Below are 52,546 nucleotides of genomic sequence, written 5' to 3' on the forward strand. Positions count from 1 at the left end.
ATTTTGGGAATGATTACTAGATTTATGGGAATCAACCAAACCAATATAACTTGATGGGTTTCATTTCCATTCCTATTCTCATTCCACCCTACTATCAAACTCATACTCAAAGTCATTACCATCATTTAACCAAACACCCCCTAGATGAAAGAAAGGATGTATATATAGGGAGAAATTGAACGTTATCCAACGTTTAATTTTCCGAACGTTGTTTTTCAAATGTTAACATTTGATTTATTTTAAATTTTTTAATGTTCTAAATTTAATTAAATTAAAAAAAAATAAAAAAAGTCTAAAAGTCACGACACCCACCATTTTGATGGGCCCACCACATTTAATTAAAATAAAAAAAAACTCAAAATAGTAGAAGCCCACCATTGTGGTGGGCCCCACAAGAGGAAATCACCGGGCAAAAATTTTTGTCCGGTGATTTCCATTCATTGAGAAATATCCCCTCTAAATATCCCCCATTGGAGATGCTCTAAGCATAGCTTTCCCTTCTCATTGAGGTGTAAGAACAGTGATAACTTATTATGGTTGTCTGCCAGCAACTCAGCAACAAGCACTTTCTCCTCCTCCGTTAGCACTACTATCACCATCAAAGCATCCAATACCTTCTCCTATACATTTGATATATTCTCCTCCATTGTTAGCTCTTTGATCAAATTCTTCATTGTGTCCTTGGTTATGATAGTGAGGTTGTTGATGGCTTCAACTATAGCATCGTTACCTTCATTCACGTGCTTTTGTTTCTTACTATTGGATGTTGCACCTACACTTGGTTTAAAAGATGGGGTGGGCATTACAGAGATTGACTCGCTAGCCCCTTCAACAACATGAGATGTATAATTACCATCATCCACTATATTATATGCTAATTTATAATTCATGTTAAGGACATCCTGGAGGGTTGATGTAAAGGTTTCGACATGTTTATCTGTTGCCCGATCATTTCCAAAAATTTTACACCAATCCTGATAATAAAGCCACTATTTGTGTCTCATTGATCGTGCATTGTGGTCTGACTGCAAGAATTAGACAACTAATTAACTACACAGCATTGTTGAAATCAATGAAACAAGCTTACATAAAATACCTGAATGATTGCTTCTCATGCTTTGTCAGTAGCCTCAATAGTTGTGTCAGTATCATTCCACCCTACTCCACTTTTACTTAATATCAAACCAAAGTACCATGTGTTTTATTCCACACATGTACTTTTGAGTTTATATGTGGATTTCCATATATGTTTGTCCCTGGAATTGTTGTCCGCATTGTATTTTCTAATAAAGTTGAGTACCCAGCTCTAATTCCATTTTCATTTTTCCATCTCTTGGTGATAACATCTTTTAGGACTTGAATTAAAACTTCTTCTTCATGCGCACTCCAAGTATGTCACATTTTTTCTACTTTCTTGCCTTTCCCAACTAGACCCCCGGATGTTGCTCCACTATCCATAGCTACTCATTAGATGATCTCTTATTCCTATGAAAAAGATATGAGATATGTGAAGTATGTTGACAAATATGCAGCACGTGTAATAAGCAAAGAAAGGAAATATAACATCACAACTATTATATAATTCATACATCAATAGATAATTTCATAAAATAATAATCATACCTCAAAGCTCATAAATATAAAATCCACAAAGGACAGTAATACATATCTAACAAAATATAGTGACCAAAGTTTGAAATACATTAATCAATTCATTATTACTAGTTGTTTCACAAAAATATTGCAAAGTTTTCTCTCCAAGTATCCCAGTCATCCGAAAAGTCAAAATTATTTATGTAATCATCTTCTGTGCCATGACCCGGGCTATCAACATCCTCATCGACTTTTCCCATAGGATCATCTAACATCATGATCGGACGAAATTTTATAATAAAATATAAGTCATTATGATTTTGTTTTATGCTTTCAGCAGGTAGAAGCATGGACTTCAAAGGATAATCCATCTCTTTTTTAGCAAACCAAACGCTTTTTCAATGACATTGCGAGCTTGAGAGTGCCTCCAATTAAATAACTCCTTGTAATTTTATGGTCCAATTGCGTTATTGCCCCAAGCATCCATATGATATCTTACTCGCCTATATGGAGTCAAGAATCCCTCAACATTTGCGTATCTATTATCATATAGATAATAACACCCTACATTAATAGTTAAATATTACGTTTGTATTATTTAGAAAATCTTTTGTAGATATTTTTCTACTAATTCAACCAAAAAGGATATACAAGTGGTTACATCGCTTCTTGGAACATTTAATGAATCATCACAAGGGAATACATCTCTCAGAACTCTAGCATTTGCTGCGGATCCCTACCACCCAGTAAGCACATAAATAAAATTCATATTGTGGTCGCAAAGCCCCAAAATCTTAACCGCAATAGTACCTTTTCTTGTTCTAGATTTCATCTTATCTTGATATATGTTCCATCCAAGGCACGAAGACATCCCTGAATAAATCATAATACAAATACTAATCTTATGTTACTATCGATATATTAATGATACATTCAACAATAAAAGCTCATAAATTAAAAAAAATCAATATATTACCTTGAACCATTTCCAACTTTTATTGGTGCAACTGTCATCCACAGGCCCAGACTTTACTAGCAGTATTGGATGTAATTTCAGAATTGATTACATAACTTCATGGAAATGTGTGCTAATTGTCTGTCCACTACATATAGTCACATAATTAGTAACTCAATTTTTCTTATTATACGTCAATATAGATAGAAACATAGTTATCTTCTCTTGAATTCATACATATTTAAAATCTATCAACCCTTCAATAGTTGTTAGCAAGTAACACATGTGCAAATGCATTCTGATTCATCCTCAAGTTTATCACACATTGAACATCTCATACTTCAACGATCCTATGCAAATGACTCAATTGAGCATTAATTCTTTATGTCAGGGTGTACGAGGCTCGTGTTGTACGAGGTTCATGGCGTCACTTTTTGAGTAATCTCATCTGATGTCGTATTAAAAGACATAATAGTAAAAAATTTTGATAAAGTATTTGGTACAGTATCTCAAGAAGTATAATGTTTCTATGCCTAATGTTCATCTTTGAAAGATACTCCAGCATTTACAGATCTTTCATGTGGCCGTTCAGGAGGCCTCTCATTGCATGGTCAGAGCTAGTGAGACCCAAGCGGGAAGGTGGTCTTGCCTTGAGGGACTTACAGGCATGGAATCAGGTGCTTCTGGTAAAGGTTCTATGGCGTGTACAGGACAAGCAAGATATACTATGGATACACTAGGTATATCACACATACTTACAACAGGTGAGGGTATAGGGGTGGCAGAGCAGGCATTCAGACTCCCCACTGATCAAGTACTTGGTATATATCCAAGACAACATCCTCAACACAGTAAGTAGCCTACAGGCAGCGGGACATATTCTCTCTTCCTGGTTCAATCACAGGAGGGGGCGGTGTCAAGATAGCATATGACCATTTTAGAGATACTGGAGCTAGGAAGTCATGAGCTGAGTACAGTATGACAGAAAGATCTCCAGCCAAGCCATGCCTTCACGGTGTGGCTCCTAGTGCATGGGAGACTACTGGTGCGAGCTGGATAAGAGTACCTAGAGGATTGACTTTGCACCTTCTACAGATATGATGAGGAGATGATGGATCATGTTTTCTTCATATGCCAACTAGTCCAGTAGATGTGGGGATGAGTCAGATCTTAGTTACAGAAGTGCCCTCAAATGGCCACCTACATGTGCATGCTGAGGACATTCAGGCGACAATACTAGGGGGCCTCCACCTTGGACAAGGTTTAGGGTTTAGGACTTGCCACCTTACCATATTAGCGATGGTACACCATATATGAATGTCAAGGAATCACAACACATTTGAGGGGAAGAGATTTGATAGCGAGCCGGTATTCAGGAAAATACAAATAAATGTCTTCAGGATGCTTGGGGTACTAGCGGATCAACTACTTGGGCATCATTGATCATACATACATGCATATTGACTCCATTTGAGGGCGTACATTATAGCATTCATGTAGATTAACATAGCATGCATTTTGGTATCATTTGAGTGTAGCTCCTTAGAACAGTTAGCGAGGGCATGCATTTTGAGGACATAGTCACTACGCATGTAGATAAGATATCGACACACCCATCAAGGAGTAGTTAGTCTCATGCTGCATCTACATCGGAGTTTTTTAATGAGTGGTCTCCACCCTCTGGGCCACCTTGGCCGATTTTGGCATTAGTCATTGAGGTCACATATACCCCTATTACATATATAGAACTGGGGTGCTACTCTAGTTAACATTCTGTGAAGCTAAAGTACCGTCTCAGTCAAAAAAAAAAGGAAAAAAAAGGACAAAAAAGGGTAAAAAAGGGGGGGAAATTGAGTACCTGATCAGGAGCTAGTAGCGACCGAGACTACACATGGAGGACCACGGGCATCGGCACTTCATGACCCCATCATGGCGACGGATACCTCCTTTCGGATACGTCCACCGGTAAATAGCCTGGATATAGAGACACCCTCTAGCAGCTGACTGGAGGGATACTGTCACGCCCCCAGAGGAGTCCCTGTCCGAGAAAATTTCGGCAGCATCTCCCCTGTACGGTGGACAATCTGAAACTTTTCTACATCTCATATACCTCAGCCACAGGCGGCTGGAATAATAACAAGAAATAAAAACAATCACCACGCAGTTTATATATATATTCAGCCTCTGGCTGTCACAACCACGCAGTATATAATAGTAAACAACAATAGTACTCTGACTCGAAATCCACCCTACTCAACTACACTCGTAAAGCTCAAAACCGACGAACTCACCTCTTCTGCCATCCAGGCAGGCATGTAGTAGAATAAAAAACCAAATCCAAATCCATCGATATAATAAAAATCTATAACATGTCCATAAGCAAATAAATCCAGAACATAACAAGTCCAAATAGTCTAGAACAGAAAAGGAAACCAAATGAAAAACCAATCACATCCTCGAGGTCTGCAGGGACCAGCAACTGGAACTATCTCCTGACAGCATCAACCTGAAAATATCAACAATGGAGGCGGGGTGAGTCCAACACTCAGCAGGTACAATTGATATGCAAAGTAAAGAAATAACACCTAACACTAATCATGCGTACAGTCTCCTGATATAAGAAAGATATGCATCTGAAGTAAACAGGAGAATGCTGTACTAACCAGGTCCTGAGTATAAGGTCAAACAGTCCGAGTGGTATAGGAATCCTGTATGCATGTCAAACATAGGTATCCAAACAATATGCAGCATATAAATGCAGCAACCACAAACACAAGCAATAAATGCATCATGCATATGATGCCAATGATGCGTCCTGGTCACCCCTGACGCCAGTCGATCATCTCACACAATAGTGAGGCCGAGTGGGTAGGGCTGTGACAACCGTGCACTCTGTCGTCACTACTCCTGATGAGTGACCGAGTGGACGGGATGCTGTCGGAGTACACCTATCCTCCTACCCCAAATCATAAATGGGGGAGCGCAATGCTCTCAACTCCGGTACATAAAGACGGGGAGGAATCCCTGCCGGATAACACGTTGTGTCACACTACCCATGAGCGGACCAACGGTGCCTAACAGAGTCCCTGCTGCAACACACTCAGCCTGAATCGACCACTAACCCATGAGTGGTGGTGTGTGCAGATCCATGTAACTGGCGATGTGCTCAACAATAATGGAGCGGACTATCGCACAGCGTGCAATCATGCAAATGATGCATGGCAATAACCATATAAACATCCTGACCTAATCCATATATATAGAAAAGTGCACCCTAGGTCAACGAATCATATCGAATCAAAGGTACACAGAAGGTATAAAAACCTAGGTCCTGAACATGGTCAAGCATGGCATATCACTACCCCTATAAGCATGTATAAACAGGTAAAAATATACCTGAGATGCAAAACCAATCAATCAATCAAGCATGTAAGATTTGGGTAGTGATTAACCGAAAACAGATAAGAAACACAATTAATGCAACATGTTAAATTTAATTACTAAGCATATCAAATGACATAAGTCAAAAGTACCCGCCTCCGAAAATAGAAAGGTCCAATCCGATATCGAGATACTCGTCTCGCGACCAGTCCTGTAATAACCACATTTAATTTAGCTACATATATATCACATAGCTAAAGAAAATTCCTTATTTACCAGAACCCTAATTCGTTCCACTATAAAATTTGATTTAGGTCTAAACCTAAATCAACTTAAACTCTCCCAAATACGAACCTGATACCAGAACAAATTTATACACCTTACCTCTAAACAAACCATTAGATAGAAATCCAAAAACCTAAATCCAAGTACTCATGAACATAATTACTACACCTTACCTCTTCCTCACAGCCCCTCTTCTGATGATCCTCTGCCAAGATCGTTGCTACTGGCAACCAGGTGAATCGCTGGACCAAAGCACACCACAAGCAAACCAGATCAAAAATAAAAATCCTTGCACCTACTAAATTTCCAACCAAACAAAACCTCACCGTGGACTTGATCAAAGGCAAAGAGCACTAGGGCATAAGGTGAGGTCGTGGTCAGCACTGTGCAGTGGAGAAGGCTGAGGAAAAACTGTGGCCGACGGTGCTGAATGAATCAAGGGCAGAGGAAATGCAAATTTGTGGTCGGCGGCTGTAAACTCCACAGCAAAGGGCAGAGGAAAGGAAATGCAAAGCTGTGGCCCAAACCTAGGGCAGTGGCGTCAGGAAGGAGTCGGCTAGGGCACAAGGTGGTCGTCGGCTCTAGGGCTCGGGTGCCGGCACAGAGGAGTCGGGATCACCGTACGCAGCGGGGAGGAGCGGTGCTCGGCGTCAGCGCCGGTGGGCAGAAAGCAAGCGGTCGGGTGGCGCCGGGTGGCTAGGGCACCGAGGGGTGAAGGCTTCGGCGGCGGAGAGGGCAGCGGTTAGGGCTTGGAGTAGTCGGCGGCGTCGGGGAAGAGATGAGGTGCGGATCGGGGCTGAGGGATTCGGCGATATAAGAGAGAATAAAGAAATAAGAAATATTTAATAAAAGAATTTATTAAAAGGAACAATTCCTCACTTAAATCGGGTAGCCCAAACAGGCTTTTCTGGGCCCCGTTCCGGTCCCCGCTAACTCGTCCATACGAGCTCCGAAAAATTCCCGAAAAATATCCAAAAATTCTAGAAAATTCCCTTATTAATATTCGTCATTTTTCCAGTATTTTACAGATACACTGACGGCGACTAGAGCAAGACGCCGAGAGGATGCTAGACACTCGCAGGAGCCATGGATGGAGCTTACAGATTGTACCATAGTCTGAGTGTGAGATGAGGAGAGCAGCATGGTGACACTACAACGGATGAAGTCATGCAATAGAGCGTGAAACTGCATGTGGGTTACCTTATGGGATGAGGGTGATGTGTGTGAGGAGAGACTATATCAAATAGAGTCATGTAGTAGAGCATGAGAACTGTATGTAGGAGAGCATGTAGGGGATGAGAGTGATGTATAGGCGCATAGACCCACCTTAAAAAGGTCTCTTTAGTCTGCAGCAAACGGCTAGCGGTAAAGACATATCAAATTCATTTATGGCTGAGGCTTTGCGAAAAATTCCAAGAGGGTGAATAGGTTCACCATACAAGTTTATCTAGTCTGCAATAAACGACTCACGATAAGGACAATACCACGACTTTTCCAAAAGGCCCAAGAGGGTTCATAGGTCCACCATAAAGATCTATCTAGCCCACGACAAACAGCTCACGATCAAGGCACGCCTGGTCACTTGCTCAAAGTGACTTCATGGGGCCTTAGCCCATGACACTGGAGAAGATGGATTGAAATGGTGTGGAGTCACTAGAGACTCATGGACACATGAGAGATGCGAGAGATATGGAGGAGGTACGAGATACCTGCTTGTAGAGGACACGGGACATAGTGCAGACATTGATGATAAGATCACAGGAGTAGCACGACAAAGATTACAGGCAGTGCTGTATGATACCTCAGCTTCAGTCCCTAGTACTGAGGATGGGCATGCATGCAGCTAGCATGTGAGAAGAGACAGTGATAGATGGTACACAAGTTAGCACATAAGCGATCATGGTTCCTCTTACAGATCTAATACTTCGTCAAATATGACATAAGGGGTTCTAGGATCACTTTTGTATGAATGTACATTTTGATTATATATATATATTCACCTTTCCATCATCTAGAAATAATAACAAATTCAACTCCAATACTTAGAGTAAAGTAATAGTAAAACACAATCTAACATGAAATGTTACTTCTATGACAAATTCAACACACTTTGCTTTATAAATTTCAATTTAAAGTCATGACAACAAATTTTAATATTTTCAAATTTCTTTGTGCGTTGAAATTTATTGTCAACATTCTCTTCAGTACTTTCTCAACTTGCTATTAGATTTGTTCAAGTAATCTAACAAAGTTGTGAAACAATATGCTCAAGAAAGTTTAGTGCGCAACGGTAGGATTTTTCAAACCAAATATGCATATAGATAAACTCCAAACAATGAAACTAGATTATACATACAGAGTGTTAGAACGAAAGGAAGTCACCATCACCCACCGCACTTCATCCAAAACAATAATACTCACTTTTAAAAGTAATAGATAAACTCTGAACAATGAAATGGAAAAAAGAATGTCAAACAAACACACAAAAATAATACTATAACAGCAGAGAGTGTGAGACAACAGTATATATACAATGATTTACTTTCGGAAAAAGATAATTTTGTATACATCAAGCACACTGAAGATAAAATCGTAGCATTTAGTTCCACCCTCATATTTTTTTCTGATCACTTTTGCTATGGCGTTGGTATAGAAATGAGAAGACGAGAAATGAGAATATAATGTGAGTTTTTGTTGCTAGGACAAAGGCTAAAAGGGTCCTTTTAATTAGTTATCATGGTTACTGTATAAGTTGGGATTAATAATACTTTGTCTCTGAAGCATGATAACTTTTCTAGCACCTACAGTGCTATAATCACACCTTGGCAGTTATCCTTGGCTTATTTAAAAATGAGTTAAACATGGTTTTAACTTATAATCTTACCCTAATCAACCATACCAAACAGGTCGATAGAGTATAAGGGCGTCTTCAATGTAAGGTTTATAGAATAAAAAAGCTGAATAAAAAAGCTGAATAAAAAATTTTGAACTATTGTAGAAGTAAGGTTTGGGGTTTGTAGTTTAAGAGCAATAGTAAACACTTAAACATGCTCTTTTATCTTGAAATTGATATAATATGCATTAATTCATGCAACTAGATGTTATAAATTGAGCCTAAAAAAGTTCACTTAGAGCTCTAATCATCAGAGAAGTTTCAATAAAATTTTATAATGTTGATGTGATATATTGGAAGTATAAAAGAAAAATCTCATTTAAAGTTTCAATTATTGGAAATACCCTAATTGAGTGATGGTGTCGGCCGGGTGCTATCAGGACGGAGAAAAAACCAGAGCCTCAAAATCAACGGCTGTGATTCCTTTGGTATGGATTTTGTTAGGTTTGACGTTCGTTGATGTGTTTTTTTTTTTTTTCTATTTGATCTAAAAGAACCACCTAAACTTAATGTTATAAATGGGAAGAAAAATATGTTGAGGTCCAAGATCTTAATACCCTAAATATTAATGCAAATCTTAGGGAGGAGCCTACCCTGTTTGATTGGGTTTAATCTTAGCTGCTGATGATCCCTCTCAATAAATTTATTATCAAAGATCGAGATTCGATCTTGTTTAGACTCCATAGAGCCCGAGAACCGTTGATGGACATCATTGTAGAAAGCCTCTAATGCTAAATGGCCAATAAGAAAAAGTCGATTGAATTTCTATGCATCTACCGAAAAGGGATCAAACATCCCATTGCTTTAATTATTATTTTTATTAGCCGTGAGACTCTTGCATCTAGTGATTATTATTGTCTCAAATTCATTTTCTGACTACCTAGAAGTCTTAGATGGTGGGGATAATCACTCTCAACAAGCTACCTCTCTCGCGTGTTAGCTAACATGCAATCTCATATGCAGCCACAACGAAGAATTCCTACGGCATGTTTTAGCACTGACAATTGAGCGTCAAGGATCTAGAAGACACGAATTAAAAATATAATCTCGAAGAATTAATGTATCATGTGTCATAGATCCTTTTTTTTTTTTATCTTCGAACGCACAATTAGTTATAGTCTAAATACATAGGTGAGAATATCCTTTCAATTATCCTATCGAAGGGTGTAAATTCTTTTTAAGATATTGGAGACCACAATTAATCGTAATTAATGGTGCATCATGATAATTAACGCGTAGAGGTGGAGTAGGCACGTCACCACCCCTTTCCCTTTCAAACGTATCCAACTTCACGGGCATTGTGAAAAAAAAAAAATTCACAAAGCTTCACAAGAGTAGTAGCGTTGGTGGAATAAAATTGAAATAATTATTTCAGAAAATATAAAATGATTAATGACTATAGTTAAGAATTTTCAACACCATTTTTCCCCCAAAGAAAATGGTTGTATAATGTCATGGTATTTTCCTCCCCAAATCCAGTACATTTTGATTAGATACGATGCTAAATCAATAGATTTTTCAGGGCAGTTTCGCCTCGAGACCGGGCCACCTAAACTTGGCCACTTGGCAAAGGATTACACCATCATCGTCCTCGAAAATAATTGTGTCATTAAAAGCATTTGTTTTATTTTATCTTTAAGTTTCTTTTAAGACTCGAGTAATAAAGGACTGAAACTTTATGGGTTAAAGTGTAATTATGCGTATTGAATAGTATATGTACGTTCGCTGCTTCTGCAGCCGCGCGCATAAGCTGCCATCTGCGCGTTCTTCGTCTTCTTCAAGTCTTATCCCTTTCAGTCGTCCTTCTCTCCTTTCTTCCCTTTGATCTCTGCAGCACGCTATGTGAGCGGCGCATCGGAGCAGAGGCAGCAGGCTAACAGTGGGGAGGGGCATCGATTGATGACAACAAGGCCACAGCCGGGAGTCGATCGCCGGAAGAGGAGCCCTAGAAGAAGAATAGGCGCAGGAGCCGGAGGCGGCGGAGCATGTCTTCTCTGGTGCTCCCCGGCCTGGGGCTGACCGACCACCTCGTCCCCTGTTCCCTACACCGCCAAGATCAGGCGCCGGCGGCGAGGAAGAGGCCCAACTCCATCTTCTCGGAAGAGGACTCCGACACCTCCATCGGCGTCGAATCGGAGGAGGAGGAGGAGGAGGAAATGGAGAGCAAGGAAAGCGATGGGGCTTTCTGCTCCTTGGATGCCCTAGAAAACTCCCTTCCCATAAAGTAGGATTTTTTTTTCCCTCTCCCCTAATTCGTCTAATTTCTTCCGGTAATACCCTAAATTTCTGGTCTTTTGTTGGAATCGAAGGAGGGGCTTGTCGAATTTCTACTCCGGGAAGGCCCGATGCTTCACTAACCTAGCGGATGCGGCCAATGCGAGCGTAGCCGACCTCGCGAAGCGGGAGAACCCCTTCAACAAGCGGCGGAGACTTCTCCTGCAGGGGAGAACAACTTCCTTCAGCTCGCTCATCGGCTCGCCTACTTCTCCGCCGCCGGTCCTCTCGCCGGACGACGCTCCCGTAGAAGTGGAGGAGGAGGAAGCCTCCTGATCATCATTAATCAACAGGACCAATTGATGTCGATTTGGTCTTTTTCTTCTTTCTTTCTTTTTTTTTTTCAGAATAAAAATTTAAGAAAAAAAATTTGCGAGGGTGGATAAGGATCAGCAGAAGTGGGGATCTTATCATGTTCTACTTCCAAACCTGTTCGGAAGGATAGAGAACGAATTCTTATCTGCTCCTCCTAAACTTAGTCTCTTTTTTTCTGGCTTTTGAAAAGTATGCGTTCGACTTTTAATTATGTCCGACGTCAAACGTAGGTCATTTCCTCGTAATTGTGGGGTTAAGAGAGGGATTAAGGATCGTAATATCGGTGGCTGCCAGATGCATTAGACACGCAAAATATACAAAAGGAAGAGTGAAATAATTAATTAAACTATTTTTGTATTTGTTTTTTTTATTTGATTTTACCAACACTTGAAAAATATATACGGCAGAATTGTGCATAACAGGTCATCTTTCATAAATACCAACCAAAGGCCAAAGGGACCTCTGGCTTAGTTATCAATGATACCAATGCGAATAAACTTCAACAATCAAAGTTTTAGTGATAAATCATAGATCATGAAATGTAGTAGCTAAGAACAAATAGTAGTTCCCTGAGATAGGACGGTAAATGAACCCAATTTGAAATGTTGGATTTCGTAAAAATTTATTTATATTTATTTAATATATATAAAAGATATATTAAATGAATAATTTTGAATTTGTTGAAGTAAACGAATAAACAAAAACACATATATAAGGATTTTTCTCTAGGATGACAAATAAGAGTGTTGGTTATTTGTATGGATCTCAATAAATTAATTTTTTATTTATCCTTTTAGCAGATGAAAATTTTTTATAGAGCCACTAGGCTGATTAACTTCAGATTAGTCTATTTGATGGGATGGCCGGTGAATTTTTACAAATTAAATTTGTTCCGTTAAATGTATAATTTTTTATTAGCCAAAGTTAAATTTGGCCAATAATGTATAATTTTTTATTTGCCAAAAGTTAGATTTGGCTGGTAAAATTTAATTTATTATTGTTAGATTTAACCGTTAATTTTTTTTTATTATCCAAATCTATTTTGACAATATTTTATTGCCGGTAAAGGTTAGATTTGGCAGTAACAATTAATTTTTTACTGGCCAAAAATAAAATTTGGTTAGTTTTTTAAATTTTTTACCCCTTTTGATCAATAAATTATAATTTTTTATTGGCTAATATTATATTTTGCAGGTAATTTTAATTTTATATGGGCTAAAATTATATTTGATCGATAAATTATAATTTTTTTAAAGCTAAAGTTATATTTGACTAGTATTTTTTAATATTTTATGGGTGAAAGTTTGATTTAAAAAAATTATTTTTGATTTATATAAATAAGGATGAATTTAGTAAGGAATTACTAATCCTTTTTGTTTTAATAAAATATATCTAAAAAATAAATAACACATAATTTAAAATAAATTTTAACAAAAAATTTATAATTTTATAGAAAAATAAATACGGATTATAAATGAAATTGAAAACTATATTATATCAATATATAAATGTGTAATTTAAAATGAGAATTATATATAACTTTTATAAATAAAAATAAATCCAGATTACATATTAAAGATCCAGTATATTAATCTAAAAATAATTTAAGATCCAGTATAAAATATCTACCAAAATTATTAATTATAATTTTCTTTTTCTAATTCTGGCCGCTCATTTGGACTTGGACAAATTGCCCTAAAATCACATGGAAAGTTTAATATGTCAAAGAATATTTATTTAAACTCTCTACTTCATACTAATTCACCTAATTCAAATTTAATACACTACTTATACACACATTTTATAGGTAAATGGTAAAATATATATAGGTTAAAAAGTTGTATAATTCTTTCAAAATTAAGTATCATTCAGCACACATTTTTTAGGTACATGGCAAAATGTACAAAAAAAACAAAAAAAAAAAAAATCCATAATGAAATATAAATGCTCTTAAATTCGGTATTATTTAAATTAAAATCTAATATATTTTAGATAAATTGAGCACTATATATAATAGATCCATCAACATCATATATATATATATATATATATATATATATATATATATATATATATATATATATATATATATATATATATATATATATATATATATACATAATCTACTTTATTATATATATATAAGTTCAATTGGGTATAATTATATAAGATTGTGCACAAATAGTAAATTAAATGAATTGGTGTAGATTAGGGAGTTGAAATAAATATTCTCTAACATAGGGATTGATGGCAAAGGTGAAACTTTGTATAAGGATTTTAGGACAATTTATCGTTTGAACTTCCTACACTTCCTACTAGCATCCTTTTTTAAAATACTAATGTTATGCTTACTTAGAAGAGCAGAAAGTAAAATTAAGAAAAAAAATTGTAGTAAACAAATTTTTGTCGTTTACTTTTTTAAAATTTTAAGAGTGAAAAGAAACACAATTTATCAACGGACGGTCTTAGAGCTAAAATAAATCACCTCAAAATCGAATGAAAAACAACAAATGAAAAGGAAAATGATGCATGAACCTATTTTCATTCATTAAATTAAATTATATATTAAAAAAATACATATACTATTTTTAACTCATAAAATTATACCCCATATATATAAAAAAATTGATCATATGTATTTTTTTAGTTATAAAAATTATATCACATATGTCCATCTTCCTCAATAAAGTAAAACAAGCATGGAAGAGATATATTTTTCTTTTCATTCTCTGTCACAGCCTGATTTATTTTATTTATCCATAGTCCATATCTTCACGTAAATAGAGCATAAATGACTCGGATGGATGTAGTGACTAGCGTAGTATATGTTGTCATCATGAGGTCTGAGGTTTATGTGCTAATCACTATTCTAAATGCTAGCAGTCATCCATGATTTACCTCCTTCGTGTTGATCCTGAAACAGATTGACGAGGACATTGAAGACGTACGCATTCACATTTTGCTACCAGGTAAACAGAGCATAAATAAGTTGGTTTTTTTAACACGGCCGCGCGGACTTCATCCACAGCTTCCTTTTCAAAAAACCGCCGAGGTCGCCTCGCGCTGCCGTCGCCACTGCAGCGGTTACGTACCTGACGTACGGCCGCGCCGACATGGCGGTTGCCCACTAGGTCCCTTCAGGCAGCTGTGCATTATGAAGCTGTTCAGCAGGAAGCGAGCGGCCTCGTAGGCGTCGGTGCAAACGAAGCTGGCGAGGCGATTTTATATATTTTTTCCATTTATAATAAAAGTCAAATTTATATCGCACAAAAAATAATATTGGGTTTAGAAATTTCGATTCATCTATTCATAAGGTTAATTTATTATTAAACTGATTAAATATTTATTTAAAACTTTAATATTTTGATTTTTAAAAAAATACTTAATTTCATCTATAATTAAAAAGTTTAAGTAATTTATAGTAGATAGTGAACTTAAATATTTTAATTAATGTCTTAATTAATATCTTGATTAATAACTATGATCCTATAGTTCAAACATGAAAAACTTAAGTTTAAAAATATGGAAGTAATTATCTATTTTCTTAATTTTTCATCTCATTTATTCTATGTTATCAAATATATTCAGCTTATGAGTTTGTGTGAGATGAAGTTAAGTTAATTTTAAAAAATATATATTTAATTTTAAAAATATTAAAGTTTAAAATTTAAAAAATATTTAAGTTTTAATTTTAAAAATATTTAAGTTTGAATTAAAAATATCTAAGTTAGAATTTTAAAATAATTAAGTTTGAATTTTAAATATTTCAAAATGTTTATATTTAAATAATTAAATTTGAAGAATTAATTAATATTTAAAAATAATTAAGATTTGAAAATAATAAAATTCAAAATATTTATATTTGAATAATTAAATTTGAAGAATTAATTAATATTTGAAAATAATAAAATTTGAAAACTAATTCAGATTTTGAAATTAAAATTAAAATTTGAAAATAATTAAGTTTTGAAAATATTTAAGGTTTTGAAATTAAAATTTTAAAATTATGATTTGAAAATTAATTAACTTTTAAAAATATTTAAAATTTTGAAATTAAAATTTAAAAATTAATTAACTTTTAAAAATATTTAAAATTTTGAAATTAAAATTTGAAACTTTAATTATGATTTAAAAATTAATTAACTTTTGAAATTAATCTTAAAATTTTGAAATTAAAATTTAAAAATTAATTAACTTTTGAAAATATTTACATTTTGAAATTAAAATTTAAAAATTAATTAAGATTCGGTTTAAGTTTGGTTAAGTTGTATTAAGTTTAGTTTGAATTGAATTATATTTTCATTGATTATGTTAGGTTAAAGTTTTAATTAATTAATTTTAAACCTAAATACATCTTACCTTTCTTTTAGATTGTCAATCAGGAAATCTTATCTGTTTTGTGAGATGGTTAATTTTATCTTCAATTTAGATTCAAATTTAAGGATTGATTTACATATGAATTAGGTCAATTAAATAGTCATTTTAATAATAGGATTCCAGACTGTGGTGAGATAATAGACCTTCTTGAATATTGGAACAACAATCACTTCTAGACAAAACCTTTTAAAGAAATTAAATATTTAAATTTTTTTTTTGAAAATCCTTGGTCTAACTAAACAAGTGTTGATCTAGCCTAAGTCCTTATCTATCCTAATCTAAGCATGTATAAGGAAAAGCAGTAAATCAAGCATCAATAAGGTTTATGATGGCCTTTCTATTGGCTTTCCCTAGATCATAACCTCGATAAGGTCTATTAAGGTAGTGAATTTGTTCCTTGAAGATTCAATATTGATTAAGTCCAACTTGATTAGCCAAGTTAGACTTGGGGACTCATGCTTAGACTACTTTTCTGTTTGTTCAATGAACAAGCGACAGGTAGTAAATTTAAATGCTCCACCCTCTATGGCCTTGGCTCTTAGGCCAAAGTGACATTTGATCATTTGAGAACTCCTAAGGGTTGTGCTAGTTCCTCTTCATCTATTGAGATGATGTCTTTAAGATGCGAAAATGAAGAACTACATACTCAACTGACCAGAGGAGAGTTGAGGAGGATCGGATCAGAGCCACACATGATGCAGATAATGAAGCTCTCTTTGCCTATATGCAAGTGATCGTGGCTAATTTCGACCACACTCAGCCACCACATGGTTTTGAGTCATAGGAGACTCAAGACCCATCAGACCATGGTGAATAGTTATTTTTGAGGTTTGTTCAACTACAATTTAATTTTTTATTTATCATATATAAATCATGCAAAATTCTAGTCTGTTCATTTCTAAACATTATATTACTATATGTTTCAAGAGCTCCTATTTACATATTTATCACAATAATCATCATCATCTTCTTTCTATCCATATCTTCTTTATTATATGTAAAATTCATTATACATATATGCAAAATTTTAAATTATACATCAATTTAATCATAATCTAGCGTATTTGACTTTCTACAGGATTTTATATTGCTAGTATTCTATGAAGTATTTATTATCATGATATGAACTTATATATTTGATTTTGTATATTTGGATTTAGATATAAATATTTGTTTCTATTAGTATGTTTGTATTTTGTTTAGATTATGCTTTGTTTAGATTATATTTGTCTATATGTTTCCATAGTACTGTTTGTTTGTTTGTGATATATGAATTGTTGGGATGTAGGAATTGTTAAATTGTATTAGTTTGTATGTATATATGGATTGTTATGAAGTGTAAAATGTGATTGTAAATATGAATTATTAGGATATTTAAAATGTAATTGTATTTATGAATTGTAAAATATAATGTTTATATGTATGAAATGTCATCATCTATGATAGTTTTATGTAGATATATAAATTGTAAACAGGATGCCCCATTTATTTTTTTATTGATGGAATTCTGACGGAATACCGTCGGAAACTTAGTTTTTCCATTTATGTAAGTGATTACCAACGGAAATGGTATTTTCGTCGGTAATTACCAATGGAAATATTATTTCTGTCAGTAAATCTGACTATTGGGTACCGACAAAAATCGTATTTCCGTCGGTAATTATCGATAAAAAATTATTTACATCGGTAAATCTATTTGTTGAGAACAATATTCCCGGTGATGTTTACTGACGGAATATTTATTCAGTCGGAAAAAATACCGACGAAATTTTAATTTCCATCGGAAAATCTTGTTTCGACGAATGATATCTCAACAAATGCTTTTCTATTAGAATGTCATCGGTAAGTGAATATTCCGATAGATTTCTGATGAAAAATTCCATCGATATGCCCAATTATTTTTTAGTGAAAATATTGATGTTTCTATAAAAAAAAAACCGTTCATTCCAACTCTATTCAAATCATTAACTGATACATAATCTACCTACTTAAGATAGGGTTTATTTATATGCTAATTAAATATATTATATAAAAATAAAATATATATTATTGTTATGTCTATATTATTTAGAAGAGGATTATTATCCTAGGTGTTCACTTTACGGTCTTTATCCTACTTACCCAAACCTCGTCTTCCTCTTTTAAACCGACATCATCATTGTCAAATACATTATCAAATAAGAAAAGAGAAGAGAATGAGATATAAGAAAATGAAACGGTTGGTACATAATGCAGAAGTACATAGATATAAAAAAGAACTAGAGAGATAAAAGAACTAGAGAGATAAGAAAATAAAAGATAATTACTTCTTTATTATTAATTAATAATTATCAAAGATTAATTTACTTATTTATACATATTGTCAAAATAATATATAAAAAATACACTACAACAAAAACGGTAAACGACAACGGATATTATCCGTTGTCGTAGGGTGAAAAAACCGTTGTAACTGAGGGTGTTGTAGAATGTATGGCCCTACGACAACGGTTTTGAATCCGTTGTCTTTGTAGACATTTGACAACGGTTTTTATCCGTTGTTTTATATATGCTCAAAATTTGGCTACGAAGGATACGACAACGTTTTAAAACCGTTGTGGTAGATAATTTCAACAACAAAAATAAACCGTTGTGGTAGACTTTTTTTACAACAGATATAAACGGTTATGGTAGATAATATTTGACACATTTTGTTTTTTTTTACAATAGTTTTAATATATTTTACAACGGATAAAACCGTTGTCTTTTATCACTTTTTACAAAAAAAAAATTCGTTGTGGTTTACCTTGTTTTTACAACATTTTTAACTGTTGTCTTTAATGTTCATTAATACCAAGCAACCAATCTTATTTTACTATAAGCAAACCACCAATACAAAACTAAATATTTACTACATTAAATCCAAAATAAACATCCATATATAATTCATCTTGTAGCCACATATACAAAAATATACAAAATGAGTTGTTACTCATCAAAATACACATGTTTTTCATTACTGTTCTCCATATACATTAAATCACATGTTTTCCATTTGCTGTTCTCCATATGGCTTTTAATTTACAAATTAGCAAGGCAAGCTACATCCTAACAAAGCTCACTTCTTGCATCAAAAAAACTCAAGCCTCACGTATTGCCCGACCTGCAAGAGAATAATTTAACAAAATTTATCAAATTCCAGAATTCCAAAAGGAGAATGTAATTAACCAATCTGTAGTGCATAGAAGGCAAAAACAAACCAAATGAAGGAAACAAAAAGAGGTGTTTATTAGAGAATAACAGTACATGGAATCTACTAGGAGCAGTGATACCTAGCTTAGCATAGTTTACTAAATAATTAGCACTACATGCAGCTAACATTATTTAAGTGAACTATGATCCAAGATCAATAGAATCCATGCAAAGTGCATTACATCCATTAACATCTTGAAACAAAATATTCATGTAATTTTCTGTGCCATTTTCCAGACTGCATTACCTTTGAGAATTTGGTATGCACAATATACTTTTCCATTTTGCAAGTAACAAGTTGCTAGGAGCTGCAAATTGATCTGCAATAAACAGACCCATGACAAAAGCCGCATAAGTGAAAGTAAAAAACATGGGTTCAAAATCTTCCAATTAAAACTTGAACAAAAAGAATTGGATCATCATGATGAGTTATGGTAGGGTGAATTGTTTGTAGAGCTAAAACAATTCCACAAATTCCTCAAAATAGAAATCACATACGCACAGCTTTAATTATTACATAGGACACTTAAAAGAACCAAAGTGTCAATCAAATAAGCGTAGATTAAGAGCTATAACATTCACTACATTCTAGCTGGAAAAATAGATTTTTCATTCCATTTCATCAATACAAAAAGAAAATCTAACAAATTTAGCTGCAATGCACATGCAATTCACGGGTAATTTGCACTGCTCATCCAAGCAAAAGTATATAGAGCAAACTATTAAGAAATCAAACTGCAGTATATAGATGTTTTGTATATCAATATACTATGGATCATACACAAAATGTCTTTACAAGCTCTTCATTTCATTATTCTCAAGCAATCACTAACAGGCACATAGATTAAATGAGTGATGCGAAAACTTACCACATGTACTGGAAGTGTTTGTGGATCCACAAATCTGAACTTATCAACCTTGTTTTCTTTTTTCATCTTTTTGAAGAGAAACCTTCCATTCAAGCAAAAAAATGTTAGTATGTTAATACAAATAAAATGAAAAAAATGAGTGATGCGAAAACTTACCACATGTAAGCAACCAGACAATTAGCAGATATTGACTCCAACTCATAAAAAGGTGTGATATCTTCAATGTTCACTAGCAGTTCGTACTCATGGTCAAAGAAATCATGATAAAAAATAATTGATATAGTTTTTTCAGGGCTGTCCAAAACACGCATAGAGTAACAGTACAATAAATGTAATGACCGTGGCACATTTGATGGCAAGACAGGATTACTTCTTTTTGCAATACTTTTCTTCCTTTGAGGCTTCTACAAATTGCAAATATAAAAATGTTAGTGGAAAGTTCTATCACTTATGTTCAGCATCTTTCTGAACAACCCTTTAATTGGGTTTCAATTACCATCAATGTTCTTGTTCACGCATGTAACCTCAATGTACAGATTACATGGGTGTGCTAGATCTTATATATCTTGTATTACTAAATTTTATCCAACAAATACGTACAACCTTCAATCAAAATCTAAGAAGGTTTGGTTGGAAAAATCCAGCTAAACAACTATGCCAAGCAAATGAGAAAAAAAACCAGAAAACATACACTGACCAAATCAGAAGCTGAAAATTTGTGGTTGCTGAAACAAGTCCTCAAAAATTCCCAATGAAGAATTAAATTTGTACTCACAGTGTGGTGGCCGAATGAGTCAGAAATTTACCTCATTTTTCATCACTACCCAACGTGTAGGCCAAGCAACATGCGTCCCTATAGCAAAAATCCTAGAACAATCACGACCAACATCAAGGTTGAGCTGCATCATCAAGCGCCACAAGACCTCGCCTTTACTGAGTGGCTTGTTTACCTTGCTGATCACATCATTGATCATTTCTTTCATGATTCTCGTGTTCTTCTTGAATTCGTCAGAAGATGCCAGACCTGCAGATAATCATTTTTGTCAGGATAATCATGGGATATGAAGGCTAGATCTAATTGCTGCTCTAATTAAGATTGAATATAAAGTACCCAATAACATCTCCTGAAGCTCTAACTCGGATTTCGGACTCCAATCAGCACCCGGCGAATCCATCAACTCGTATGGGGTTTCAAGATTGTACGTAATCTCTAATTGTAATGGGAGAAGTCAGGACCTTCCTGTTGCTGCTGTTCTTCTAATTTCCTGGATTCAGAGGCATAAAAATAGCAACTGTAACAGTGATTTAATATGAACAAGCAGCATAGATAGCCATAAGATTCGAAAAGAACTGGTAAGAAGAGTATCATACCTTCGCTTTCGGTGTCAAAGATTGTATATTAACTTCTCCATTAAAGAAATCTGATTAAAGATTGACAAAATGTGAAAAAGAAAACATGAAAATTGTAAAAGAGAACAGAGGATGAAATGGTGCTAACAAAGGTTACATGGTCTGGCAACAATCCGACATTCTTCATGAGGATGAAATGGTGGAAGGCCCCTTCAGGGTCCCCATTTTGTGCTCTTCCTGCAATCACAGTATGGCAAGAGACCACATTGAGGAAAGGCAATCCTCTCAGAACCCTTTCTCCTTCTCTAAGACGACCACTTCTCATGTACATGTGAGCTAGAGAGCTCCCAACACACATGTCCTGCTCAAACCCATTGATAACCACGAAGGCATGGATTTGGCGACCAGAACCTGCATCCTTCAATCCAGCGCAGCATCACAAGGTGCTTCCCAAACCAAACTCATCGGGACGCAGGCCCTCCCTCCTCGACCTCAGGAAGCACTCGAGTCCCTCCTCGTCGAGCTCGAAGTGAGCCAGCCCGGCAATCATGGCGTTCCAGGTGGCGAGGTTCCTCTCTGGCATTTCATCCAACAGCTTGTGGGCAGCGTTGATGTCCCCGTTGTGGATGAGGCCGCCGATGAGGATGTTGAAGGACATCACGTTTCGACATGCCATTGCGTCAAACACGGCGCGGGCGGCGGGGACCCGGCCAAGTTTGAGGTACATGTGGAAAAGGTGGTTTCCAGTGAAGCGGTGGAAAGAGGCAGCGCCGACGATGGCTATGATTGTGTGGAGCTGACGGCCTAGACGGAGGGAGTGCGGCGAAGGGAGTAGGCAGCAGGCGTTCAGGAGGTGAGAGAAGAGGTTGGGGTCGGACCATAGCTGGGGTCAGATTGGCCATCTTTTGAAGCACGATGAGAGGAAAACGATGGAGGCTGGGAGAGGGGGAGATGGTCGTGGCTGTGGGAATGGGAATGCGACAAAAAATGCGCAGGCGGAAGGGATTTGAGAGATATCGAGAAGTTTCTATTACAAAAAGACGATTGGAGCTATGGATAGTGTTGAGGTCGTGGAGGAAGAAGGGAGGGAGGGAGCGGAGGCCGGAGTCGCCTCCCACCAGTTCGTTGATTCCATCGCGACTAAGGGTGTCAATTCGGGTGGGTCGGGTCGGGTTGGGTCGGGTTAAATTTTTTTTTTTTTTTTTATAACCCAACCCGAACCCGACCCGAACCCGAATTCAACCCGAAACTCCTAAACCCGAACCCGAACCCGCCCAACCCGAACCCAACCCGTGTAACCCGAAAATTCGATTCAAAATGACTTTTTGGAGTTATTTTCCCTATAATTCTTCACTTTTATCTCAATATTTCATCATTATCATACTAACTTGATATTAATATACATAAAACATCTTAATTTTCAAAATAAAATTTGATTTAACCCTAAAAAAACCCCACTAAACCCTATATTTGGGTCAACCTGGGTCAACCCGGGTCAACCCGAACCCGACCCGACCCAACCCGAAAAACAGCGAGGGAAAGGAAAAAATCGAAGGGGGGAAATGACCAAATTCAAAGGAAATGACTAAAAACGCGGATAAAGACAACGGTTTATAAAACCGTTGTAAAAAGTGTTGTCGTTTTAAAAAAAAACGCTCAATGACAACATTTTTGCCAAAACCGTTGTCTTTTATATTTAATAGGGAGTTCAAAGACAACGGTTTTGGCAAAAACCGTTGTCTTTGAGCAAATATGCAACGCTTTCTCTTAAAACCGTTGTCGTAGGGGTGTTGTTGTTTACAGTTTTTGTTGTAGTGATATAATAATAAATATAGAAATATATTATTATAAATATGATAATAATAACTATAGAAATAATGAAAAATATTATTTGGATTACAATCCAAACATGGTAAATCATCAATAATTAAAATCAATCTCTGAATCTCCTAAATTGCTATCTTTGTTGTCATTACCCCTGACAAATTCAATGGAAGATACTTGAACGTTGAGTTTGGTTGTTAACCAATCATATCTTCTAGAGCAAAATCTACCAGTAGATCAATGAAACGACATATTTATTGAACTTTGCCTTTGATGAAAAGAAGACGGCAACTAAAAGGAGACAAGGAGTTGTTGTTTGACGGTTGGAATCTGATCTATCTCTAAAATAAAAACAACATAGAAAGAAGGCTGCATTTTGGTGATTGCATATGCTAGAGCATAGGAAGAAAATTTGCTATTGTGTGCTGAACAATGAAAAAAGCTTGCTATTTGGCCGTTTAAAAAAGAAATAATAGTTATGCAGAAATGACAGTAATAATTAACCTGCTATTGTAAAAGAGGAGATAGAAGGAGAAGAAAGAGAGAGGAAGATAAAGAGGGATGAAATTTGATATCCTTGAAATTAAGAAAGACAATAATATTGCTCTTACTACAAGAAAAACAAGAAGAGAAAGAGAAAAGAGGAGGAATTGAAGCTCACTAAAAAAAAAAGATAGGAAGGAGAAGAAAAGAGGATAGTAAGAGTAAGAGAGAGGAGTTTTAGAGTAACTTGTTGGTTTGGGGAAAGAAAGAGTAAAAGGAAGACATTTGTGAGTAGAAGATTCTTATCGAAACTTGAAAGAAGAAGAAGGGGAATATTAACAAGGAAAGATAAGAAAAATAATTTCGGACTATTTTTGAGAAGGAAATAACAAGAGAAGGGAAATAAAAAAAATAGTTGCTAAAAGCCGAAACAACAAGGGAAGGGAAAGAGAGGAGAAAGAAGCTTCTAAAAAAGCATAAGACACTATAGAAGAGGCCGGAAAGAAAGTCTGAGAGAAGGCGATGCCGACGAAGGAGGTGTCATAAAGTGAACTTGAACCTACGAAGAAGAAAGCGGTGGAGTTTGGTGAATTTTTAAGGAAGGAGGGTGACTCCTAGACTTTTGTAACAAGGAGTTGCTGTCGTGGGTGCTAAAAGAGATATAACAGAATTATCCAAATTGACCGGATCAAATTACCAAATCAAATCATATTAGTATTTGGATTATTCTAATAATTCTGTTATAATTATTCTCAGAATTATTCTTAGAATAATTCTGTTATTTATTAATTAGTTATTTGACCAAGTACTTTTTGAACATTATATATTGTATTATCCTTAGGGCAAATATCAATGAACAACAGATTTTATTATTCTCATCTTATTTCTTCCTCTCTCCCTATTCTTCTTCTTACATGGTATCAGAGCCATATCTCTCTCTCTCTCTCTCTCTCTCTCTCTCTTTATCTTCCCTCAATTTCTTGAGGCGGAGATCGTATAAACGGTGAATTTTAAATTTTTCCCTCAAGCCTCTTATTTTCTCCTACGTGTTTTAATTTTCTTATTCTTCTCTATTTTTCAAAACAAACGAAAAATACTTATTTTCTTCCGCTGCCAACCCCTTTGCTTCTCTTTCCTCTTCCTTAATCTCTATTTTTTTTTCCACTACCATCGGACAAGTTATTTTTTACTTTAGATGTCAAATACTCGACGACATCAAAGAGGCCAAAAGCAAAGTCCAGACCAATGTCAAATTTGTCACATCGTTGGTCATACTGGAAATATATGCCCTAAAAGACTTGATTGGTCTAGGGTAAAATGTCAAATTTGTCTTGGAATTGGACATTTTGGTATTCAATGTCCTAGTCCATTTGATTCAAATTTCATTGGTGGTCCTACAGCCTCAAGACAACCATCTATTTCACAAGTATATCCTAAAGTTCTTTCGTTTGTGCCTACTTGTGGTAAAAACCCAGAGTTCTCATCTACTGATTGGTATATTGACACTGGAGCAACTCATCATGTCACATCAGATTATAATATCCTTACAGACGTAATGTCATATTATGGCTCAGATACGGTGCAAGTAGGCGATGATTCAGGTTTGCAAATTGCTAATCTTGGAAACACATATGTTCATTTATCTAATCGAACTTTTCACATGCGCAATGTCTTTTATGTTCCATCTATCACTAAAAATTTACTTTCTACACGCCAGTTTTGTCTTGATAACAATGTCATTTTTGAATTTCATCATAATCATTATCTTATAAAGGATAGAGGAACAAATGCTATTATATTTTATGGGAGAATCAAAAATGGCCTCTATTGTCTTCAGAGTTCTTCAATCAAAGCTTTTGTTGGTGAACGCACAAATAAACCAGCTTGGCATGCTCGACTTGGTCATCCTTCCCTTCGTATTGTTCAGTCAATCATCAATAGGTATGGTTTACCTACTTCTATTACCTCCTCTCCATCTTATTCATGTAGGGCCTGCATGGAATCTAAAAGTCATAAGCTACCTTTCTCTTTATCTGATCATGTTTCTAATTTTCCACTTGAAATAATCCATTCTGATGTTTGGGGCCCTGCACCTATTTTGTCTAATCAAGGTTTCCAATATTATGTTACATTCATTGATCATTTTAGTAAATATACTTGGATTTATCCTACGAGAAGGAAATCTGATTTATTTGATATATTTTGTAATTTTCAAATTCAAGTTGAACGATCTTTTAATCGTAAAATACTCTCTTTTCATTCTGATTGGGGTGGCGAATATCAAGCTCTCCATCGTCATTTTGTCTCTTGTGGAATTGTTCATCGAGTTTCTTGTCCTCACACTCCAGAACAAAATGGCTCTGCTGAGAGAAAACATAGACATATAATTGAAACTGCCTTAGCTCTTCTACATCATGCATCAGTTCCGCACAAATTTTGGGATGAAGCTGTTAGCACTGCAGTATATCTCATAAATCGACTTCCTACACCATTGCTCAATCATAAATATCCTTTTGAAAAACTTTATAATCAAACCCCTAATTACACTTTCCTTCGAATTTTTGGTTGCGCATGTTATCCATGGTTACGCCCTTATTCTAAACACAAACTTGACTCTCGTTCACTACAATGTGTTTTTCTTGGTTATAGCAATTTGCACCATGGTTATCGTTGCTTGCATATACCAACAGGACGAATTTATATCTCACGACATGTTACTTTTGATGAGTCTCTATTCCCTTTTTCGGTAGCTTCTTCAATCTCTCCTCTAGATACAAGTGACACCTTCTTAATGCCACCTAATATTATCAGAAGTGATGGCATTCTAGGTCCTGCTCCGGAGCTCTCTAATAACTCTCCTATACCATCAGAATCACCTCCGGTTGCTGCTCCAATCTTAGAAGTCTCGCCGATCGAAGATAATATGCTCTCTGGTTCCTCGGATAATGCAAGTCCGTCATCTACATCACCATGTCAGCCTACTTCCTCGTCGTCATCAACAAGTGATTCAGATGATAATGCTCCTCGTCGCATGCTTCCCATTAGTGATATTTATGAGCGTTGCCCACAAAATGCAACTCGATATCCCCTTCCATGAGCTCTAGTGGTTTCTTCCAAATCTATTGAACCAACCTGTTTTACACAAGCAAACAAGGATCCAAACTGGCGTAGTGCAATGGCTACAGAATTTGATACACTTCTTCGCAATGGAACATAGACTCTAGTTCCGCGCACTCCCTCAATGAATGTTGTGGGCTCTAAATGGGTATTCCGTCTTAAGCATCGAGCTGATGGTTCTCTTGAAAGATACAAAGCTCGACTTGTAGCTAAAGGATTTAGTCAACAGCCAGGTATTGACTTTAATGACACTTTCAGCCCAGTCATCAAAATTACATCTGTCAGACTATTATTATCAATAGCTGTTAGTTCTAATTGGCTTGTACGACAATTGGATGTTTCAAATGCATTTCTCCATGGTCATCTTGAGGAAACTATATTTATGGAGCAACCACCTGGTTTCATTCATCCACAATTTCCATCTCATGTTTGCCAACTCAAGAAATCCTTATATGGTCTTCGACAAGCTCCTCGTGCATGGTTTCATCGACTATCTAATTGGTTACAAGCTCAAGGATTTTCTGGATCAAAGACTGACTCTTCTCTATTTCATAAATATAATGATGAAAATATGATATTTTTTCTTATTTATGTGGATGACATTCTGATAACCGGCAATGATCACAAGGGTATCACAATGTTATTAAGTCTTCTCAATCAAGAATTTCCTACTAGAGATTTGGGTATTGCTCGTTTTTTTCTTAGTATTGAGCTTATTCCACATGAGGATGGCTATCTTCTCTCTCAGAGCAAATACATTACTGGACTTCTTCAAAAAGCCAAAATGGATGGAGCACGTCCGGTCTCTACGACAATTGCTATAAACAACTCTCCAACTTCATCCTCTCCTGCTCTATCTGATCCACAGATTTATCGAAGTATTGTTGGAGCCTTACAATATGTCACTATCACACGTCCTGATATTACTTTTGCGGTAAATCATGCTTGCCAATTCATGCATGCTCCAACCGAACAAAATTGGGATAATGTAAAAAAATACTTCGCTATCTCAAAGGCACTATTCTACATGGTCTTCTTTTATATCGCCAATCGTCTCGAGATTTACATGCATATAGTGATGCGGATTGGGCAAGTTCTCCTGAAGATAGACGCTCTACTAGTGGATATGCAATATTTCTTGGACGAAATCTTATCTCATGGAATTCGAAAAAGCAACCTACAGTATCTCGTTCAAGCACTGAGGCAGAATATAAAGCTATAGCAAATACAACGTCAGAAATTATTTGACTTCAATCACTTCTCTCTGAACTTCATCTTGCATCAAATATTGCACCAAAAATTTGGTGCGACAATATTGGAGCAACATATCTTACAGCAAATCCAATCTTTCATGCTCGTACAAAACATGTGGAAATTGATTTTCATTTTGTTCGTGAACGTGTGGCAACTCAGCAGTTATCTGTCTCTTATATTTCATCAAGATCAAATCGCTGACATCTTTACTAAGCCACTATCCAGACAACGTTTCAACAAGTTAGCAAGCAAACTCAACGTCAGAGATCTCCCGTTGAGTTTGTCGGGGGGTAAAAGAGATATAACAGAATTATCCAAATTGACCGGATCAAATTACCAAATCAAATCATATTAGTATTTGGATTATTCTAATAATTCTGTTATAATTATTCTCAGAATTATTCTTAGAATAATTCTGTTATTTATTAATTAGTTATTTGACCAAGTACTTTTTGAACATTATATATTGTATTATCCTTAGGGCAAATATCAATGAACAACAGATTTTATTATTTTCATGTTATTTCTTCCTCTCTCCCTATTCTTCTTCTTACAGGTGCTACACCCGGTGTCGCCCTCAGCTAGTTGCTAACTTGCATACGGATCTGCAATCTGTGGTGAAGAAAAGAATGCATAGAGAAGAGATTGCAACATGCATTATGATAAAAAGAAGCAATATAGAAAGAAAGAAAGAAAGAAAGTAAGTAAGTAAGAAGAGCTAGCCAACAGTATAAAGAAGAGAGAAATTGATGGGAAGAAAAATTAGGAGAAAGAGAAATTGGTTGCTACTGTCAAGCAGAGAAAAAAAGAGAAATTGATGGGAAGAAAACTAAAGATCATGGTTCTAATACTATGTTGAAATATATAATGCGAAAGTACATAGACATAAGAAATAACTAGAGAGATAAGGAAAGAAAAGACAATTATTTTTTTATTATTGATTGATAATTGTCATAGGTTAATTCACCTATTTATAAATATTGTGAAGATAATATATGAAAAATATAATGATAATTAAAGTAATAATAAATATAGAAATAATATAAATATGATTTAGATTACAATTCAAATATAATAAATCATCAATCTCCTAAATTATTATCTTTGTCGTCATTAGAAACTAACCAAACTAAATTTTTTAAAATCAAACTAATTAAATTTTTTTACCAGTTGTCGATCGATATTATTATTAAAATTAAATAAATTGAATCAATAAAAAAAATTAATTAATTCGATTAGTATCCATATTTAAAAAAAATAAAAATATTATGGTTTTTTAATAAAATTTTAATCAATTTAATAACAAGAATTTAAAAACTTTAATATTTTTTATTATTTAATAATATATAATCAATTTAACTATTTTTAGAATTGATAATCAAAACTGAATGATTTACTTATAATAATTAATTTTTTATAAAAAAAGTAAACTTTAGAATAGACTTAACTGAATTTTTGAATTACTTCAGTTGGATCGAACTAAAATTTTACCCTACCTTTAGGCAACATTACATTAACATTACCATGTTTCATGCTTTTACTTTTGGGATGGTAAATAAATTAACAAGTTTGGTGCTTCATTTGGTAAAAATTTATTTATGTTTGTTCAAAATAAATTTAAATAATTCATTAAACTTAATGAATAAATTTGAACCATGTTAAAATTCATTAATACTATTCATAAATAATATTTCTAAATTATATTCATCAATAAAATTCTTATTAACATATTAAATAAATAAATAAAATTTTAAAATAAATAAATAAATAAATTTATATTATCAAATTCGATGATCAACCAAACAAATAAATTTATATTATCAAACTCAATTATTAACCAAATAAATTTAAAATATAAAAGTTCAATCAAACAAATTTAAATTAAAAACCCAATAATATTTAAACGAATGAAACTCAAACTCATAAAAACAACAAATTCATTTCAATAACTTGAATTATTTTAAATTCAGCAAACTTTATTCAAACAAATTTAAATTAAAAGTTCAAGTTCATTAAAAAAAAAAAAAATCATTTCAATAACTTGAATTATTTTAAATTCGGCGCGACTTTATTCAATTCCTTTATCAAACAAACTTAGCTCAGCTCTTTTACAACCCTAACTAGGGATGGTGGGTTTTGTCAGAAACAACTATTCAGCTGGAGAGATTATGAATCTTGCCGCCAGTGGCAAGAGGTGAGACCTTGAGTTTTGAAACAGCAGCCAGTGGCCTGTGGCTTAGTTTCAACAGAGTAATGACAAACTTACAATTGCAATGTTTTATTAAATAGTCGATCTAGGGGCTTTCGATGGATCAAGCATAATAACAAATCTGTGTATACATTTTCACTACAAGCAGTGCCAAGAGAGATTGTTGCTCCTGCTGATACTACCACTGACAAGGAACATTGTAAGGAACAGGAAAACCGCTCGTAAAACCAACATAGCCACACAAGTACCCCTAGAAATGAGATCAAACATGAGAGGACTTGGTGCGCCCATTAGTTACTGCCGCCCTTCTGTTTGAGGGTGATTTTATCTCCCAGACTGAGGGCAATGCCTTGTGTCTTGCTTCGGATCCTGATGTAACCACTCAGCTTCCCGTCAGCCTGCTTCTCAAGGCTTATGTTGACCAAAGCATCCTCTCCAAAAACACTCTTTGCGTACAGGTTTGCGGCAAGGAACCCACACTCCCCGTCTAGAGCAGATCTGAAACAGAATAAATAATAATAATAATAAAAGATATGTTGCGTGTAGAGAATATCAGTAACAAATGGTTCGAGTTTGAGAACTTTACGGTGGTGTGAGGCACTTCATGTTGGTTGACTTGATAATGTGATTCAAAAACTCCTTTTCATCTTGTAATATTGTGTTCACTGCAACCTGTTGTAATTTACAATAATTTGTTCAAATGTGCCAACACAAGCAGAAAATAAAGAACTTGGCATGCACTATTAGACAGACCTGACCGACATATTCTGTGACCAAATTGTCAGATAATATAATCATGAAAAAAATACCTGATCAAATTTGAAGGTAATAAATAATTTTAGCCTCTTCTCATCAATAATAGAATTGAAAAACCTTGAGGCCTAAATTTCATTGAGTAAATCACTGAAAATTTCAGTATACAACATGCAACGAGCTATCAGCTATGTGATATAATTTGATGGTTGCAATTGTTCTCACAAAATGAGTAACAACAAATATGTCCCTACTCCCTAACAGTGAAATAAGATATAATCATTGAGAATATTAAATAAGAAAAAAAAATCTGTATCTTGAGAGTGTTAACAAATGCATTTAAAATTATAACAGTAAATAGATCGACTAGAAGAGACAAGTAACAATACCTTGTTTTCCCACTCAAATTCTGCCCACATATTCTTGAATGTCACATCAGCACAGGTAGCAGGAGATATGTAGTCCATGATATCAATGTGGATGTCATTGAGGACCACAACAGTTCGCTCGTGCACATTTGAAGTCTCGTATACAATATTGCCAAATATTACTCCTGTTTCCGTAGAAGAGACTTTTATATTAGCTCTGATTTGCTTGCTTGACTCTGGAGCTAGAGTATAATTTTGAGGCCGGTCTACAAGCTTGAGGTCCCCCATAGTTGCTAATTCCAAACACAGGTTCTGAAGGGTTTCCTTTGTTCGATTAATCACAGTGACATCAAGGACAATATCATAATGATGAACCGTCACATAAGCCTCAGCATAGACAGGATCACTAAAACCAGTGAGTTGAAGGATTCTGTTCAACTTATTTGCATCATCTCCATCTTTCATAAATTCTCCAGTTGCACGTTTTAAGTCATCTTGAACCTCGTCTTCTAACTCGAGCTGACTCATGCCCTGTAAACATCAATCAGTATAACAAAAGACAAACTGCTGCTTTAGGCATCTCATGGTTTTAGCAACAAGGTAGAAATTAGAACATAGTTTCAGCAAAAATGACTTCCAGTGTTCTTTTTTTGGGATAGAATAAATCTGAAATCTCCAGCAAAAAAGAAAATCCTCTAATACTTCAAGAGTTCAAGTAAAGAATCAGGAGATAAGTGACCAAAAGCAATTTACAAAGCAAGGTCACAGTTTCAACAATTTTAGCAAAGGATTTACCGAAAATGACTAATTTCTCAATTAAGATATGCCAAATGTTTGGCTGTGAATGATGATCACTGGACCAGAATTTTGTGGGTCCGCACGCTTGCTATATTTGAAAATTGTATAGCTAAAAGATTGTGCAGATAAACAGAAAAATGCCAACTGTTCTTATTTCTCAAATTAAGACAACTTTGACAAATATTAAGTTCTTCCAAGGAAACAAAGAAGAATTCATAAATGTAGGAAATGTTGAGATCAAAACTTTTCAAATAATAATATTTTCAATTAAGTGACAGGCATTTTAGGTCCAATTCAAGATGAAAGGCTCATTCAACATGCATCTACAATTCAATAAATTGGGAGTGACTTAAAGTTCATACTTTCTCATGTAACTGCAATGTCCAAAAATCACTTAATCAATGACCAAAACCGTTGAAACATAAACATAAACACAAACTCATACTTTCTCATGGAACACTAAGCCAATGTCAATTAATCAATCATGTACACTTGGACTGTCAGCATATACGAACATATATGCTAATAAAATAATAAAAGAAATTTCAAATTTTCACATGGTCAAAGATAACTAAATGAAACAACACTAATAAGAAGTTATGATCATAATCTTTGTTAACAACCTTTGCATGCCAACCTCCAATCAAAAGGTCATCCTAAATGCAGCAACCAACCAGACAAATGAAAAATTGAGTGTAATGCACATACTAAAGTGTACTTTGGATATTAGTAATAAATGAATGAAACTCAGGGATGTTCAAGTACACGGTTTAAGGAACTTATCAATCATACCAAGCCTGTGTAAACGTGTATATTGAAATTCTTATCGAGGTCAACCGGAGACATTGTTGTACGTAAAATTTAGTTAAAATAATTATCTAATAAATGAAAAATTATTATTTTTTCATTATTGATATTTTCAAAATAATTTTAAAATTATAGAATTTGCAAGATATGTATTATATAATGTATATTTTTGATGTATTTGAATTAAATATTAAAAAATCATAATTGAACTTTAGACAAACTACATCTCTAATAATTTCACAAGCTTTATTCATGAACACTAAAAGGTTCAGCTCACTAGTGTTGAAGGTTGTTTGTGTAGCTTGTTTTAATATATCGAACAGCATAAACAAGATGTCATCAAACCAAGTATCAAGCTTGTTCATAATCATCTTGTTCAGTAAAATGAAAAGAACTTCTATAATCTTGTCTGGTCATTGATTGTTTCTTAGGCTAATAGAAAAATTCCATAGAACTCAGTTTATTTGTAATAAATTATGGAAAAGTAACAAAGATAGATGAGGATACTAGGATAGATATGTGTATTAGTGAAAAAGGTAGCATAAGAACTACTATTACTATGAGTAAGTAGGTGTAAGCTCCATTAGATGATAAGAGAAAATAGATTAAGATAAGATAGACACATGCAAAGCTGACCAATTATTTCTATGACAAGCCAAGATGAATCAATTATACTTAAAAATGTTATGGGAAGAGGAGGATAATAATGATATGAATAAAAACTAGCAATACAATTAAAATTCATTTAAGAGATTTGACAAGTATGAGGAAAATGGCCTTGTATATAATTCAATGGAGGGATACGATTGATGTAGTTGGTTCCAAACAGTTGAGACTATTGCTACTTGATGATGGTAACGAGAAGCATGGTGATTCTTTTATTTTCTCATTTGTTTTCTTTGAATATTTGGATAAGAATAACAAGAGAAAAATTCAATTCACAAAAATGAAAATATAAACACTTCCTTGATTCATGGGCTTGGTTAAAGCTTAAAATTTTACAAGTTTATAAGAAATCTTGAATATGGAATGCAAACAAATGAAGAAATATATATGATCTTTTGTTGTCAATTGAGCAAGTTAATCAAGACGAATAAAGTTGAAGTGACTACCTTGCGACTCTTCAAATGATAGAAATCAATAAGATCATCAGGCTGGGCATAGGAAATTTGGGCCTTAGCTTTAATCTCCTCAATTTCTCGAAATTGCTTCTCTGCAAGCATTGCTGCAAAACTCTGGCGACATGACTGCAACCATATTTTTCTCACATCATCACCAGTGTTGCAGAGCAATCTTATGCACAACACAATCCTGTCATAAGAATCATTATCAATTGGGTGTGGAAGAAATGATGATTTTCCTAACTGCAACATAGAAGTCATGATTAGCAATGCATCGGTGCATGCTCTATTTGCTTCAGTCTTTGATGGTTGGACCTCCTCCAATCTCAAAACCAGCTTCGTCAAAGTAGAAGCAACAACTGCTCCTACAAAAAAGTCGCCAGACAGGATCAACGCCCTAAGATTTCCAGGAGAAGCCAAAGATCCAGGAAGAACTGTTGGAGCAGAGAAAGCAGTTTCAGAGGCAGCACTTTGTGTTGCATATGTGCCATCTGCAAGCACTACAGGCCGCTTAGAAGAGACAGTAACAGAAGAAACCTGCTGCAGTTTCTTTGAAGCATCAGCCGTCTCCCCTTCCTCAGTGGCAGTGTAGAAGGGAATGTCTCCAAGGCACTGCTTAATTGTCACAATTCCACTCTCCACCTCAGACAGTGAAAGACAGTACTCACCAATGATCCAAAGAGCACACGAGCAGACCCTTGCAGCACGAATCTGATAAAACGTGTCAAGCAACCTAGTGATTACTGAAACCCTGAGCTTAGGATTTGTCTCAATTATTTCTCTCACAAAGAGGACGACATCGATAGCAGAAGCCACATTAGAATCACCAAGGAAATCCATCAACAAATGAACGACTGTACTAGCAACCTGAGGGAACTTGATTGCGCACGAATGGATGGCCTGCACTAGCATCTGTCGGTACTCCCCATTCTTCTCGAGTTCAGTGCTCTGAGTCTTGACAACCTCTTTCTTGAGCGTGAGAACCACCTCGTCGATGTTCCTTGAGGTGATCAGCTCGAGAGCAATGTCCAAAGTCTTGCGCTTGATATCAAGATTTGGACTTGACAGTGCACGGAGCACATCCATAATCATCTCCACCATGATTTCCTTGTGTGACGTCTTGAGCTCGTTGAGACGCTCAAGCACAATGAGTTTCACATTGTTGTCACTCTGCGATTGGAGGAGCTGGCAGTAGGTATTGGCAGCAGCACGGATAGCTGTGGGGGCCGATGACAAGGATACAAGGGTGCAGGCACACTCGTAGACTACTGCTTCAGAGGGGCAACTGAGGAGGGAGATGATGATCTTAATGTACTTACCCTTCTCTCCTGAGTTAGAACGGCAGACCTTGCGGATGAGATCCAGAGCAGCCATCTGGAGGAGGTCACCCCAGTTGGCCACGTGGTCAGCTTGGGACAAGAGGTAAGCAACCGCTGGAAGCTGGGCACACGAGGCAAGCATAAGGAAAGCATTTCGTCGGGCAGAGAGGTCCTGCTCGGACGACAGGACCTTCTCGACCAGTACAGGTGCATCGGGGAGCAGTTGCTCCCCAGTCGGTAGGCGGTAGATGGCAGCGATGGCGAGGATGGCATGCCGGCGGATGAAGGGGTGGCGATGCTCGAGGTTGGTAAGGACAGAGGGGATGAGCGGCTCCAGGATCTCAGGCTCAGACAGGCGGCAGAGGAAACGGAGCGTGACGCCGCGGATGTATTCGTTCGGGTGCTGCAGATTGTTGCGGAGATTCTGACAGATGAGGATCATCTCCGGAAGCACGCGGCCACGGGCGTCCGTCTTGTCGATAATCTCCAAGTAGAGGAGCAACAGTTTCTGCACGGTGTGGTCCTCGGAGGGTAGGACATAGCGGACGATGGTGATGAATAGCTGGGGAAGGGATTCACCGTTGAGCAGTAGCATGATAGCCTTCTTGAGGGCGTCGATCTTGGCCTCCACGTCGTTGCCCTCGAGAGCCTCCTTGATCTCGTTCGCCATAGCCGGAGATCCCTTGTCGAAGTGGATCAGCATCGAACACGACTTCTCCATCTTCGCACTGAGACCTACTTCGACAGGTAATTCCCTCAAAAACCCTAGATCTGTGTTCGAACAAGGGGGTCGGAACGGAGGATAACGTAACCAGGCAGTAAAATAGCGAGATCCGGCGATCGTACGGCTTGTGCACGAAATTCCTCGTGGCCTCCGGTGGAGATCTGAATCGCCGGCGATGGAACGAAGCTCGAAGGGAGCGAGAAGCGAAGCGGAAGACGTGGGATTTGGATCTAACGATTGCCCCTACGTTTATTATCTACCCAACAAGGAATGGGCTCTGGGCTGGTTCATATTTTGGGCTTGGTCTTGGGCCTGAGCCTGTTTGCAAGGGAGTGTACGGATCTTTCACTATTCGTTTCAACCGGAAAAGCACGTCCACGGCGTTTTCTTCCTTACTATTATTTTGCAGTATTTTTAAATTACATGATCAACAGGGGACTTTGATTACAGTACACATAACGACTGGTTAAGGACGGTAGGCGACCAAGCGGCGAGCGCAGAGGGGGCTGGCGCAGTGGAAGCGGCGCTTGGTGTGGAAGTAGACGGGTAGGAAGCAGAGCCTCCACGCGCTCTCGACGTCGGTGGCGACGACGGCGCCGCCACAGAAGGGGCAGCTCCCCGGCGCTTGGTAGCTCCCCAACACCCTCTCCTCCTCGTCGCACACGAACACCAAGCACATCTCCTCCTCCTCTCCCTCTTCAGCTTCTTTTACTGCGTCGAACTCACGCAGGCTCAAAATATCAACGAGAAGAAGGTTCGAGTCCTACCGCACAAGAAACCGTGGGCCGTTCTCTCGGATTCAAATTGGGCTGGGTTGGCCGGGTTGGGCTGTTCAAAGATCCACACTCTTTATCGTCATAAATGTCACGTCAGGTTTTAACTTTTAGGATGAACTGTCACTCTTTCTTTTCGCGTCATATGCTTAATAAATAAATTTAGGGAGTGTTTGGTTAAATGATGAGAATGATTATGGATTTGAGTTTAATAATATGGTGGAATGAGAATAAGAATAGAAATGAAACCCATCAAGTTATATGAGTTTGGTTGATTCCTATAAATCTAGTAATCATTCCCAAAATGTCATTCTCAAACACACAATCCAAATATTATCTTTTACTATCATTCTATTCCTTCATTCCCAAACTCATCAACCAAACACCCCCTTATATTTTTTTTATGACAATTTATCAAAGGGCGCACGTAGAGATTTAAATTTATCAAAAGGCATACGTTATTTTAGTATTTACCAAAGAACGCACTTTTTTAAATGCATTTCCTCTTTTACTTTTATGTCAATTTGACTTTTTCTACTGTTTTCTTTTCTTCACTATATTTCTCTCTCTTCTCTTTTTTTATGGGCAGAACATACTAATAACATTAGTCAATTTTTTAACAATATTTTAATACATTTGAAGAAACAAAAATAAATAATGAATAGTATATTTGAATTCCTTGTAATTTCAGAAATCCACTAGAACTCTAGGTCGATGAGTGAGTTTCGGTCAAAATCCACTGATGAACCTAGAGAACTCCGATTGAACTCATTTCAGTTTCTATAGATTTCTGATGTTGCAAGGAGTTTAAATTTTGTGTTCATTATTTATTTCGACTTTTTATGATGTTAACATGCAAAATCAAAGAATCGGCAAAAATATCCACGTTGGGCCTGATATGAGTCTATATCAGGCCCAACGTGAGTGTTTTTGCCGATTCTTTGATTTTGCATGTTAACATCTATGAAAAGCCGAAATAAATAATGAACATCAAATTTGAACTCCTTGCAACATCAGAAATCTATAGGAACTGAAATGGATGCAATCGGAGCTCCCTAGGTCCATCAGTGGGTTTCGATCGAAATCCACTTATGGATCTAGAGAGCTCCGATTGCACCATTTCAGTTCCTATGGATTTCTGATGTTGCAAGGAGTTCAAATATAGTATTCATTATTTATTTCGATTTTTTATAGATGTTAACATGTAAAAATAAAAAATCAACAAAAAACTCCACGTTGGGCCTAATATGAACTCATATCAGACCCAACGTGGGCCTGATATGATTCCATATCAGGTCCAATTGTTTGAGATTTTGGAGAAAAAGTACTTGCTCGCTATGCATAATGCATCATCATGTGCCAGGAATTGTTTGATTCAAATACATATAGTAGTGAAATGCAGCAGAGGCGGAAGGAAAAACGATATTGTGCCTCTGTTCGCAACTACACATTTAAGTCTTTAGCTAATGCTTTATCGTTCTGCATTCAGAGTACAAAAATTCAGCTCGGCTTTTTTGACAATTAAGACATGAGAAAAATTATGCTCTTATTTACAGAGGAAGCGACACAAAGATGAAATTATTGTCTAGAACTCAGTGATCCTTTTCCGATGGTCAATTACTTAGCCAGCAATATTAACAAAACGATCATATCCTTGTTTAAGGGCATGACGTTGCGGCATTTCGATTCTCCAAACAATTTTGGAATCATATCATTTTGGAAGCAATATTAACAAAATTATTGTGGTGTTGATGAAAATTGGGCTTGATATGGAATCATATCAGGCCCGCGTTGGGCCTGATATGATTCTATATCAGGCCCACATTGGGCCTGATGTGAGTTCATCATATCAGGCCCAACGTGGGGTTTTTTACTAATTTTTTATTTTTACATGTTAACATTTATAAAAAGTCGAAATAAATAATGAACATCATATTTGAACTCCTTGCAACATCAGAAATCCATAGGAACTGAAATGAATGCAATCAGAGCTCCCTAGGTTCATCAGTGGGTTTCGGTCAAAACCCACTGATGGATCTAGAGAATTCCGATTTAACCCATTTCAGTTCCTATAGATTTCTGATGTTGCAAGGAGTTCAAATATGGTGTCCATTATTTATTTCGGCTTTTCATAGATGTTAACATGCAAAATTAAATAATCGACAAAAAAATCTCACGTTGGGCCTGATATTGACTCATATCAGGCCCAACGTGGGTGTTTTTGCCGATTCTTTGATTTTGCATGTTAACATCTATAAAAAGTCAAAATAAATAATGAACACCAAATTTGAACTTCTTACAACATCAGAAATCCATAGGAACTGAAATGGGTTCAATCGGAGCTCTCTAGGTCCATCAATGGGTTTTGACCGAAACTCACTCATCGACCTAGAGAGCTCCGATTACACTCATTTTAGTTTCAGTGGATTTCTGAAATTGCAAGGAGTTCAAATATGTTATTCATTGTTTATTTTTGTTTCTTCAAATGCATTAAAATATTGTTAAAAAATTGACTAATGTTATTCATATGTTCTACCCATAAAAAAAGAGAAGAGAGAGTGAAATATAGTAAAGAAAAGAAAACGGTAGAAAAAATCAAATTGTCGGAAGAGTAAAATAAGAAATGCATTTTAAAAAATACGTTCTTTGATAAATGCCAAAGTAACGTACGTCTTTTGATAAATTTAAATCTTTACATGCATCTTTTAGTAAATTGTCCCTTTTTTTTTTTAAATAAATTTAAATTTTTACGTGCATCTTTTAGTAAATTGTCCTCTTTTTTTTTTTTTTCTTTTTTAAGAAAAGGTGAAACCATCGGATTCAGTCCACTGAATCAAAAGCAAAATTTGCAGCTAATTTGAATGATGAATCGTTTTCTCGGTCAAAAAGTTTGTGCTTTCCGCTGGATAAAGGACTAAGGATCAAGTATGGATAAAGAAGAGCGTATGGGTTCTTTATGATAGTGTGTGTGTTTTCTTTTTAATTTGAAATTCAATTGATGCCACCCATCTAACCCGTTATCATTTTTATTTTTATTTTGTCTAGATTTTGCCTGATTAATGTTGAAGATAGGCAATCTTCTCTCCTCATTCCCGTTGAAATTCAAACTCTAATCCTCTTCTCTTCTGATGTAGGACCTTCTACATGAATCTAACAAAAGTGATCCAAAGCTAAGATTCATCAATTTTTTTTTTTTTTTTTTTTTTTGCATGCTGAACAAAGTTTGAGTGCTTCATTCCCATGATAATCCTTTTTAAGATGGGAATTAATGGATCAGTAATGATTGTTTGATCAGTGGTCTCTTCATCAGTGACCAACATGAGTGCTTCATAGTACTCAACTCATTGCTTTGCGCCCAAGAGAAGCACCATCAAATGCACACATAAAGTAAGATTTGGATGCGGTAATATGACATTTGTTGATCAAAGTGGAAAATTTTGCCAAAAGAAAATGTTACAAGATGCTCAGTTTTAAAAGATTACTTACACCCACATTTTATCCTATTTGGTAGTTCGGAAGCCATGAAACCAAATGCTTCGGTGTCGGTCTCTTTGCCTTCCAAACTCAGTCTCAAGCTCCCGCCCTCTTGCACAGTTTGTAAGCTGACTTGGAACACCTCTCTCACCCACTTAGCAAAGAAGCTCTCGAGAAAGAAGGCTGAGGCCTGCATTAGCTCCTCCGTGACTCCTTGGTCGACAAAGAGTTGGCCTTTTCTGACCTTGCCGTGCTGCACTTCCTTGAATGCTCGATCGAGCTTTGTGAGAAGATTGAACTTGAATTCCTGGTGCTGACCAGTCCCCGCATTTAAAGTGAGCTGAACAGTGGATTTCAGCAACTCTTGTGGGAGATGGAAGCTAATGCACTCTGTCTCCTGTGTTAGATCACTAGGAACAGCATGGACCTCCTCAATGTCATAATATGGTTCGAAGTTAAGATCAAAAACTTGCTCCTCTTTTCGCAGCCTCTTTGATCTGCTCCCGAGATCATTTTCTATCTTCCTTTTCGAATCACTGAATGATGATGCATCATCAGCACAAAGCTTCATCATCACTACACTTTTGATGTTATTGGCATTCTTAAACTTGGTCACTTGGGAAGTGGTCAGAATGAAAATTGCATTAGTTATACTAGCTTCCTCATCGCCCTGCGTGGCCTTCAAAGATCCTTTCAAGGAATCTGTGAATGATTTGACAAAATTATCACTCATTCGATCCATATCCTCTACCAAGATTATGCATTTTTGGGCCTTTCTTATGGCATCCATGATGGTTTCACAGCATGAATCATTTTGCTTAATATGTATCAGCCTATCCGTTGAGCCAAAGATGGACCTAGCCATGACCAATGCTAGCCTTCTCTTGGCAATATGATCACTACCTTGTATCAGCAGGCTCACGACCTTCTTAACACCACTAATGCAGTCATGCAAGGCTTCCATGATCAAAGGAATGTTGTTTGATTGCCAAGGGATTTCCTCTTGCAATTGGTGTTGCAGATTTGTTGGGTCTGCCATCAGTAGCCTTGTCTGGTCCTTCGATGTTGCTGAATCTGAGAACAGAGGGCTGGATAGAGCAACCGTGATCTGATTCTGCTGATTAGTTGACATTGTAAGAGAATTGAAGCTTGCCTCAGATGAGTTCATTGTTGGGCTTCTCTTGTTAAGCTTGTAAATAGGGGTAGAGATAGATACTGAATGTGGTTTGACGAAGTCTTTGCTAGGCCACCAAGTATGGGACAAAGACCTGGTGTAGCTCTTGTGGGTGACACTTTGATTGAAGAATGGAGAGCACAAATGGGAATTCTTACTATGGAGGCTTTCGCATAACTTGTTCCATTTCCTCCTCAATTCTTGCAAGGCTTCCTGAAAGAAACAGAATCAGCAAAGATGTTAATCACAGAAAAATATGCTTTTGAAGAAAAGGAAAGAACGTTGCTTTGGTGCTAATTCACCTTGTGGTTTCCCTCAGAGTTGACTTGCAGCCAGCATGGGGTCTCTGACCTGAAAACTGATGCTTCTTTTTCTAGGTTAAGTTTGCACTCATCACAGCAAATGAGGTTCTCTTCTTCCTTTGAGCTTAAAATCCTTGACTCAAGCAGTTCAATTGGGAACTGACCAAAATTTGACAGCCTTGTGTCAATGCCACTGCAAACATGGAAAAGGAGGAGCTGCTTTAATTCCATCTAGTTCTTCTGTTACAATCAGATCATGAAATGGAAATGCATTTAAAAATTGCATGATGCAGCAACAAATTAACTGAAATGTTAACATGATATATGCTTTGGTAAATTTTAGATAAAGCATGCAAGCAAGTATTATTTTGGATTTCTGAAAGTGATGTGTCATGTAAGGGCATGGCAAAGCAAAGCAAAGTTTTGTATTTTGTCTTCCACAAAAGCAAACTAAGGTGGTCCTATTATCATATCACTGAAACTTCTTCCTCTCAAACTTGGAACCACAACATGAACAAAGATTGAAACCAGGAGACAAGGATCCATGCTGAAGGACACTAGGATTTCAATCAATGATATCTCACCTGGAAGCTTGGAGGCCCAAGCCAAGCCAACCTGAGGGAACCACAACAGCTTGGAGGGCCCATAGGGTGTCAAGAGATGGCTGCCTTATTTGGCATTTCCGGTATGTGCTGTAGCTTGCAGTGGCCAATAGCCACACCCTGTTCTCAGTGCTGCTATTGAACTCAGAGAGGAGCTTGCCCATCTCTGCAATCATATGTTCCACAGGATTGAAGCTTAATTCACCCCCATCTCTTGCTTCCTCATCCACTGCCCACCTCAAGTCACCAGCGTAGATGATGATTCCATTTCTATGTGATGCTAGAGAATTGATGGTTCTTCTGAGATCTGATACCTTTGCATCCACATCATCCTCGTGCATGAGCCTGAGGTGGGAACAGGAGAACTGTAAATTTATGAAACTGGCATGCCTGAGCTCAGCTGGGATCTCACTCCTCCCCAGCCTCCTCATCAGCTCAGCCACAAGGCCTTCCAACAAAGAGCCAGAGTCACCCACCACCAGAGTGTTGGTCCTCCTCCCCTGCTGCCTAAGCATCACTTCGATGACCACCCTCAGGTCCTCACTCAACGATGGCTTGAAGTCACGGTTGATGAAATCCTTGGCGGTGTCTAGCAGAAATAGTGAGGATTGGCTCAAGGCAGAGGCCTCTTCCTCGAGATGGCTCTTGACGCATCTGCTGGAGAAGCCAGCCTCCTTCATCACCCTACTCACACTGGGGTCATCAAGAATAGAGAGCATTAGCTGCTCCATTCCTACCTTGATGGTCAAAACAGGCTGCTGCAGCTGCTGCTGTTGCTGCTGCTGCTGCTCGAGCTCAATGCAGCCTCGTCTCTGGTTGGCCTGAGCCCTCTTGATGGCTGCAATGAGAGAGTTGGAGAGGGAGGAAGGGGAAGGTAAGAGAGTGCCGGAGGAAGGAGAGGTGGCGGTGGGAAGCCTGTTGAGTGCCACATTAAAGCAGAGCTCAAGAGCTCTGCAGTGGAGTGGGTGGTGGAAAGCAGGACGGTGAGGCTGGGACTTGAGGCAAGCTCTCCTGAGGAGGTTAGAGGAGGCAGAAGACGAGCTGATGAGGGTGGCAGCAACATGGAGGGGTGTGACCTGGGCATGGCCTCTCCTCGTGGCCAGGTCGAGGGAATGCTTTAGAACTGAGGCAACCTCGGCAGTGAGGGCCTGGTGAACTGCGCACACTCCAGTCCTCATAAACACCAGCTCCTGTTGCTGCTCAATGGGTCGTCGAGTGGAGTTGTATTGAGATGGTGGAGAGTTTGTGTGAGAACAAAGAGTTGTGATTGTAGGAGAAGTGTAGTGGTGACCGAGCTTTATACAGAGCATGAGGAGCTCTCATTGTGCTTCTTATTAAACCATCTCTTTTCTCTTTCTCAGCCTTTTTTTATTTCTGTTGTGGTTGCTGCGATAGTGTTGTGTTGCTTTTCTACATCCACTTCAGGGATTACTCGCTTTCACTTTCTGCACCTTCATTTGGCATAATCCGTCCCTTTTTGTGCTTGCTTATGATCCTGCAAGAATATTGTCAACATTCTTTTCTATTAATTTTGCATGATCCAATAAAATGTAGAAGAAGAGCTACCACACAGGTCTGCCCTACAAAAACGTGAGACAAATGCAGTGCATGGCATGAACTATCTCACAGAATGTTGATGCAGTCTGCTTGTGTACGGACAAGCTCTCAAAGCATCAATCAAAGGCAAAGAGCAGGATGAGGTAGAAGAAAAAAGGAAAGAGAAGGCGGAAAAGGTTGAAAATTTTGAAACTTTATGCTGAGTTAAAGACATGGACATTTGTGTACTGGTGTCTCCTATTCTCTCGCTTTGGAGCAGCCACAGGACTGTTTTCTCCCTGTCTCGTAATAACGATAATGGTAGAGAGACAGTTCTTCCCCCCAAGCACAAAAAAAAGGTCATGGCTGCTCCACTTACGTCACTTTGGTTTATGCATAAAATGATGTTGCATTCAAACTCCAGAACATGTTAATTTAATATGGAACAGATTATGTTTTTATATACTTAAATAAACTATAAATTCATAAACCTTGACGAGCCAAGTGAATGTTGGTAAACAAGTTTATTTATTTTATATATTTTAAAATATCAAATGAATATAAATAAATTTTTATTTGGTTAAAAGTATTACCTTCATCTCAAATCAAAGGTGAGGGTTTGAAGAATGAGAACTGATGTGTTGATGAGCTTGTGAACTTCATGGTGTTGTTGTGCACTCTTTTCCCACTCATTCTTGTGATCAAAAGGAAGCTTTTTGACCAAAGTCTTTTGAGTTTTATTGGTAGCTGTGAAAGATGAGCTCTCTCAGTCACTCTGCCTTCTGTTTATTCTCCCAATTCATATTTGATGGTCTATCGTTTCAGATCCAGGGTCCCATCTCTTGCAGGAATAGTGAAATAAACAAAATTCCTTCTCTTTTACGGTTTTCCTTCATGCGAGCATGGTAAAAGGTAAAAGGCTGCCAAATTATTTAAAATCCATTAAACAAATACATTTTAATCAGTCTCTTTCAGCTATTAAGTTGAAGAGTGAAATAGGCGAAAGAAAGAAAAAACACCTTTAAGAAATAATGAATTTATTAAACCTTTTGACTAACAAGGAATTATCACAGGTAAAGATAACCAATAGATGGAAATGGGTGAAAATGAAATTGGAATTAGATTAAACTTCATTTGTTAAAGTTAAGAGATGAAGACAAATTTATTGAAAATGGTAATTATTGCCACATGATTTGCTCTAGCAGATTATTATTAGCACAATTTTTTTTATTAAAAATTAAAAGTTTTGTTTAGCTAATCAAATTCAATGAGAATGTTTAGGAGGAAAGTGACTCAAATAATTTGTTCATGGAGTCTGAAGATCATGAGCTCAAATAATTTGCTATGATGAAGTCCAAGATTCAATCCTTCATAAAACATTACAGGTAACAGAATACTACTACAACCATGGAAAAAAAAATTAAAAAGCAAGTCATGCTCACTCCCGTATATTTTTATATCATCTTAAATTATTCTACCAGATCATAATTATTTAATGGGATGATGTTTGAGAGAATCAAACTGTAGTTGAGGAAGAGAGCGAAAAATATTCTTTCAGAAAAAGAAAAGTGAAAAGAAGAGAACCCACTCACAGTGACACCAACACTTGCTTCCTCCAGAATAGACCCATCGCATGGCTACATGCTCCAGCAATAGCAAAACCCAGTATTTTGCCTGCTCAAATCCAACACTCTATCTCAGCATTCAATTACAATTCTAGATCCTTGCCATATGTAGAAAAAACAAAAAACAAATAAATATATTAAAAAGTTGTTTATACATTTTGATAAAGTAGTCAAAGTTCAGCTAGAAATTGAGATGTATATGCATTAAAATGATTACGTTTACTATATGTGCTCTTCTTTTTATAGGAGAAAAGATACCTTCTATTGGATGATGGCCATTGGAAGTTATTTCATTTATAAAACCAACCTGTAGAAGTTGGATATCTCATGATCATACCTATAGAAATAAGATCATGGGAAGGTATCCGATCCAAGTAAAATATTATTATAATAGAGTACAGATGTAGTAACTAATTATCATGGTTACATTAGATCATTGGTGCACGGGTTGCCTTTGAAGCACCCTCCTACTTAAAACTTGCTAATGTAAGGTAAAAGGTGTTGAGAATGGAGTAGGCAAATTCGAATATGATAACTAAGAGCTTGAGTTAAGACTCTAAGCAAGAAAGAGTTAGAAAGAATAAAATGATATACTTTTGATATGTGCAACGCGATACTTACTATCAGATGCATTTAATAATTAGCTCGATCTCAACCAATATGCTTGAAATAACTTAACATGATTTGAATAGTGTCGGCGAATCTCAACCACAACCATAGTCCAGGGGTTAACATGTAACTCCTAAATTCTTGCTATGGTCAAGATTGAAGTTTGAAGAATGATAAGCTTGTTGAAAAAGTATGCTCACTCTGATCCAACTTGATCATTGCTCCTTATTCTGAGGAGGCCCAAAAAAAAAATTGAACTATTGATGGCTTGAAATTGGTGCTTGAGTTGACAGACATAAAGAAGATTCATATTTCCAAACAAGCAGAGAAAGATTTTAATTTAGCCTCCTAAGTGTGGATGTGTTGTATCAATTTGTAGTTTAAAAAATGTGAGGAGTCAAAAGTTGCTTAGATTTGATGAAACCCAATTGACTCTTAGAGTCGATGAATTCCAACATTGATCATGTGCTTTTGCATTGATCTCTGCCATAGGATATAGACAGAAGAAAAGAAACCAAATTTATTACTTCCTTTTGGAGACTTTAAAAGAAAGAACTATCTGGATATTTAGTGTAACAGAAAGAGCTGCAATACCTATCCAAGTACTCAGATGTTAAAGAAGAAGTCACATTCTAATTAAATGGTGTCTAATGATTAGCTGTAAAAATAATTTTGTTCCAAGTTTGGGCGTCAGTGGAGTTTCAATGCCTCAATGCAATAATGAAATAATTCCTGCAAAATAGCATAAAATCAGAGTTGTCATGGCAGAGGCAGACATAAATCAAATAAAAAACAAAGTGACTCTATTCATGTCCTTTGTATTGGTCATCTGCAGTATGGTGGAGAAACCAAGGAGAATGAGTGACAGAAATAAAAATTTCGTTTTTTTTTCCCTTTCATTTTCTTCTTCCTAGATTTGTATATGGCAGCGTCATTTTCAAAAGAACACGCAAAAGGAAGAACGAGAAGGGGAATGAAAGAGGAAAGGGATGGCAACAGTACCTACAAGACAATGTGGCATGACAGATGGATACCGTAGGAAATAAGTGCGGTGAGCGTTGTAGGCAATGCAGCAAAACGCCAAAGGGTGAAACCCAAGACCCTAAAATTCTCCTATCAAAGGACAGGACAGGCATGCAAAACTATGCCTCTATTATCCTTCTCTGTTTTCAAAGCTTTCTCAAATTGGATTCTGTCAGAACAAAGGCCTACCGTCCATGGATGGTATGCTCTTTGTTCCACTGGTTCAAGAGCGTATATCATTGTCTTTTGCATGGCATAACTTCTTTGCCCTCAAAAAATTATCTATCTTTTGTTTTGCCTCAAAGTCATCGGGACAAAAGATCTCATCAATATCTACCCATGTGTTTCACTAATGATCAAAACAACATTACTATGCTCTTCACGGCACCTCACCATAACAAGAACCACAAAACAATTCAATCTGCACAGAACTCAATTGTATTATCACGGCCAGTTAATATTGCTTTCACTTCTGCCATCAAGACAAGGGAATGTAGGACCACAGAGTTGACAGGACAACAGTAAATGTCTCTTGAATTTGGCCCACAAAAACCTCAACCAGATCTCTCTAACCTCTGGGACTGGAAAAGGAAATGTGGAAGTGCTTTCCAAGGATGGGTATTTAGTTTGTGTTGGACATCATAATTTTTTAAGCCCAGCTAGGAAAGCAATTCATCCAAAAGACCAAAACTAGAGATTGTTTAAAAAGTTATTTTATTCAGAACGAGATAAACTGCAATTATAGATCAGCAAAAGATATCATGTGGCAAAGTTTGTTGAGAAGCAAATACAAATCATAGTTATTCAATACCAAGTCTCCAAAAGGGCTGAGAAGTATAAACGAGTTTCCAGATTGCTAGTCTTTTTATCAAATGTGATGTGTATATATATTTCCAAATTCAATAACAGGTTCTATACCAAGTATCTAAAAATTATTTCTGACCGAAGAAGGTTTGTCACTGACAATTTATTGACGACAAGTATGAGTCGGTCCAACAATTCTAACGAAGGACCATAATTACTCTTATGGTTCAGGCCTCTCCACGAGCATCCGGTCACCCTGACCTGCTTCGGAGCCTTCCCGCAAGCATCAGGGTTCCAAACTCAATGGTGGCAACTAAACACGAGGGTTGCGCTCGTTGCAGGACTTAACCCAACACCTTACGGCACGAGCTGACGACAGCCATGCACCACCTGTGTCCACGTTCCCGAAGGCACCCCTCTCTTTCAAGAGGATTCACGGCATGCCAAGCCCTGGTAAGGTTCTTCAAAGCCACCCCACATCCGGTCAACTTGACTTACTCTCAACTTCGTTCAAGGCCACCCCACATGGTTTCTAGCCTGGACCATGACTCTGATACCATTTGTTGTGCCCAAAGGATGCTCACATATCTCCATAATGATATGATATTATCCACTTTGGGACTAGGCTCTCATGTCTTTGCTCTTGGGCTATCCCCAAAAGGTATCATGTCAATGAAGATATCCTACATCCTTTTAAACTCATGATTTTTACCAAATCTTTCTCATATGGGACTATAATTAAACTCCAATAAGTCTACATCAAGAAGCCATCCGCATATGACAAATTTGATTCGTTAGAATCAGATGATAAAGTCTCATCAACATGTCATGAAGCAAACATTCAAAGAGAAACAATGTAAACAAGTAATTTGTTGTTTTCATTCATTAAGAAGGCCATTATTTTACTTTCTTAGCACAAGATGTCATAGACTCATCAACTAGAAGACCTGAAATATTGAAAAGAGTGCGCAAGGTCCCAATCGTTTAGAAGCAAATGAATTTGGTGTACTAATAATGTGGTAAAAAAAGTAATTCGTTTACCCCTAGTGCCCCTGTCAATCCATCCTTGGGTCAAGACAGGGGAGGTAAATCATGGGTTGCTACTAGCCATTAGTGCAAGTGGCCAAGACATGGGGGAAGGCATGATAGGACACGCCGAGTTTCAACCCCGAGACCTCATGTGGTAACACCCCATGCCTTAATCACTGCACCGCCCCTAGGGGACATTTGATGTACTAATAATGAACAATAAGATAATATCTAAGCAAAGTTTTGCTATTAATTCAAATGAAAAAATTCTAACAAAAATAAAAAAAAGATAAATCAGGAGAGACATTCTTTAACTATCAACACAAATGTAGCCTCAATTAACAAAGTATTCTAACGATGTGAATACAACAAGCTAGAATATTCATAAATCAGCACTACCTGTCTTAAATATAGTAACCAAATAATAATAAAATAATATGGTTAATTGAGAAATTAGCTTATAGAATTTATTATGAATTTTTAGAAATTTTTCTGAATTTTATAAGAGTCTTTTTATACTTTATGGGGATAAACGGATTAATAGAAAACCTATTTTAGATACCCTAATTAAACAAGGAAATGTTTAATTTTTCAAATTTAATTTATATAATACCTATATATAAATAAATTCCCATTTCCTATTCATATCTACCCCATGCCCTAACTCTCACCGCCGCCCCTCTCCCTTGTGTCGCTGACTAATGATTGTCAATCCGTCGATCCTCAATGTCATCGTCAACGATGGCCATGTTGTCGCCTGTGCTAAAGCTAACCGGCCATCATCACCGTCTCTCCCCTGCTCCAGCCGTTGTATACACAATGGCTAGCCATAAGCGGCTATCACGACCACCACAGCTGCCGGCATTCGCCTTGACGGCGTTGTCGGCCCTCTTTTGGTGTCCAGCCTTTCGACTTCATCCCTGCCTCACCCTTGCTCCGGCCGCCACAGTCACAACATCCATATACAGGTGGTTGTCCGTAGCCACCCAACGCTATTATTTCTGCCATTGTCGTCGTTCCAGCCATCGTCACCATGCGAACAAACGTCGGCAGCTCAGTGACCAGCATATATCCAAGCCAACAACAATCTTGTGCTACCTTCTTGGGCCATTGCCCCTTGGGTTTTCTCCGGCCATGAGGGAGACACGGGCGACCACCCTACGACCGACTTTATCTGACCTTCCTTGTTGTTGCCCTCTTCACCTGTGACCAACCACCTCCTTGGTCTTGCCCGTGAGTAGCAACTTCTCGACACTTGCCTTGCCGTGAGCATGAGCTGAAAACCGCCGTCACCAGCTCTCTATTGCTTGCTGCCATTGTCGGAGAGGAAGGGAATTGGATTTATGAGTTGATTGATTTAAAGAATGGTTGGTTGAGGATAGTTTCAGCACGGTCTACAGATAAAGACGGGTACTTCCTGCCTTATCCTTTAGTACTTTGACCTTAGTGCATGATCTATGTTTAGATAGTTGCTATATTTCCCTTGATTCTATTCGTTCTTACTTCTTGAGCTTGATTTTTTATTTTTTGATTTTGTATGTTGATTTTTTTATATCCATGCAGCCTCATTGTTATCCATGCTATTTATGACCATTTATGCTCATACTATTATGCTAGCGATACTATATCGTAGCATAGTTGTAGAATATTGAACTAAATTATCGGCTTGATATTTATTCATGCATGTGTATTTGTAAGATCATAACGTGGTGTAAGATATCGAATATCCTACTTGACCTTGTATGTTATTTAGGCTCATGCTTAAACACTAGTGAGGTTAAACCTTCTACGTATTATTACATTGTTATATCCTATCAACCATTATCTCTCATTCGTGGTTGAGAAAGTCATCAGCAATCGTTGTTATATCTTATCGACCATTGTCTCCCACTCTTGGTTGAGAAAGTCAACAGCGACCGTTGGTATATCCTGTCAACCATTGTCTCTCACTCATGGTTAAGAGAGTCATTAGCGATCATGATATATACGATTGCCCACGAGGTCATTCGTGGTAGCGAGTTCCCATGCGGTCCGTAGCTAGACAGCTACTTATATACCCTACCTGCCCATGAGACCATTCGTGTTAGTGAGTTCGCTAGCAGATAGTGACTGTTTACTTATCTTGTTTGCTCACAAAACCATTCATGGTAGCACGTTCGCCTGCAGACAGTGACTATTTGTTTACTCTGATTGTCCACAGGATCATCCGTGATAGAGCGTTGTCCTGCAGTTAGTGCTTGTTATATACTTGCTATATGTCGGTGATGTATTTGTTTGTGCAGGTTGAGATGTATTGTATATGCTCTCGATTTATTGGTAACACTTGGTTGAGCATATTAGTGGAGGATTATTATTGTTAGTTATACTTTAGTTAGCAAACGATTATAGTGACACACTTACTTTTGTAATAAGTATTTTCCTGAGACTATATACCTTTGCTCTCCTTATGTTATTATCATGCATTATCTTCTATTACCTGCTGAGTCATTTTGGACTCACTACCTGTTATATTTTTCTTCCTTCAGGTAGCAGGTATGATATATGTATGGAGTTGCTTGGAGGATCCTGCCTGCCAATCCCACGTCGCATCGAGAGTTTTATTTTTATTGTTGCTTTTACTCATATTTTGGTTTTCCGAACATGTTCATGTAATAATTAACTTGAGTGCAAATTTTTGTCTTGTGTTGGTCTTTTATTCGGTTTGATGGTTGATGTGTCAAGCTGGGTCGGCTCGCAGTCCATTGTTTTGTTCATGTAGTTTACCTTATGTCTTCCATTGTATTTTTCTCCCAGCCGTGTGGCCTGCTATTTATCTTGCGTGGTTGTGGTTGTTTCTAGCCGTGTGGGCTGATGTTATTATTCTTGTTCAGCCGTGTGGCTATGTATCCAGGTTTCATATATATGTTGTCATAAGGGGAGAAATGTTGTTCGTTTGTCGAGTAGGAACTCCTCCAGAACGTGACAACCTGCCGCTTTAGAAACAACTCGAAGTGAAACCAAAAGTGAATTCCTGATCCATCCATAAGTTCTTCATCCACCAACCATAGCTCAATCACCATATCAAGCATGTAGCGGTTGAGAATACTAGTGTTCCCCAATGCTCCATGGACCTTCATGTCATAATTCTGAGATCCATCAGCCACTAAATCAGATGGGTTTACTTGGGTCCTGAGAAATGCATGAGTGAGATGAATGGCATCAATTCCACTCGTGGCATGGTCAGATTCCTAATCGTCATCTAAGATCGATCATAGGAAATCTTGGAGCCCATGACATATCTGGAGTGTTTGAAGAG

At 36.8% G+C, this 52,546-nt stretch overlaps 5 protein-coding genes and 1 long non-coding RNA gene across 6 annotated transcripts; 1 reads left to right on the forward strand and 5 right to left on the reverse strand.

Moving 5' to 3' along the window:
* The first annotated feature begins 10,824 nt into the window (after positions 1-10,824).
* On the forward strand, positions 10,825-11,855 carry LOC121985557. The gene is made up of 2 exons (XM_042539091.1): positions 10,825-11,331; positions 11,417-11,855. Exons 1-2 carry the CDS (start codon positions 11,093-11,095, stop codon positions 11,655-11,657), a joined length of 480 nt encoding a protein of 159 aa, XP_042395025.1. The 5' UTR covers positions 10,825-11,092; the 3' UTR covers positions 11,658-11,855.
* A 7,701-nt stretch (positions 11,856-19,556) lies between these two features.
* On the reverse strand, positions 19,557-21,062 carry LOC121987778. The gene is made up of 3 exons (XM_042541507.1): positions 20,980-21,062; positions 20,330-20,577; positions 19,557-20,255 (listed from the first exon to the last, which is right to left on the reverse strand). The coding sequence occupies exons 1-3, from the start codon at positions 20,989-20,991 to the stop codon at positions 20,108-20,110; spliced, it is 408 nt and encodes a 135-aa protein (XP_042397441.1). The 5' UTR covers positions 20,992-21,062; the 3' UTR covers positions 19,557-20,107.
* Positions 21,063-21,322: 260 nt separating this feature from the next.
* On the reverse strand, positions 21,323-22,652 carry LOC121987779. The gene is made up of 3 exons (XR_006113724.1): positions 21,672-22,652; positions 21,545-21,594; positions 21,323-21,465 (listed from the first exon to the last, which is right to left on the reverse strand). It is a non-coding gene; the product is annotated as an uncharacterized LOC121987779 (long non-coding RNA).
* A 7,800-nt stretch (positions 22,653-30,452) lies between these two features.
* On the reverse strand, positions 30,453-36,518 carry LOC121985558 (coatomer subunit beta-1-like). Its single transcript, XM_042539092.1, has 4 exons — positions 34,249-36,518; positions 31,553-32,062; positions 30,997-31,082; positions 30,453-30,908 (listed from the first exon to the last, which is right to left on the reverse strand). Exons 1-4 carry the CDS (start codon positions 36,295-36,297, stop codon positions 30,701-30,703), a joined length of 2,853 nt encoding a protein of 950 aa, XP_042395026.1. The 5' UTR covers positions 36,298-36,518; the 3' UTR covers positions 30,453-30,700.
* Positions 36,519-36,655: 137 nt separating this feature from the next.
* On the reverse strand, positions 36,656-37,070 carry LOC121985560. Its single transcript, XM_042539093.1, has one exon. It carries the CDS (start codon positions 36,977-36,979, stop codon positions 36,767-36,769), a length of 213 nt encoding a protein of 70 aa, XP_042395027.1. The 5' UTR covers positions 36,980-37,070; the 3' UTR covers positions 36,656-36,766.
* Positions 37,071-40,487: 3,417 nt separating this feature from the next.
* On the reverse strand, positions 40,488-44,333 carry LOC121985561 (protein SMAX1-LIKE 4-like). The gene is made up of 3 exons (XM_042539094.1): positions 42,608-44,333; positions 42,024-42,216; positions 40,488-41,934 (listed from the first exon to the last, which is right to left on the reverse strand). The coding sequence occupies exons 1-3, from the start codon at positions 43,933-43,935 to the stop codon at positions 40,552-40,554; spliced, it is 2,904 nt and encodes a 967-aa protein (XP_042395028.1). The 5' UTR covers positions 43,936-44,333; the 3' UTR covers positions 40,488-40,551.
* Positions 44,334-52,546: the final 8,213 nt, after the last annotated feature.

Source organism: Zingiber officinale, chromosome 5B (genome assembly GCF_018446385.1).
Source record: "Zingiber officinale cultivar Zhangliang chromosome 5B, Zo_v1.1, whole genome shotgun sequence".
In the NCBI taxonomy this organism is placed as follows: Eukaryota; Viridiplantae; Streptophyta; class Magnoliopsida; order Zingiberales; family Zingiberaceae; genus Zingiber; species Zingiber officinale.

Coding starts and splice junctions, on each gene's coding strand:
- LOC121985557 (XM_042539091.1), top strand. CDS start 11,093: ATGTCTTCTCTGGTGCTCCCCGGCCTGGGGCTGACCGACCACCTCGTC. Junction 11,332..11,416: donor GAAAACTCCCTTCCCATAAA/GTAGGATTTTTT, acceptor TTGGAATCGAAG/GAGGGGCTTGTCGAATTTCT.
- LOC121987778 (XM_042541507.1), bottom strand. Junction 20,256..20,329: donor TGTCTGGTTGCTTACATGTG/GTAAGTTTTCGC, acceptor CTTGAATGGAAG/GTTTCTCTTCAAAAAGATGA.
- LOC121985558 (XM_042539092.1), bottom strand. CDS start 36,297: ATGGAGAAGTCGTGTTCGATGCTGATCCACTTCGACAAGGGATCTCCG. Junction 31,083..31,552: donor AATTTGAGTGGGAAAACAAG/GTATTGTTACTT, acceptor AAATTACAACAG/GTTGCAGTGAACACAATATT. Junction 30,909..30,996: donor ATGAAGTGCCTCACACCACC/GTAAAGTTCTCA, acceptor ATTCTGTTTCAG/ATCTGCTCTAGACGGGGAGT.
- LOC121985560 (XM_042539093.1), bottom strand. CDS start 36,979: ATGTGCTTGGTGTTCGTGTGCGACGAGGAGGAGAGGGTGTTGGGGAGC.
- LOC121985561 (XM_042539094.1), bottom strand. CDS start 43,935: ATGCTCTGTATAAAGCTCGGTCACCACTACACTTCTCCTACAATCACA. Junction 42,217..42,607: donor TTGGGCCTCCAAGCTTCCAG/GTGAGATATCAT, acceptor CCATGTTTGCAG/TGGCATTGACACAAGGCTGT. Junction 41,935..42,023: donor ACTCTGAGGGAAACCACAAG/GTGAATTAGCAC, acceptor TGTTTCTTTCAG/GAAGCCTTGCAAGAATTGAG.